Source organism: Mytilus californianus, unplaced genomic scaffold (assembly GCF_021869535.1).
Source record: "Mytilus californianus isolate M0D057914Y unplaced genomic scaffold, xbMytCali1.0.p SCAF_7, whole genome shotgun sequence".
Classification (NCBI taxonomy): domain Eukaryota; kingdom Metazoa; phylum Mollusca; class Bivalvia; order Mytilida; family Mytilidae; genus Mytilus; species Mytilus californianus.
The window spans coordinates 28,872,436-28,944,524 of NW_026262723.1; the positions used below are offsets into that span (position 1 = coordinate 28,872,436).

The following is a 72,089-nucleotide window of genomic DNA, read 5'->3' on the forward strand; positions in this document are numbered from 1 at the left end:
CGCTAAAGATGTCACCTGCAGAGGATAACTTGCTTACCATTCCGGTGCATATGGAATTCCAACAGGTGTTGCTCAATATTCAATTGTCTATGTTGTGTTAATATGACTGTTATGTTTGTATGACTTTTGTATTTGTATGACTGTTGTGTTTGTATGACTGTTGTGTTTGTATAACTTTTGTGTTTGTATGACTTTTGTGTTTGTATGACTTTTGTGTTTGTGTGACTTTTGTATTTGTATGACTGTTGTGTTTGTATGACTGTTGTGTTTGTATAACTGTTGTGTCTGTTCTGTCCATTCTTGTTGCGTTTTTTTAACTTATGTTTTGTTTTGTTATCCCAACTCTTGGTATCTTCTCTCAGTTATATAGCAAAAACGCTCTTTGAAATGATAAATTACACGAAGTTTATCAATCGTCAATTTGTCATAGTGCCTATAACTATTCCGTTCCCCCGAGGTTCAGTCACTTATATCGTAATCATCGAAACGATATTCACTTTCCTAATATGAACGTAGGTTGCAGATTATACTCTCTTATATAAATTACTCTGATCATCAGTGCATAACTGTTAAATCGATTTCATCATAGAGTAACAAATGGTAATTGCATTTCTACTAACTTCCATTGCATCCTGCTTATATTAGTAGTAGAGCCTTCTGGTAAACCTTAATTTCCTATCGGTATGGTATAAAGAATATAATTAGGCAATATTAGTATGCAAAGCAATTAAATAAGGAAGAAGATCAGTCGTCTTGTTAAACCCTCTTTCGAATATACTAAATCGATGCAAAGAAACGTTTTGAACGATGAATTATTAAACATTGTTGGATTTAGTAAAAATCGTCAAGACGAGAAAGGTTCTACAAAGAGTTTACATAAAAGTTAACGTTCATATGATAAACAAGAAAATCTATTCCATTTATGGTTCTTTTTTTTTTAATTCGAAGGATTTATAAAAATCGCGGTGATTTTACTTCTCTTCATGTCAATTACCAATTTTTCGGGTACCAACATACCATTTCCCGAGACTGAAATATAGGCTACCTGTATTCAATTATCACAAATACGATTAGAAGATACAAATCAAGATGAAAAATAAGCTGAGGGAATAGTATGAACTCTGAAAAGAGCGAGGCGAGGTGTGTCGATAGAGTAGGCGTCTCCTGCTTTGAACTCATCACACATTTTTTAAATTCACAAATCGGTCAGGCATCTTAGTTAAGAGTTTGCGCCTAAACTATTCACGTTAAATAATATACAAAAGGCTGTGCAGTAATGATACAGGACAAGTCGTTATCATATTTTCTGTACTTTTATTAACATATTGTCATATCCTCCTACATAAACGAAATGATTATAAACAACAAACTAATTTGTATATATTTAAGACCAAAACATTCAATATATTATAGTTGGCACTGTTTTTAGTTCCTTATTCACATATCCCGATTGGCCATTTCGTCATGTTGGTCCAATTACACTTTAACATCTAATGATGTAATGTTGATATAACGACGTTGCAAAATTAGGATGAACGAAATAATAACATAAGCTCTTGAGATAAACAAACCAATTTAGGAATCAATGGATGCAGAGTTTCTCAAATAATATTATCAGTATCATCGAATTATATATAGCAAAATTGATTTTTAAGGGAAAAATGCACATATGACTCTGATTCAGCGAGTGTTTCTCTAATTTCTTTACTTTCTATGAGGAGTGCATAAAGATTTAAAGCTCTGTTTTAATACAATTCTACTCCTGTGTTATCCGGAACTTAATTTATAAATGCTGAAAACCTCTTGTTTCACCCGTAGTGATAGATTGTTGATTTCTCGTTTTCTCATTTTGTTTGATAAATTTGTTATTTCAATATTGCATTATGTTGATGTTGTTGCACACATTGAGTGCCTGAGTGTAATAGTAATAATTAACGTAAAGTATTAATCTTAATTGGTAACGTTTGAGACAAAAAATTTTCAAATGCCAAATATAATGTTTAAAAACGTCAGACGTACATTTTGAGATACAAACTAATAAAAAACAAAAACTGAAGTCATCGTATGAACTCTAAAAGGAGCAAAGCAAGATGTGTCGACAGAGTAGGCTTCTCCAACTACAAATGCATCACCCGCTATTCAAATCAACAAAGCGGTCAGACATCTCAGTTTTTCGTTTTTTGTGTAAAACAATTAACGTCAACTACAAGAATCAATAAAAGACCGTGCAGTTATGATAAAGGACAAATCTAGATCATATTTTCTGCATTTTGATTCATGTCATTTTACATACACGAAATAATTGTGGACGACACACTTATTTGTATAATTATGTTTAAGATTAGAGCATTCTATTGTTTGCACCGATTTTAGTTTCTTATTTACATCTCACGATTAGCCTTTTCGCAATGTTTCCATCTGACTTTAACATCCAATGATGTAATGTTGATATAACGACACTACAAAATTAAGAGTAACTAAATGATGTCTAAATCTCTTAGGAGAAACAATGAATGCAGAGTTTCAAAAATATTGTCAGTAACGTCGACTTAATGCTGAATGATTATTTGTGGGAAATATATATAGATGATACTAATTCAGCGAGTGTTTCTGTAATAACCTATATTGGGGATTTTTTCAGACAAAAACAAGTTATCAAAAACAAAATCTGAAGTCAATTTTGACAAAAATCGTCTGGAGACAATTTTGACCTATCTTTAAACTTCACTTCCCGCTATATAGATGATGTCCTATCACAATTGAATTTAAAGTTTGGTGACTACATGTATGTTGACAGCATCTATTCCATCGAACTTGAAATAATAAAGGATACAACAAATACAGTTAGGTCTGGCCCATATCTTGACTTACATCTAGACATTGACAATGAGGGCCCGGTGAAATAAAAACGTTACGACAAAAGAGATGATTTCAGCTTTCTAATCGTGAACTTTCCATTTCTATGTAGCAACATTCCAACAACGCCTGCATATAGGGTATATATATCCCAGCTGATACAATATTTCAGGGCTTGTATTTCCTATCATGATTAGCTTGATAGAGGGTTGCTGCTCACAAAGAAGCTATTAAACCAAGAGTTCCAAGTGTTGAAGTTGAAATCATCCGTTTGTAAATTTTACGGACGCCATCAAAAGTTTGTTGAACGTTATGGAATTTCTGTTTCACAGATGACGACGGATATGTTCCAATTGTCGTAACCACAATCCCGTCCTCTTTTCCCGGATTGTGACATACCAAATTAGACTTATCACCAGGTTTGTACTTACATGAGATCACTCCCGTCTTTTGGTGGTGTTCGTGTTGCTCAGTTGTCAGTTTATAGTCGACCTATGATTTTGAATGTCCCTATGATATCTTTTGCCTCTCTATGACTGAGTGAGTTGTGACATAGGTTTTAACACTTGCATAATTATTTAATTGACAGTTTACAATGCCAACACAGTATTTATATATACTTGACTTGGGGTACACCCGAAAACTGGCAGTCCGTCGGCATCGTTACAGCAGTCCGACAGCAGCGATACTCACAGTTCAACATCAGCCTTTCTGACAAAGTGGTAGTGATATAAACATTTGATACCAAATGTATTTCGCGCCACGTGCATCCATTATATATTTAATCGATAGAATCCAATTGCTGAAAAGTCAACTACATAAAGCATATACCCAAAATTATATAAGGTCAACTTTCCGAGTTGCCACCTTTTAAATCTTAAACATTGATAATGAATCATTAGACTGGATATGTTGTGTAAGATAGATTTCTTAAAAAAAATAAATGTTTATCTTGTTTAACTGGTTTGTTCTACCTTTTCTTCCAAATAAACGGAATTGTAGACATTTGACATTCATTAGTGCATGTCATATTTGAAAAATTAACGTAAAACACTAATCCTTTAATTGATACATCAATTTTGGACTGGATCAATATATTCTTTTGTCATTTCGATATGATACTAGTGACAAATAGGAGGATTTATAGTCCTCTTCAGTTCGAAATCACTAACAAGATACCAGAGAAGATGATTGTGGTTACGAGAAGTGCAACATATCCGTAGTCAAAATTTAGTGACACAACTAATATTCGTATATAAACGTAATTAACTTGTTGCAATTTACTGAAACAATTATTTTATCATTGTTCATATCCTTTTCCCTTCTTCTTCAATGAACAGTTCTCTTAATGAAAACATGCAAAATTTCTTCAAAATCTTTTCATTTTTACATTGATACAGCTTGTTTTAATATACGTCTTGACGCTTCATTTTAATGCAAGAAACGTGTTTAAAAAAGCAACAATTGGTATTCTTAGTCATTCCTTTAAAATAGTTTTCGAAAGTAAAAGATATTCATCAACACCAAACATAGCTAATACTAGTATGCTTTTATCTTATCAGATGCAGTTTATAATAAATCCAATTGATCTAATATCCCTTGAGAAGACCCGTAGCTTACAGATAAAAAATAAAATAACTTGTCAATAAACTAAAACAATGGAATGAAATCTTATCGACAAAATGTCGTATTGATACATGCAATGATATATATCAATGCTAGTATCATCATACATAATTTTGCAAGGATTTTCTAAGATATATCTTTGAATTTACCTTTGAGTTCGGTATTTTTGTTATCACATTTCCCACCAGCTTATATATAGTACATGTGCATTTCTGTACTTCTGTACTGGAAATATGCATACATTTTTAAATTTTCAAATTTAAACGTAAACATTTGTCACTTTCAATGAATACTTTACTCTTATAAGACCCCTTCATAATTTCTTTTTTAGTCTGCTTAATGATGTCTTTTCTGAACTGCTTTGAGTGCTATCGGTACGAGTAAGCTCAGACAGACAATTTAAGAAGATGAAATTTGATACGGATTTTTCAAGACATTCAGATAAAATTTTCTATTTTCAGCACTATTTTAGAAATTGGGTTGTAAACATGCAGATGTGTTGTAGCAGACTATTATGAAAATAACAATGACTTGTCATCGATGCCAATATGTTATTCTATCATATTTCGTTTATAAATATGATAACATTTTTTGATTAAGTTGATATATTGTATAGATACCTGTCTATTTTGTAGACGGTATGATGACCTATAGACGTCTTTTGGTTATCAATGATGGATTAGTTTGGTATTGATGCACTCTTTAAATCTTTTAACTATTATACATATTTTTGTTGAAGCTTGCCCTGATTTACGTCATGACGCTTGGTTTACGTAGAAGAAACCTGGTTTGAAATTAAAAAAACATAATTCTTTCATGCCATGCTCTATGGTCATGTTAACATGGGTACACTTTATATTTGTCAACATCTCTATGCCAAGCGTAAGCCATCCAGTCTAATCTTCGGTGTTGTTCAAATTACAGCTGACGTTATAATTCTGATTGTGACGTAAATCACATGCCCCTTGTGTTCTATTCGAATTAGAACATGGCTTTTTATTACAAAGCGAAAGAGGAACGTCATATTAAAATTGTTTTTTACACATGTGCGTTTGACAGCTTTGAGAGTAACAAATATACTTATACCCGAATTATTAATAGCAATAGGTGGCACGTGGGCTGTAACTTATTGAGCAGGATCTGCTTAACCTTCAAAGAGCACCTGAGATCTCATCCAGTTTTTGATCGACTTCGTGTTGCTCAGTCTTGATTTGTCTGTGTAACTTTTAGTCGACTGAATTTGTCTTGTCATTGTGTTTTCTTATAGTCGTTGTGTGTTTCTTTTCCTTTTGTTGATGATTTTTTGGTATCCTATGCATTTCTGTTTTTGAAACAAAAACAGATCATCATTGCTAATATTAGTTTGTGTTCATCTTATAAGATGAACTTTATAATACACCCAATTAATTAGGTATCCGTTGAGGAGACTATACTATCCGTGACTTTCAGATATAGGTTAAAATAGTTTTGCAACAAACTAAAATAATGAGATAGAGTTTTAATCAACAAAAAATGATGACAAAACTATATGCAAAGAATTTCTATACACCAACTAATTTTCGCGATTTTTGCGAGTAGAAAAATAATGCGAATATGAATCGTCGCAAATATTTTAGACTTGGATCTTTCCGTATTTAACTAGATCAAGTAAATTTGGAAATCGCGAAACCAAATCGTCGCAAAATGAGCTTGAAAGGGGTAAACGCAAAATAAAGTATCCGACAAATCACCGAAAATAAGGTGGTCTACAGTATTATCATCATACAAAATTTATGATACGATTATTTACCCTTACAAACGGTATATGTTTTAACTTTATCTTTTTTTTTAAATTTTTAAAAGAGAGGCGAAAGATACCAAATGAAAAAATACACAAAAAGCATTTATTATTTGAAATATCTATGTGGTAGAAATATACTAGGACAAGAGTTTTATTTGTTATGTTTGACCTTTAACCCCAAGCATCTGCCTGATATTCATGAATATATACCTTGTGTCTGCCAACATCCCAATTTACAACAAAAACACACTTAAAAACCTAATAATATAACTACCGTAGCACACACCATACACACAATGAGCAGAAAGGATGCAAAAACTAACTATTTTTTTTATAGCGTATGACCATTGTACGTGAAAATATTATTTCGCACAGGAAAATACGGGAAAATGTACTAGTTAGCACAAAACATTAAAAAACGAAATTTACAAATGTTTTGAAGTTTTATTTTCCATGTACTTACTATTTGACCATATGATTTACACAAATATCAGTTTCTTGTTTTAGAAGTGTAGCAAGTGTTTAATAAGGCTACCATTGTTGGATGCACAAGTCGTTTTGTCTAAGTAATAGTCTTCTCGCATTTCTTTGTTTAATGACTTGTGACGTGTGAACCAAAAAGATAATTGATACCTGCATACAAAATTCCAATGATCAAACTTTTTTCTCCATAATTTTGCAGTGTGTGATAGTCCGCGCGAAATGCACTCGTTATCATGGTTATTATTCAATTCTACTTTTACGATTATTTGTTATTTGTTTAAAAATGTAAAGTAATCAGGTCAAACCGGTTCTGTTTATGTTGCAGCGTAAACGCACTAGATTAAATAAGATCGATCTCGATCGATCTTGCTTGTGCAAATGTAATCGCGAACCGGTCTTTATAAGATCGATTTAAATAAAGATCTGTTCCGTTCAATTTCGTACAAGTGTAATATCTTAAAGAAGACGTGTTTCATGTAGTATGTGTTCCGTGACACAAATTCAATGTTGAATCAAATGCTTACTATAAATATTATACTTGTTTCCTTCAAATTTAATCAATACTGAATGGTAATAACTGTGGACAATCAATAACAAGCTTTTATAGCCGACCATATGATATGTTTATTTCTCATTGTTGAAGGCCGTACGGTTGCCTATAATTGCTTACATCCACTTCATTTAAACTTTGATGGATAGTTGTCTCTCTGGCAATCATACCACATCTCCTTATTTTCATTTTGTTTGCATCCGTATTATTTAAAGATAAAACATGATGTTGTTAATTCTTTTTTGCCTCTTTTGCTTATTTTCATTTTAATTTTTCGATAAATCACTTTGACTTTTCTTTTGCGTCTTGTTTTATGTTTGTTTTGTTTTGTTTTTGTTTTGTTTTTGTTTTTGTTTTTTAGAAAGGGAGGGGATAGTTTATCTTTTTCAACATCTGGACCATTCTAACTTTTAAAATAGAAAAATTTTATGTCGCTTGTATTGCATATTTTGTTTGAATTCAATTATAGTAATATATTTTTTTCTTTAAAGGAAAGTATTAATTGGTTGAGTAAATAGATTATTTATACTTAACTCTTACTATTGCATTACAATTTTTATTAAGTTATGTGAATTCAAGTGTACAGAATATCCTGCACAGTACCTCAAACTATTTTTAATAAACAAAGGGAATTAACCATTATCAGGTATCTATACGATGCAGTCCGGTAAATCCGCCCACATAGGGCTTTGATCGTATGTATTTCTGCTTAATTATATACAGATTGAATAAAATTTAATATAAATAAATTCACCGACAAGTTAGTTTTGAGTAGTTTATCTCAATTACCCAAAATTATCTGAAATAAATTTTAAAATCATCAAAACAAGTGGGTCATCCGCGTTTTTATCGGAAATATCTTTGTCCGGTGCCCAATTAATATGTATGGAGGGCCAGTTTATCACATATTTATGAAAGGAAAAGGTGATCTATTTGTAGACCACTTATAAAGAGATTCCAAATATTCCCCATAAAAATTAATTTCAAGTCAAAAATGAGTTTTGTACGCAAAAATATGATTACTGTAATGACAATATATCATGAAGTTAGTTTCGAACGAATCTTTGTCGTATTTGTGCAAGTAAATACGTATTCGAATTTATAATCTGATTAATTGACAATAATGGATCGTGAATAACGCAACCATTACGTTCGTCAGTGTAAATTTTTTAGCAAGATGTCGCTTAGATATTTTAGATATAATATAGAACAATTATTGCGCTTTTAAAACTCATCTTGTTAAGGCGAGGACTTGTTATTGTAAGAGTTATCTCCCCAAACACTGTTTTTCTTGTTAGTGTATCTCCTCCGTAACAAAAAAAGATAACAACAAAATTCTTTTTCATATTTATTCGTTACATCATCAGGAATATTTGGCTGATTTGGATCGAAGCGATCCGTTGAAATCTTATAGGAGTTATCTACCTTTACCAAATAAATTTGTCGTTATGTTTTTGTTACTCTTAAACCGTAAGCCGTTTAAACCTAGAGTTTTTTTATTTAAGGTCCTTGGATCCTAACTTAGAAAATGAGGTCAAGGTTAAATGTCAAGGTCATGTCTTAATTTTGTCTTTTGCCTTTTTTTTGCATTATTCTGATATTTTTAACGTTATATATAAAAAAACTAGTGCAAAATATTTGCTTTATTGTGATGAAGATATGATACATTGGGTCTGAAACTATCCTGTGACATCTTATAGGAGTTATTGTCCTTCAAATGTTTTATTTTAAGGTAAATTGGTTATTACTTCAGATTGGTACATGATAAAGTCATAAGGATTTTTACAAAATGTTAAGTGACATGCGAACTTGAAAAATATCAATTGGAAGTGACCTTGAGTGAACTGGAAGTAGTCATGTTTGCACTTATTTTATTTATATTTTTGGAATCAGTGTGACTAAAGCTATCATTTGAGACCGAAAGTGCCATTTTCTAAACCAGAAATAGTCAATTATCTCCATTTTCAGACAAAAGTATATAGAAACCATATATTTAATGGATCATTATGAAAAAACCTATGATTGGACGCCAAAAGTAACTTTAAGTAAACCAGAAGTAGAAAATTGAAGTGAAAATTGAAGTTGGTTTTTAATTTTATTGATGATTTTTGTTACAACCTGTCCTGATATACGTCATGACGCTTAATTTAATTCAAGGACACACATTTTATCAAACAACAATTGGTATGTACTCATTCCTTTATAATTATGTATTTCTGCTTAATTATATACAGATTGAATAAAATTTAATATAAATAGATTCACCGACAAGTTAGTTTTGAGTAGTTTATCTCAATTACCCAAAATTATCTGAAATAAATTTTAAAATCATCAAAACAAGTGGGTCATCCGCGTTTTTATCGGAAATATCTTTGTCCAGTGCCCAATTAATATGTATGGAGGGCCAGTTTATCACATATTTATGAAAGGAAAAGGTGATCTATTTGTAGACCACTTATAAAGAGATTCCAAATATTCCCCATAAAAATTAATTTCAAGTCAAAAATGAGTTTTGTACGCAAAAATATGATTACTGTAATGACAATATATCATGAAGTTAGTTTCGAACGAATCTTTGTCGTATTTGTGCAAGTAAATACGTATTCGAATTTATAATCTGATTAATTGACAATAATGGATCGTGAATAACGCAACCATTACGTTCGTCAGTGTAAATTTTTTAGCAAGATGTCGCTTAGATATTTTAGATATAATATAGAACAATTATTGCGCTTTTAAAACTCATCTTGTTAAGGCGAGGACTTGTTATTGTAAGAGTTATCTCCCCAAACACTGTTTTTCTTGTTAGTGTATCTCCTCCGTAACAAAATAAGATAACAACAAAATTCTTTTTCATATTTATTCGTTACATCATCAGGAATATTTGGCTGATTTGGATTGAAGCGATCCGTTGAAATCTTATAGGAGTTATCTACCTTTACCAAATAAATTTGTCGTTATGTTTTTGTTACTCTTAAACCGTAAGCCGTTTAAACCTAGAGTCTTTTTATTTAAGGTCCTTGGATCCTAACTTAGAAAATGAGGTCAAGGTTAAATGTCAAGGTCATGTCTTAATTTTGCTTTTTGCCTTTTTTTTGCATTATTCTGATATTTTTAACGTTATATATAAAAAAACTAGTGCAAAATATTTGCTTTATTGTGATGAAGATATGATACATTGGGTCTGAAACTATCCTGTGACATCTTATAGGAATTATTGTCCTTCAAATGTTTTATTTTAAGGTAAATTGGTTATTACTTCAGATTGGTACATGATAAAGTCATAAGGATTTTTACAAAATGTTAAGTGACATGCGAACTTGAAAAATATCAATTGGAAGTGACCTTGAGTGAACTGGAAGTAGTCATGTTTGCACTTATTTTATTTATATTTTTGGAATCAGTGTGACTAAAGCTATCATTTGAGACCGAAAGTGCCATTTTCTAAACCAGAAATAGTCAATTATCTCCATTTTCAGACAAAAGTATATAGAAACCATATATTTAATGGATCATTATGAAAAAACCTATGATTGGACGCCAAAAGTAACTTTAAGTAAACCAGAAGTAGAAAATTGAAGTGAAAATTGAAGTTGGTTTTTAATTTTATTGATGATTTTTGTTACAACCTGTCCTGATATACGTCATGACGCTTAATTTAATTCAAGGACACACATTTTATCAAACAACAATTGGTATGTACTCATTCCTTTATAATTATGTATTTCTGCTTAATTATATACAGATTGAATAAAATTTAATATAAATAGATTCACCGACAAGTTAGTTTTGAGTAGTTTATCTCAATTACCCAAAATTATCTGAAATAAATTTTAAAATCATCAAAACAAGTGGGTCATCCGCGTTTTTATCGGAAATATCTTTGTCCAGTGCCCAATTAATATGTATGGAGGGCCAGTTTATCACATATTTATGAAAGGAAAAGGTGATCTATTTGTAGACCACTTATAAAGAGATTCCAAATATTCCCCATAAAAATTAATTTCAAGTCAAAAATGAGTTTTGTACGCAAAAATATGATTACTGTAATGACAATATATCATGAAGTTAGTTTCGAACGAATCTTTGTCGTATTTGTGCAAGTAAATACGTATTCGAATTTATAATCTGATTAATTGACAATAATGGATCGTGAATAACGCAACCATTACGTTCGTCAGTGTAAATTTTTTAGCAAGATGTCGCTTAGATATTTTAGATATAATATAGAACAATTATTGCGCTTTTAAAACTCATCTTGTTAAGGCGAGGACTTGTTATTGTAAGAGTTATCTCCCCAAACACTGTTTTTCTTGTTAGTGTATCTCCTCCGTAACAAAATAAGATAACAACAAAATTCTTTTTCATATTTATTCGTTACATCATCAGGAATATTTGGCTGATTTGGATTGAAGCGATCCGTTGAAATCTTATAGGAGTTATCTACCTTTACCAAATAAATTTGTCGTTATGTTTTTGTTACTCTTAAACCGTAAGCCGTTTAAACCTAGAGTCTTTTTATTTAAGGTCCTTGGATCCTAACTTAGAAAATGAGGTCAAGGTTAAATGTCAAGGTCATGTCTTAATTTTGTTTTTTGCCTTTTTTTTGCATTATTCTGATATTTTTAACGTTATATATAAAAAAACTAGTGCAAAATATTTGCTTTATTGTGATGAAGATATGATACATTGGGTCTGAAACTATCCTGTGACATCTTATAGGAGTTATTGTCCTTCAAATGTTTTATTTTAAGGTAAATTGGTTATTACTTCAGATTGGTACATGATAAAGTCATAAGGATTTTTACAAAATGTTAAGTGACATGCGAACTTGAAAAATATCAATTGGAAGTGACCTTGAGTGAACTGGAAGTAGTCATGTTTGCACTTATTTTATTTATATTTTTGGAATCAGTGTGACTAAAGCTATCATTTGAGACCGAAAGTGCCATTTTCTAAACCAGATATAGTCAATTATCTCCATTTTCAGACAAAAGTATATAGAAACCATATATTTAATGGATCATTATGAAAAAACCTATGATTGGACGCCAAAAGTAACTTTAAGTAAACCAGAAGTAGAAAATTGAAGTGAAAATTGAAGTTGGTTTTTAATTTTATTGATGATTTTTGTTACAACCTGTCCTGATATACGTCATGACGCTTAATTTAATTCAAGGACACACATTTTATCAAACAACAATTGGTATGTACTCATTCCTTTATAATTGCGTTAAAGGTAAATTCAAGTTATCAGCACAAAAAATAACTGATATAAGTATCTTTTTATTGTATCGGAGGAAATCATACATCCAATTAATTTGATATCCTTGCGGAGACTTGAAGCATTCTCAGAACTGTATTTTAACCTTGGCTTTCAGATGTAAAATAAAGTAGTTTCTCTATAAACTTAAAACCTGAAATTGAATTTCACAACAAAACTTTACGTCAATTTTCATAAACGGATGCTTTAAAAACGTATTGACGAGTAACTGGCTAACACGTACTGCTGACTGCGTCTCCTTAAATGTTGACTGGTGGTGTATGCTAAACAGGAACTGCTGTTCCTGTCGGCGCACAAAATCGATTTCATTTTTGACATTTCATGTGATTCTGTTTATTGTCATTCCAATACCTGTCTTTGTCATTAACTCCTAACGTTACTATGTATCCATACACCCCTGGCTTTCAAATATTTAGGATTGAGCAATATGTATAAAAGTAAATCCATGAAAGTACTTTAGACACAAAAAAAACCAGAACCACCGAAATCGTCACAACATATGTGTTACGGTAACCATCATGAATTGGTTGACCAATGCAATGGTTAGTGTCTCAACTCACAATCAACATGTTTTCGCTGTCTTAAATATTTAGATACCAGAATATTCGTCTAATCTGTAATTCTACTGATTATGTCCTACTTTCGAATGTGATATATTTACTGAGTGTGTATTCACATGGCGGATGATGCATGCATGGTTGACGACGCTTACTTTTAAAAGTTTATGCTACTCTCTCGGTTTTTGTTTGTTACCTTGATTTATCTTCTAAAACGATTAATGAGATTACACGTTTCTATAACCCGATTAAAAAAACTGGAGCAAATTTAAACATTTATTTTCCATTCCAAATAATGCAATATAACAATTGAGAGTTGACAGTCAAAACGATGGCTTTTCTCTTAATGGAAATATTTCAAACGTCATCATATTTGTTAGTTCACCGTTGACCTCGCCAAAAAACACGTGTAAGAGCTTCACATCTCGATTAGATTAAGAACAAAACAATAACTTGTCAATATTTTACAATGCACAATTTCCGTTTTATCAAAAGGTGCATACTTTAGAAGGGCAAAACAAGTAATCACCATAAAACATGGCTTTGAAAAAGTCTGTTTAAACCTTATCGGTAAAGATTAATTTTTATCAATCCAATTAATTTCATATCTCCGGAGACGGTATATTAGATGGAGTTTAAAGAAGAGAAGATACAATTTCATAATAAAATAAAACAATGTAATTGAGTTTCGATCGACAAAATGTCTAGTTTATATATCCAAAACTGTATATCAAATTAAGGCTCTTTTTTTCTTCAGTGACAATTATGTTTGACTTAAAACTCCCCAAAGCTATATGTAATTCTATCTCGCAATACAATTCCGTTGAAATTACTCGTGCTTTTTAAATATCTATTTAAGTAATAGAATGTAAGCACTCCGGATACATTAGACACTTGGCATTTAATGGTTTTGTTAAATGCATTTATATAATTTGCAATAGTATAATTGGTCTTAAATGCTTGTGAATCTAAATATGTGGAGACATACAATATTGTCTAAAGATCTATCTACTGTTGAAGACCGTTAATCGATGTCTTCTGTAGATGGTTTTTGGTTCTATAGTGGTTGGGCTGCTCGCTCATTGTTATATTTCAAGAGCTTATGTTCATTTAAATTGCGTGAATAATTCAGAAAAAATCAAGTTCTCTCTTGATTTGATTCCCTCTCATATCAATCTGGATTTATCCGTTATGTTTTTATACTCATACATAGTCATTTAACTTTCGAAAAACAATCTTCTTTCTGATGTAATAATGACTATGTAAACCAATTGCATTTCTTCTCCAAAATTTTAAAAGTACATACAAAAATCCTGAAAAGGTTTTCTAAACAGGAAACAAGAGCGGAGCGTTGTCAGATCCGTGTAAATGATGCATGGACTCATTATCTGAATTTCAACATTTCAATTTTAAAATTCATACTGTTACAATCAATAAAAAAATACGATATCGAAATTTAAGATATCCCTGATGAAAACAGTTTGATGTTTGAACATAAATCATATGAATAAGTCAATATATTTGCTAGTAATATCAGAGTGGCTTATTAATGATATATAAAAGGAACAAATGTGCATGCAATTTTGAGATTAAGGTTTTAAATGACTTCATCATCAACGCAATAGTAATAGTGTTTGTATTAACATATGTGGCTCGAAGTCAAATAAAAAGTAACAGTAGTATATCGAATTTCAGTAAACAAATAAAGCGGGAAAAAAACAGAAAGAATCAAATGAAGTACAGATGGAACGAAATCGCTTGAGAAAAGGTAGACATCTGCTTCTATGCATGCTTCATCTGCGATTGGTATCCAGACTCTGTAAAAATGTTTGAAATAGTGAATACGACACAGCCGGTAAATCAAACGATCTGTTATCATAAGATCTACAACATTCGAAAACATGTTTACTGTTATAGTGATCGAGAACATCCACAGGTTGATCATCAAGGCACAATAGATCATTATCGATTGACGTTATTTGAGCAAAAGTTGTTCACCTGCTTTTTTGCCGTTTTATGTGTTAGACCACCAATTTACCCACTCGAAGTTGAAATGTTTGGCATTGAGCGTTCCTGATGAAGGTAAATCCAGAAAAGCGCTTCGGACGCATGAAATTATTAAACGTGTTGTTTTCAACTTTTTTACATCACTGGGTCGATACCTCTGCTGGTGGACTATCAGTCCCCGAGGGTATCATCAGCTCAGTAGTCAGTCCTTCGGTACTGACATGATTTATAACAAACTTTTCTAAAATTGTCCGTTTATAAATTTTGAAATTATAAAGAAACTATGGGTTCAACTCCCTCAAGCAAAGTTGACCTTAGATGAATTTGGCTATTTGTTTTAGGTATTTTTGTCATATAGCTCTTCAACAGTTTCGGTACTTATACATCCCTCGGATTTCAAATGCTTGGCATTGAGCGTTCCTGATGAAGGTAAATCCAGAAAAGCGCTTTGGACGCATGAAATTATTAAACGTGTTGTTTTCAATTTTTTGAACATACGTAATAGAAGCCCTTTTATGACAAAAATAATAGTGCTTTTGATGTCTTTGTTTACTTAAACTAACCAACAAATTTGCAGAAATGAAACGTTTGGTGATCATTTTGTGCTAGAATTTAGTACTCCATGATTTTGCATTAAAATAACTGTTTAAGATTTCCAGAAACTAGGGGTTATTTTTTAGTAGCAGTTGACTTTCGAATGGTCGTGTTGCACTTAAAGATTTCAAACATTCGTTAAAAGTTGGCATATAGAAAGGAATTATATGTACAATTCAGGATATACCTGGTTTCTATGAAGTTAAACTTAAGGTAAAATGTTTAGAAAGCTGTGAACATTGAACAATTTGGTTGATTATATAGGTGTTTTGAATTGGCGACACTTGTAGCAAGTCAACGAACAAATGCCACAAATTCCTTCATAAATGAGCTAAATCAACTTGTCATCGGTATACTGCCCGTTGAACTATAGAACATGCTGTTTTCTGAATAATTTTTATTTCTTAATTTTTAATTTTTAAAATCTCGCACTACGATTTAATAAGGATCTTTTTTATTTGACTATCATGTCCCAGACGTTTCAGTTTGGGTAGTCAAATACGAAAATCAGCCAGTTACACTTCCAGCATAGCGGCAAAGGAAAAAAACTCAAAATCAAATAACGACAAAAATATGTTTAACGGTAATATAGTCTCGACAATCTCTTACTAATATGCCTATTTTGCAGCATGTTCTTATTATTTTTGAAGAGTATTTTAGAATGAGAATATAATATTTTAAAGATTGATTAATTGTTTCAAGAAAAAAAAATTTATTGGTTAAGAAAAAAAAATAGGAAGCGAAATTAGATGATGAAAAGCAAACGAGATGATATATTCACATTCTTAATAAAGGTACATGTAATCTAATATCGGAATCTAACCATTATGTCTAGTTTATTTAAGTTAAACATCAATTATTCAAATGATATTTTCTTTTAAAGTAAGGAATGCAATGATCAATAAACTTTCGACGCAACGTTTTTTAAATTATAGAATTATGTACTTTACACTTCAAGAATTTCAAAACAAAAATTCTAACGCATCCGATTCATCACCTCAAATTTATTAATCTTAAATTTGCTATATATATGAGCCAGTTTTATGGAATAGAAGCAGAAAGGGCATTCAACTAAACAAAATAAAGGAAAAATCTTCAAAAAAATTAGATCTAATTGTTCTCCGAACTCGCAAAACTTAAAATTCATCACTCATACAACGGAATTTAATTTCACCCCTTTCAAACTAGTGTCTTGTTGCAAATTCAGTTCCACGATATATTTAAGCTATGTTGTTGAGATACGATATTCATTTAAAGAAAGGCAAAAAATACCAGAGAGACAGTCAAACTCATTAATCGAAAACTGACCATGCCATGATAAAAAACCGAAAAAAACGATCAAAAGACAAATAATAGAATACAAAACGCATCAGCTGGTAAGCATTCATTTTAATATCAACGCCTAGAGGTCAAAAATAACAATAGAATAATATTGATTGAAAGTAAGATTTCCGTTTATTCTTATAGAACTTGAAAACATACGGATATGGGAGAAACCTTTTTTTTTACTTTACTAGAATAAGACGGAAAATTGCCCGCCTTTCAATGCGAGAGTTTTCCTGTCTTAAAATATGTAAAAAAAAAACAAACAAAAGGGCATATAGACAAAGCACATCAGCAAAAATGACAGACAAGAAAACAAAAAAATGACCATAGCGCAATTACACAATGGCTGGATGTACAAATACCAAGCACGTCAAAAGGATATTCCCAAACATGTACTAAACAATAAAGGTTAATAATTAACAAAGACAAATAAAAAAACACTATAACATTAAAATTAAGATGAAAAACAACGCCAGTACCCAAAACCTATATTTAAAGACCATCATGTATAATTGGTACAGTTGATCCGGAATATTTATCAATAAGGTCTTGGTATCTTGTTCCGATGAACTTTTTTAGAAAAAAAGACGAGACGTTCTTTGATATAACCCTGGTTCATCAACTTTCCGCTCAGACTCTGGAGACGTTTTATTAAGTCTGAGTAGCAGCTGCAAGCTCTTGAATACCGAATGAGTTGGCAAATGTATATCCCATAAACAGGTAAAGTTGGTATATTGCTATTAAGGTGGGGAAAATTTATAATTTCAAAATCAAAATCGTCTCGTTTGTCATTGATTTTTTAATACATTTGAAAATAATTAGGAGTATATTTTGTTCCACTCTTTGTCTGAACTTTTTTTAAACAATGTTTCAAGCGTTTAAACTTTGATTCATGTAACTGTTAAAAGCATTTTACTTGTAAAATGATTTGTGACTTGTATCATAAAAATCTTTTCATTCTGCGTATACGTGTTGTCTGCACTGATACCGGAATCTGGAATCTCTGATGAGCCAGTACTGTTGGGTAATACCATTTACCAAGTGGCTAGTGCTGCGGATCTAGAATTAAGATAGTGCCTCATGTGAAACACGATCTGCTTATCCATCTGAAGCACCTGAGATCGCCCTCGGTTTAGTGGGGTACGTGTTGGTCTGTCTTTCTAGTTTCTCTATGTTTTGTTTTGTAAACTGTTATTTGTCTTATAATCGTTTTTCTTTTCTTACCATGACATTGTCGGTTTGATTTGTTCCTTTGGTATCGTTCGCCTCTCCTCTAATGATACATTGTGGATCCTCCGTTTAAAAACTATGTAACGGTTCTATAAATAGTTTAGTATACATAAATTAGTTTGGTCTACATGAGTGTCGTGCTCAATATGTTGCCTGGACACTTTTGGTGATAAGAGTACCAGAAAATGTTTTTCCAAAAACAGGTATATAGCAAACTGCATTAGGTGTCATATGTTTATTTCAGTACAAATATTCAAATATGGTCATGTAGAAGTGATAAAACTCATTAACCTATTATGTAGTGTAATCGTTTGTTAATTGTTGGTGCCAAAACGTTTTCAATATAGAAATAAGAAGATGTGGTATGATTGTCATTGGGACAACTTTCCACCAGAGACTAAATGACATAAAAGTTAGAAAGTCTAGGTCAACGAATGGCCTTTAACAGTGAGCAAAGATCTACTGCATAGCAATCTGAAAAAAGGACCCGACATGAAAAATGTAAGACAATGCAAACAGGAAAAACTAACGGCCTGATATATTTGACAACCAATAAACGAAAAACAAATATGATATACATAAAAAAACGACAACTTCTGAATTATAGGCTTCTGACTGACATGTATGACATGCACATACAGTTCAGTTTGTGTATACTGAGTCTTAATTTGAATGTCGATAATGCGTGCATAGAAAGAGACGTTTACCCGGTCGCCACCGTGATTCGATCCTTTTGAAGTTTATATAATTTCCTCAATTGTTTTTAAATTTAAAATGGATTTACTGAAGTAAAAAAATCGGTAAAGTAATATTGCCTACATTGAATTTACGTGCCATGTAATGTTTGCACTTGTTTTATTTATTATCTCATTGATATTTTCAAAAAATAATAAGTCTTGTTTGTTATTTGTTCAATTTGTTGTCGTGTCCAATAATTGTACTTATTTCAAATGCAATGTATTATTAATCACTCATTGTGTGTAAATGATAAGTTTTTTTTCTCGCAAAACAAGTATTTCATATACTAGTAAGATTAATTGCCACTTTTAAGAATGAAGAAACCAAGTAAGTATTCAACATTATTTTATTTTTCTTAACATATAACAAATAAATGTATTAATAATCAAGACTACCCACATCTCTTGAACATGTTCAAGTCTTCCAATGCTAATTTTACCCATAAAATTGAAATTGGACTAGGTTCTTAGATGCCACAAGATTAGTTTAGCTACCTAACATTTTCATACTAGTTGAACCGTTGTCACAGAAAACTGAAAATGCACTTGAATGATGTACTAATATTTGTAAAAATTACTGCCTTGAATAACATGGGCCATGTATTTCTTTTAACAAAAAATATCTTATGCAACATTGTTTGTAAACAAGCAATAATTTTAACATCTATAATATTTATCGAAACTGTGTTATATTTTATCACTCTTGTTTAATTTGGCTACACGGCCTTTGTGTCGTTGCTCCTTTTACCTTTGCTGCAGTCATATTTGCTACGAAAAACAATTATATAAGCGGAGTGAAGATTGTTTCATTGTCAGTCATAATCGAGTCGCACCTGGAAGGTAATATACAAAACTTTCAAATTCAAAAATTTGTTATGTCTTACCTAGATTAAGAACAGATTTACCTGAAACCACTTACAATTACAATTTTTGATATTATTTCCTAGTTACCAATAAATAAAAATTTAAAATATAATTCTTACGAAAAAGAAGAACATGGTGTTTTAATTCATGAAAAAATTGCTACATGCACTTAACAAACAAAAACAAAAATAAAGAAGCAGTGCCTTAATTGAAGTTTTTCATGCTAAAAATTCAGTCCCACATTTGTTTTCATAATGTGGAGTATTTATTTAGTATTTGTCAAATCTTATATCTTTCTGCGCATAAGTTTTGTCAAAAAGCTTGCATAGTTAAGAAGCAAAGACTAATACTGACGAATATGTGGCGTTACAAAGATGACTGCAATTAAAGAAATTGTCTGGTTAAGAAAATATGTCATATTGATTTGTATCTGTTTGTCAGAACTGTATACGAATTACATTCTGCAGATCTAGGAACACAAGGTAAACTTATGCTGATCAATGAAATTCACGTGCCTATTTCAAATTACAGAAAACTTTCTTCTTCTTCTTCGACCTCCGACTCCGTGCTATGGTCACTAGAACTAACCCAATCATCCGTGTCCTGTTCATCTTGTTTGTCGTCTTCTGAAACTAAATGTAGTAATAGTTTCTTATATTAGCAATAAATTTGATTTTTACTAAATCAAAATGTCGGATTTGTAATTTCTCCCTGCTTATTTGTTTCTACCTTCATTTCCTATAAATATAAAGTCGTGTGTTATATCGTTTTTTACGTTATAGTAGCAAAAGTTGATTTGAAGAGGTTTATTGATGTATAAATTTTATTGACACGCTCACAAACTACAAGGTTGTACGGAGACATAAAATTGATTAAATCAATGGCATATTTACCCTATTGAAAAGTTTGTAATCATGCTAAATTTTCTTATTTCATATTTGTATTGTATGTTAAGATTGTTAGCGAATTACCAACTTAACACACCAATGAATTCTGTATAAAACCCTTTATTACTTATCACTTAAAAATGCGCTAAAAATCAGGTCCAGATTTTAAATGTTATCATCACTTAAAAATGAATTGGCCTGTGATGAAAATTATAATCTTGACTTCATAAACTTGTATAAACGTTTGGGATACAAAAACGTTCATTACCAATGATATTAGACTTAACATACATACAACATTGGAATTATTTCCTTACAGGTCGAGTTTTGGGTACTCTATTCATTATCAATGATACATGACTTAACGTACAACATTGGAATTATTTCCTTACAGGTCGAGTCTTCTGTATTGGGTACACTTATCATTATCAATGATATCAGACTTAACATACAAATTGGAATTATTTCCTTACAAGTCGAGTCTCCAGTATGGGTACACTATTCATTATCAATGATACAAGACTTAACATACAAATTGGAATTATTTCCTTACAAGTCGAGTCTCCAGTATGGGTACACTATTCATTATCAATGATACAAGACTTAACATACAAATTGGAATTATTTCCTTACAAGTCGAGTCTCCAGTATGGGTACACTATTCATTATCAATGATACAAGACGTAAATAACATACAACATTAGAATTAATTCCTTACAGGTCGAGTCTTTAGTATTGGGTACACTATTCATTATCAATGATATCAGACTTAACATACAACATTGGAATTATTTCCTTACAGGTCGAGTCTCCTGTATTAGGTACACTATTCATTATCAATGATACAAGACTTAACATACAAAATTGGAATTAATTCCTTACAGGTCGAGTCTCTAGTACTGGGTACACTATTCATTATCAATGATATCAGACTTAACATACAACATTAGAATTATTTCCTTACAGGTCGAGTCCCCTGTATTGGTAACACTTTTCATTATCATATTATTCTTGTACTTGACATGGTTGCAAAATTATTATTAAATTATAGTATCATCTTTTCTTTTAAAATTCAATCATGAATGGAAAACAAAATATATATTAGTATCTACATTTTAGAAATTAGTGTCAGACTTAATCAGGGGTAGTATACAGATGTAGCTATGGTAAAAGTTTGTAATGAAATGAATAATCTCAAATCATGAATACCAAATGAACATTAGAATGTATTTTCAACTCTTCCTTAGCATTATGTAACCCACCAGGCTTAATTTGCTTATGCAATGCAAAAACACAATTTGACCAGCTTATTCAAATTTTGTATATTGAAGAAAAATAAAAATTTCAGATAAACTTATGGCAAACATTGTCCCCTTCAAATAATTAATATAACTTCTGCTATATATTTTATACATTTTTACATTCCTTTCTTCCCATACATTTCATAACAAGAACCAAGAAATTGTTTTTACAACAATTATAATCATGATAATAGTGCCAATGTGTTATTCATAAAATAGTGATATATTTAGCTTTTCGATTTATGTTTTTTTAGAGGATTTCAATGCTCATCAACCTCGCTATTGATTTGGTTACTATTATTTTGACACGATCCCCACTGATGAATCTGATGTAGTCGACACGCACGTCTGGTGTACTACATTATATAAGCCGTTCCAACAATTTTGACCTTACCTCATAGTCCCATGTAAACAAATCACACGTTCGGCATACTTAATTATAAACTTTGTAATTTTGTTACGGAAAAAACCTAATTATGTAAGCAAAGGGGCGCTGTTAAGACTTTTACAAGAGACACAGAATTGGTTTGGAATTCCTAAAATTTTGTGACATAAAAGAAGCTGTAAAGGGACGTTCAAAAGTTGACGGAATACTGATAAAGCCATTGATTAAGAACGAAAAACGACGAAACGACAATCAAGTCCTCAAAAAGAGAACTGTAACATAGAAAATTAAATATTGAGCACAATTAATCCCACAAAAAATAACCTTAAAAGGGTTACAGAATACCCTCGTGAACTAGGACATGTATGTCTTGAACCAGACATATTATGTATAAATAACTCATAAAATTAAATGCGTGAGATGTCTAACAAATGAAACATGCTTCTGAAATTACTTGTTTGGTAACAAGAACCAGTCAGAATTTTCGAATGCTTACACGCGGTAAAACCTACATAATTTGTACAGTCTTTATTGACTTGTAACAGTTTTGGTTAGCTGGTTTTGCACTTTTTCATGGATTTGTACACTCCCTTACTTTTTTTTTCGAATAGATCTGATGATTATATTGCAGATGGATTTTCCTGAAACATGTGTCGGTAATTTTTATACTAAATGTTTGATTGTTCACGAGTAAGACAGCATTATACATGTATGTATCGATTGATATTGTATGAAGAATATATTTATAACAATAATTATCTAAATGTATTGATTCTTTGGTCTCTTTTTTCATTTTCCCATTAAGATGTTTTACAACCTTTTAATCTTCTTACTTGTTTTTATACCAAAAGGATAATAGAGGATTAGATTAGTTCTGTATTTTACGAAGGAATATCGTGTAACAATAGTCAATATAAAATGCAGTTGTAAAGAACACATGTCAATCCGCGATTTTCATTTACAGAGAAGACGTGTATTCAATTAAAGGCAAAAAAATAAAACAATAATGTTCAAATTGTTGAAATTGCTTTCCTAATGTGTTGAATACATCCTGTGGTTAATGTCAAATGCCAAGGATAATTGCCTCATTTAGGTGCATTGACTTGATTTATTTTCTAAAAACAAATAAAGTTTTACAAAACAATAAAAAAAAATTGAGGCAAAAAAATGTTAAATAAATGAATTTTAACATTTTAAAGTCATAATTTAGAAAATGACATGATTTTTATATTTAGTTTTTAGGGAGTATAGAAACAAAAAAATGTCAAGTTGAACAACCAATCAAGACTTGTTATGTGATTATTCAAACGGCTTTTGGCTTTAAAATGAAAATAGCAAAATGAAATTAATAGAAAATGATTGACACAAAATAAATACAAAAACGAAGATCCCCCCCCCCTCCCAGGCTTTCCTCGAAAACCCCGAACAAATAGGTAAAAATAGATCTAAGTCATTAAGAGACATCCAAGCAATCATAGACAGGTTACATTCAAATAATAATGATTTTTAACATTAAAATATGCTTTAAAAAAAATCAATCTGCATAAAGGAATATATAATAGGACAGACATACACCAAGGAAACATTCAAAACTCATAAGTCAAAGAAAACCCGACAGCGACAAGACAAAAAAAAACCCACGAAAGTCTCCGATACACTACACCCCACCGAGAACTCGGTGTAATCTCATGTGCTTCGGAAGTGTAAGTCAATACAAAGTCGGTGATACATTGGTGTAAGTCTCATTCGGTGATGTCATTATCGAGGAAAAGGTAAAGATATCATAGAAAACTCGACAATGTATTTAATCGCGATGTATTCACTCATATCATGATCTATTGTGATGATTTCTGTCTAACCGATGTGTTTCTACTATCTTAAAATCAGTTTGTATTTCAATAATTTCAGGAAACAAATTATCTAGTCATGTGTAACACTTAATTAATTTGCACAACTCAAACCCGTCTAACAGGAATCGGTTGAACAATTGATGATAACATGTAACTGTATGTAGTAAATATATAGCAATGAGTTTCATAATTAACACAGTATCAAGAAATTTATAATGCTTAATTTCGCAAGTCCTACCAACCACATAAAAAAGTTACTTATTTCCTTTCGGAGTGCTAAGCATTTCATTTTTCTAGTTAAGAGTGATATGTTGCCGTTTACTATGACAGGTAATAAACTTACTGCCATAGGTCATAAACCTTATTACATTGATAGCATAGAGTTTTCGTGATTTTGCTATTAAATTAATCTATATTTCACTTTTGAAATAAATCCGGTGTTTTTATTTCTTTGACGTCATACGACAATGTGTATTGTTAAGACTTTTACAACAAAGATTAATCTAAACAAATAGAGAACACTTTATACAAACCTCCGTCGTCTGATGAATCTAAAGTACAGGAGGATAAACTATCGTCTGTTTGTTCTCCTTTGTCGTTGTCATCAGGGTCTTTTGATATACTAGCCACTGTAAGCTGTCGATAGCCTGTTTTTGATCTTTTGGTTGTATCTACAATTTAAATATCTAACAATTCATAAATCAAAAATCATTATGTAGCTCTTGAAAATTCTTAAACTACTTCCATTGTGCATAAATGTCCACTTCCGGTTTTTAAGATGTTTGTCTTAAGAAGTTTATAAGTAACTTCAAAACGATTTTATTTTGACAGAACCTTAAACGAATAGTCAAATTGAACTTTGCAATTGATATGAGCGTCACTGATGACTAGCATCTAGCATACTAAATGACAAGCCTGGTATCTTTTATGAGTTATTGCTGTATATGTCTCATGACAGAAGAAATATCGTTAGATGATCATACTTCAAATATGTCATTCCACTGTTTGTAAATATTGTTCCCGAAATCAACATTTGATTGGTTGATCATGTTGATTGTCGATGCCCTCATGAAATATGAATTTTCTTGGGTGAGCAAATCTTCATATATTCTTCAGGCACGGAAAATGAATTTATTAAATCTAATGCTGAATTAATTCTAGAATTGCTAGCACAGATTCATTGTTTACAAAAGATCATACTACAGATAATATATTATTAGGACTTAGTCCTCTTTCATGGATTCACCTGCCTAGTATTAGAAATTACAAGTTCGAAAACTGAAATAAAAAAAAGTTTTATAAAATCGATTACCGATTTAAATGCACATTCCACATACCTGTGTACACACAACACGGAAAGCTCTAAATAGGTCAGTGCATTCAAAATCTTTGAGCATTAATGTAATATAACATAGACTTTCAAAGATTTGGCTTAAATAGATATAAGAAGATGTGGTATGAGTGCCAATGAGACAACTCTCCATCCAAGTCACAATTATAAAAGTAAACTATTATAGGTCAAAGTACGGCCTTCAACACGGAGCCTCGGCTTACACCGAACAACAAGCTATAAAGGGCACCAAAAATGACTAATGTAAAACCATTCAAAAACCGAACTTTTAAAAAATCATTATACACATCTTTTATTTGAATAATAAATAATGTTTTGATATACGCATATTTTTTTCTCTTTTTACTGGTCACATACACATTATAAATACCTAATACAATATTATTATGTATAGATTATACATGTATGTTATACACTTTTATAACGTATAATTATATACGTTTGTTCAGAAGAAGAAACAAACTACTTGCCCGTCTTAATATGAAATAAAACTCACAAATTATCCTACGGAACCACTGAAATGTTCTTTCAATTAATGTTTACGTGCACAGATCGTCTTAGCAGAGAACATTGCATGTAAAGTCCTCAATCAATACGAACCAGGCTACTCATTTATACCCTCGAAGAGATACAGAGACGTCCCCTCGGCACAGATACAGTAACGTCCCCTCAGCACAGATACAGAGACGTCCCCTCAGCACAGATACAGAGACGTCTCCATGGCATCCTCGAACAGATACAGAGACGTCCCCTCAGCACAGAATGACTGTAGTTTGCGAAACCACCACTGACGTATTTAATACAAAGTCAGGACGATAATGATAGAAATAACGCATTGTATAAAAAGATGAGCGGTGTGCATTTATTTAGACTGCCCTTGACGCCAAAAAATGTATATTGAATGGGGCCAAACATTTCAAAAGTAATCATTGCAATGCTTCTTTTAAGTGCCAACAGCATGGCATTCTCAACTAGGGTATAAATTAAGGCGACAGTATCGATGTTCCGATGTAATAAATCGACCAAGAAGAGACAAATCCTGACAACAAATCTAAAGTACTTAATAAGTAATCTGCCAATAATGAAATCATACCTTCTAAGATCTTCCATACAAATTTTGCTTATTGAAATATTCTATTACCACCTGCTACATGAACTATTTATCACTATTTATGATATTAATATGATATTGGAGTTCATGAGTTATAAGCACGAATCATTTATCTCTTGTAAGAGCTTGTTTTTCAAAAAATGTTTCTCTTAACAAGAAATAAAAGTAAACAACATTGATTTAAAGAAATTAAATCATGTTCCATTTTGTTATTGAAAACTTTTATTTTGGATTAAATTTGAAAAAAAAACACTTTTCTAAAAAATCCCCTGTCTCTAACAAAAGATGTGTTATCGGTTCAATAAAGAATGTACTGTTGCCTTAAATTTGTATCGTGAATGCAGAAAATTTTGTTAAAATATCATTATGTTTTTTATCATTGTATATATAAGTCTCATCTGTTTCAATCAATCATATGTACTTATACAAGAGTTCAGAGATAATTCATAATTTCTATTTCAATGTGGAAGTTAAAAACAGTCACATAACATGACAGTTTTTTGTATCAATTAACTTACAAAATAACATATTTCAAGAGGTGCCTACTTAATTTTACACCCACAGATCAATAAAAAAATCAAACATTGCTAATGAAACACCTACCAACAACTGTACCTTGTTCATTACTTCTTTTAAAAATGACAATTGATGAAAAAGAACATGTCAAGGGAGCTCATTCAAAGTAGCTTTCAAAGAAGCATTGTATTGTTAAGGATAATCAATTTATTCGCCTTTAAACGCGACGTGTTCTCTTATACTCTGCAACAAATACAAATGAAACCATTAAAGTAATTACCCTTTTGTACATGAAATGCATCAAATGCAGGTTTTAATGATTGGTGGTCGTGACTTTTCATTATCAAACATTCTGTTATTGGAAATACCGATAGCATTTTAAGAACAAAACTTAGTGCACAAAGAGTTTTGATAATGAGTTACGTGCGTGACATCTGTGGTAATGAGCGTATTAAAACAGCTGCTAATAACAGTACCAATCTACTCTTTGTAAGGGTTTCGTATACACTAACTCCTCGTACAGATGTGTGTGCACTGTTAGCACATGTAGCATATGTGTAAAACCATAGGAATAACTTGTCTTTTTACTTTCATAACGGGTAACATGACGGGTGTCACCTGTGGAACATGATCTGCTAATGCTTAAATTATTTATGTTGTGTTTTTAACTGTTGTTTGTCTTTTCGGTTTTTGCAATGACGTTTTCAGTTTGTCTTTGACTTATCAGTTTGAACATTCCTTTGGTATCGTTTGCCTCTATTTTACATCAGATACACCACCGCATTATCCATGCAGTGAACTATGAGATAATTCTGAATTTGGTTAATTGTCATACTCTATACGTTTCGTTTTATTCGTATTTCATACATTTTTTTTTATTAAAATCTTTTTACTGTCCAAATGACATTAACTAGAAACTATAAAGAGCACCTTGGTCTATGTGCACATTCAACAATGGACACTGTAGATGAAAATAGAATTCGTGACAGAAATCTCTGTTTTGTTGATCTTTTATTGCTGATCATTAAGTCTGTATTATTTCTCTCTATCTTCTTTGGTTTTTGTTCAAAACACAAAAGAGAGTCGAAAAATCCTCATTTAAGGGCAATCACTACTAAAAAGAGTGACAGTGTAATACCTTTATCGGCAAAATTGTCTTATGACCTGTTAGTATATCTTGCCTTGATGGTCATTTTTGTGATTTAAAGTGTCTATTTATCTATTATAATTTTTCGTCATGTAAGGCAAAACGCCAAAAAATGGTAAAATGTCATTAAAGGGCAATAATTCCAATAAGGAGTCATCTGATGATTTCCTCTATTTGTCTTAATTGTAGATCTTGTTTTGCTGTCCATGTTTGCTTATTTAAGTTTCTATCTATCTATTATTATTTTTAAGATAAAAGGCAAAAACGCAAAATAAAATGTAAAAATCATCATCAAAGGGCAATCACTCTAATTAGGAGTCGGCTGACGATTTCGACCAGTAGACTTATTTGTAGAACTTGTCGTCTTGCTGATCATTTTTGTAATTTAAAATTTCTCTCTCTATTATAGTTTTCAAGATAAAAAGCAAAAATGAAAAAAGGTAAACTTTGTCATTTAAGGGCAATAACTCCTATAAGAAGTCGTCTGACAGTTTTCATGTATATAGACAATTGGTAAAGCTCAACATTCTAATCATTTTTGATGTTGTCAGATTTACTCTATTTATAACGGTTTTCAAAATAATAGACAAAACTTGCATTTTACCCCTATGTTCTTTTTTGGCCTTGTCGGCCATCTTGGTTGGCAGGCGGGGTCATCGGACACATTTTTCAATAAGATACCTTAATGATGATTGTGGCCAAGTTTGGTTAGTTTCAGAGGAGAAGATATTTGTAAAACTTAGCAGACGACGACCACGACGGACGACGACGACGACGATGGATGACGACGACGGACGACGGTCGATGGACGACGGACGCAAAGTGATGAGAAAGGCTCACTTGGCCCTTTGGGCCAGGTGAGCTAAAAAAAGGAGACGTGGTGTAAACATCACTGAGATAGGAAGCCAATGACGTCAAAATTCTAGAAGAATTCGACTTCAGGTCATTTTCACTAAAAACATTACGTCATAGATATATTTTCGTCAAATTCAATGCGCATGACAAATTTTCCTTCGTTTTATGACCGCTAAATGTTCAAAAGATCGCAAGACATAGAATGGCATGGCATAACGCATAAAGCTACTAAAAGAGCTATGAAAACGAACGACTGAAGTCAGCATTACATCGTGTTGCGGTCACCATCACAAATTAGTAAGACCATACGAAGTGTTGGTGTCTCATCTCACTATCGACATTTTTTGCGGACTTTGATCTTTAAATACCAGTAATATTGGCTAATCTGTAATTTTACTGATTGTGTCCCTCGGTTTTTGTTTGTTTCCATGACTTGTCTCTTCCTAGTCGATTTACGAAAACTAAACAACGGTTATCTACAGTTGCCTTAATGAACTGAAACATCTGAGCATGTAAACATGACCTATATTTTTTTTCTAAAGGGGAATGGGAGGAGGTGAAAAATTAATTAAAAGTAGATAATTTGAAATAGATATTGAAGACCACACTTTGACCTATAATGGTTTACTTTTATAAATTTTGATTTGGTTGGAGAGTTGTCTCATTGGCAGTCATACCACTTCTTCTTATATCTATAAAAATTAATATGGTACGTGTTTATGTGAAGGCAACAACAGTTTGCCGATGTTTAAATCCGGTTTGCCTATAAGTGCGAGAAACAATGACCCCAGATAATCACCTTTTGTTTACTTATGTATAACACACTGATCAGATGTCTTTTGTTCACCATGTACATGAATTATATTTCAACATTAATTTAGGTCGTGTACCTTTTCTAAATTGGATTGGATTACCTGTAGTATAACATAATAATTACATTACATTTATTTTTTTCATTATAATCCGTAATTTTGATTGACTGTGAACAATTGTAAGGCATTTCAATACCAAATGTTATTTCCGTATGAAATACAACAGCTTTGACTGGAGTCTGCACGTGTTATCCGTGATACTAGTGGCACAATGCATAGACAAACAAACTATAAGCTTGATATAACTATTAGGTAATTGTTGTAGAATAAAAAATGTAATCAGAAGAATTGAATGCCTTTATTTATAATTTCACATGGTTGTAAAAGCGTTGATCGTGTGTACATTTATAGAATGAAACGCTTCATAATAAATGTGCTTCAGTCAATGCTTGTACGCTCCAATAACACTAAAAAAGAAGCATTCAATTATCAAATGACCCTTTGTATATCATGGTAGAAAAAAATATCCCCAGTAGTCCCTTTTGTATAGAACAAATTCAACCAAAAAACCTTATGTCAACCCTGCTTGTAGTATAGATTAATTGATAGAATGACCTGAGGTAATCTCCTTAGTAGTACATAAATGAAGAGGTCAATGATCCGAGGTCATCCTCTTTGTCTATAGGATAATTAAACAATGAACAAGGGTCAATTGCCTTCGTCTATGATAAGTACACATGAACAAACTCCTTTTTTATATTAATAAATAATACACTGACTCATTCTTAGCTTCCTTTTTTATTATCATTATTTACTTGATTGTGAAACTCATCGCATATGACCTCAGGTCATTTGGTTTTGTACATTTACTTATTCTAGACAAAGTGGATGACCTCCATCCCTTGTGTTCTACATTAAGATACACAGGCCTAGGAGAGAAGTGATAGTGGTTTTTGTGATCAGCATTATTATATAGACGGATTGGTTTTTGTTTCGTGTGTTTTATTCACGAATCATATTGATGAAATTCTAATTTTCTACTGTAATTAAACTTCATTTTCATTCCCCCGATTTAAATGACAAACTTCTGTCGTTTATTGTGCATATTCCTGATTCAAGAGTACCAGTTATCTTCGTCATTAAACATTTCTGCCACACGTATCACGACCTCTTGATTTTTTGGCGGTTAAATAAAGTAGCATTGTCATCGCATTTAGTTTGAGGAATATAAATGTATATCTATAATGAGTATCTTTCGTTAATGACCTGAGGTCTATACCTTCGGCTCGTTTTGAGACCGAACTGTCTTTACATTATGTCAAGCTTTAAATTGCGAGTATTTGGCATTGAAGACAATTGAAACGAAAGTACCAGTCAAGTACTGAGTAAACAGTATAAAAACTAGGGATGTCAACTCGGTGAACAAATACTAATCGAGTACTCGTTAGTTCTATCGAGCGATACTCGAGTACTCGCTCGGGAATATAATCTACAACACGAAAACACAAAAATATGTATTTTAGATTTTGTGGTTTTTTGTTCAACGGACGAAAAACCATCTACATAAGTATCTGGGACAAGGAATTACACACCATAATTAATAGCTCATTACCTACAAGTACCTATTCAGTAAAAAAAACCAATAATCTAATCATTATAACTAAATAAACACCTATTCAAAATTATAACAAGGAAAAACCATATCAAACAATAGTATTTGGTAATCTTTAAGAAAACACATTTAATGTTTACAAAGTCGTAAGGATTAGCAGTTTCACTATTCACTGAGGGTCACCAGAGGATGCAACGAATTTATTTTATTTGGAAACATTTTATTGTCCAACTATAATTGGGTATAGTCGTCTTTGCAACTTTGTAAATTACAGTCTTGCAGACGAAAATATTTTCTCCGACTGTACCGATGTGACGGAATGGCTAAGACATGTTTAGTTTAAAGTGTTAGCCTAGGTATAGCCCACGTATTTTCTGAGGCATTTTAAACATCAATTAAGCACAAGCATTCGAAACAAAACATATTTTATTTACCAGTATGATTAATCAGTGATGCATATTTAATTTGTTCCGAAAGAGGTTTTTAAGATCATTTTATATAAAGAAGACATCAATATTCTTACAGGAAACCGATTAGTCGAGTATCGTTTTAATATTCGATACTCGGTACTATCGAGCGATACTCGAATACTCGAGTACTCGTTGACAGCCCTAATAAAAACAAAATTGAAAATGTATCAGCTGACTTCATATTGAGTAAAAAACATATCATAAATCCACTTTTCAACACGATGTCTGTAGTTGATAGATGAATGTTCTTTCGTCAATACTTTTTCGAATTTGCATAAAAAACCCATCAAAATCGGTTAATCAATTTTGAGAACAGCATCGGGTATGTTTCTAGTATGTGAAAAGACGTAACATATATGCATACGCAAGAATATATCTTTAAAGTCATATGAATCGACTTTCTTAAAATTATAATGTTAAAGAAATGTTTGAACCAATACATGTTTATATACTAATTAAGACCTCTATGTGCGATTGTTTTACATTTAGTACGAACATTTAATTGACGAAAAAAAGTTCATTCAGTGAAAACATTTTCTGCTATTTAACTTCCGTGTTTTAGTGCCGAACTTTACCGATCGTGACCTTTATAGACAATCAACACAGAAACATGGAGCACGTAAAAAATAAGAGAGGTAATAGACATGCATCAGAGCGATGTTTTTGTTTACATTTTCCATTTCGTTTTTATTTTCTAATTAAACTTTGTCATGACAGTTGTTAAATGCTGTGATGTATTGATCTTTTTCTTTCAGCTTCAATAAACACTATCTACTTCTACATGTGTTTTCCTTTTCTTTTCACCAAAACGCTGTGATTGGTTCAAAACGTCCTAAATAATGGAAATTCAACCAATGGCGTAACGTTATTTTCGTTTTGGTGTACGAACAATGGAATTACCAATAGTCCTTTAGATTCTGAAAAGGCGAATTGTGCTGTGCAGTTGCCGAGGTTTTAACAGAGGTCTCGTGGTTAAGGTCACTACATACAAAAAAGCTATCGGGAAATGAGAGTACGAGAAGACAGTAATTCAACACAGTACATTTCTTAAGATCTTCATAAAATAAAAGAAAGTCCATGTACACGAGTTTCAAATTAAAACTTTCCAATTCTATATCGTTAATGAAGTATTAGTTAAATCAAGCAAATCCCATCAGGGGGCCAGAATTATTGATGGCCATCATACCATTTCATCGTTATTGCATTTTTTTAAATAACAAATATGTCAATTTCGTGATGTATGTTAAGCTAAGAAACCCTTTTATTGACAATAATAGAACCACAATTATATGCTGACCGGAAATATTTGTCTATAAGACAATTATTACAAGTTTAAGTATTATCGACAGCAGACACGCGATATATTGACATAACATATACCGTCAGTTTTGTAGATATAATTGCAGTTCTAATTAGTTTACTTTCAATATTGTATCTCTATTCGTGTCTATGTTTGTATTTGAATTAAAACAAGATGTTAGGTGTATTATTTATTATTTGTGTTATTTGTGTTTTTCGGGGGTTGCTGTCTCACCCACCCACGCATACCCTACATCTCATTATATCCATACAAGTCTTCAACAGTCAGTAGATTTTTAAGAAATATGTTAGATTCCTTGGACAGACACAAGGACATTTTCATGCGGGATAAGACAAGTTTTCTTTACATCTAAATCCTCTCCGTTGTAATCTCGATCAAGGTGCATAAATGAAGAGTAAAGATAGAAAAAATAAAATAATCGTAAAATAACAAGTGTAAACTTGTGATCTAATGTAAATCTCCCTAAATCATTCGATTTTATTGGAATTTGTAATCTTGGTCTTTATCAATCTATCGTGTTTAAAGAAATAAATACTGAATTAAAGAAATGGTCGATCAACATAATATTGACTGATAATATTCCTGGATTAGAAAGAAAATACAACTTTTCTCATTTCAGCAATCACAAACTAGGCTTTTGATTCGATTAAAAAAACTCTACTTGTAGTTAAAAAAGTATAAAATACTGATTATGTACAGACTATAGGTATGCTGTGGTATCATTTGCATTTAGAATAATGTATAAGAATTTGGTAATCCAAAAAAAAAAAACGTATTAACAAAGAAACAAGCTCCAAGGTAAATTAAAAAGTGGGAAGTTTATAAAAACTGACAAAATCAATAGTTAGACTATATCAACTAACGGAACGAATTGAAAACAACTGTCATATGACGTCGTTCAAACATTTTCCGAAAAAAGTAGTGGGATAGATTTTTAATAGATTATTCATTGGACCTATCCTTTCATATCATTGTATGTTAACATGCAACAATATGCTGTCAAACGAATTTTATAAAATCTGAAACAAATTATTATAAACAAAAAGTATGAAGATATCAAAAATGTATTCTTTAACTTTATTTGATGATATACTTTTAAGCCAATTGACATAATCGTATTCGTGTTACATAAAAAAGTATAACAAAAATACAGAACTCCAAGGCAAATTCAAAAAGGGGAAGGCCACTGAAACTAACAAAATCAAACGCTATCAATCAACGGAACAAGTGAAAAACAACTGCCATATACCTGACTTGGAACAGACATTTGGTGGGTTAAACCTGGTGTTGTGGCTAGCTAAACCTCCCACTTGTATGATGGTTTTTTATAGTTCAGTTATATTGACAAAAAATGGTAAGCAACCAAAACAGACATAATAGGTTAATGTGACAATAATTGGGATAAAGCAGTAAAAACTGTGCAATAGATATAGGAAGATGTGGTATGAGTGCCAATGAGACAACTCTCCATCCAAGTTACAATTTATAAAAGTAAACCATTATAGGTCAAGGTACGGCCTTCAACACGGAGCATTGGCTCACACCGAACAGCAAGCTATAAAAGGCCCGAAAAAATTACTAGTGTAAAACCATTCAAACGGAAAAACCAACGGTCTAATCTATATAAAAACGAGAAACGAGAAACACGTATGAACTACATAAACAGACGACAACTACTGTAATCAGATTCCTGACTTAGTTTAAACAGTATTTATTAATGAAAAATTACATGAATAAAATATTACAATACAATGTTAGATAAAGTTCAAATATGGGATTCGGAAACAAGTTTGGAAAAACTTATATAAAAACGGAAGATTCCTGACTTAGGACAGGTGCAAACATTTGCAGCGGGATTAAATGTTTTAATGGTACCAAACCTTCTCCCTTTTCTGAAACAATAGTATAACATCACAACATAGAAAAACACACTATAAAATATCAATTGGAAGGCTTAACTCAATCAAAAAACGTAAATTAACACACAATGAACGAATAAATTTGACCTGTGACACCTGAATGCAAATACACAGTTAATAAAAAATTACAAGGGATAAATAATTAAAGTCAAAAGTAAATAAACAGGTTTAAACAAAGTTAGAGTATGTTATCACTGTGAAATTTCAAACAATTTATAGAAAATCATCACTTTTGAAGAAACCTGCGTCATATTATACACAGGTAAATGAAAATAATTTTGTTGTTATGTATACTTCTTCTTCTGTGTGTATAAAATCTTCCGTTTAGGAATACCAAGAAATTTCTTTAATATCAATAAAACTAATCTAACACTTGGTACAAATGGGGTGAATATCAACAATAAAAATATACAATTAGTGCTAGATAAAACTTCCTGTACAGGTCCAAGAATAGCATCTAAGGAAAAATGAAATAATTTTGATGTTCATAGTACGAAAAAGTGAAAATTTGTAGTAATTAAATACCAAATAATCAAAGCTGGTATATAGACAAGATACATGTTAACATTAAATAACAAAAAAGCATTACAAATAGTATCAACAGGTCAAATTAAAAAGAAAATACGATTTGAGAGTACTCGCAGTTACCGACAGCTAGTTCAAAGCCAAAACAATTAATAATAAAAATTCATGCATCAGAGACTAAAATCAACTAAAATACATCCCAGGGATTTAGTATTTTAACGTCATGAACAGTCAAAGAAGACATGACTTGTGCAATGCCAAAAATAAATGTATCGACAGGTAGTAGGATAGTTAGAAGTGACTTCTTTATAGATAAAAATGAACGTGTGTGTGTCTTTATACATCCCGTTTGAAAAGAAAATGCAAATTTAGTTATGTTTTAATTTGCTAATGACAAATTCGATATTAGTGCCAATGTAAACTATATTCAGAGATCTAATTACAACATTGGTACGATAACCCTTACTAATAAGTTTGTTTAAAGGTTCGATGAGTTTACACGGATCACATAATGATTTCCGCGCTTTAAGTACAATATTACCATAAAATTTAGGATGTGAAATACCATTTTTAATAAGTTTTCTACAGGTACAGCCAAATTTACTAATCAAATCTTTGTATCTATGAAAGAATTTAGTAAAAGTTTTAGGTAATTTATGGTAACGAAATCCCTGACTTAATAATTTACCAGTGATGCATTGATTACGTTCGTTAAAATCTATGACATCACTACACACACGGGCATACCGAACGAGTTGGGATATATAAACACCGTATGATGGAGCCAAAGGCACATCGCCGTCTGAAAAAGGAAAATTAACAATAGGGAATGAAAAATCGTCTCTTTTGTCGTAAATTTTAGTATGGAGTTTCCCTTTAGAAATTGAAATGTCTAAATCTGGAAAAGGACAACTGCTGCTGTTTATGTTAGATTTAGTTAAAGTAAGTTCTTTTGGGTAAATTCCGGTAGTATATTTAGAGAACTCTGGATTATTTAACGAAAAAATATCATCCAGATAACGGTAGGTATTGTTGAATGTATCAACCAAATGTAACAATGATGTGTCTCTACTGAGTTTGGTCATAAACTGAGATTCATAGCAATACAGGAATAAATCTGCTATTAAAGGGGCACAGTTAGTGCCCATAGGAATACCAACTATCTGACGATACACTTTATCGCCGAAACGTACATATATGTTATCTAGGATAAAGCAGTAAAAACTGTGCAAACATATATCACAGACATACAACACAACTGACTAAAAAATTCAAACAAACATACAACATGTACAAATTAATCTAACAATGACGCCAACAAAAAAGGTTTAGTAAATAATAACATTTTGTATGGTAGACACGCGTTTCGTCTACAAAAGACTTACAAGTGACGTAAATTAGACAATGACGTCACCAACAAAAAAAAACATTTAAGACCTTTATGACTAAAAAATAAATTAAAACACATTAATATTCACAATATGGCACCAAATCGGAACAGACATATTTTATATTTTTTCTTCTGCCTTGTCACATAATATAAAAAAGAAGATGTGGTATGATTGCCAATGAGACAACTCTCCACAAGAGACCAAATGACAGAAATCAACAACTATAGGTCACCGTACGGCACTCAACAATGAGCAAAGCCCATACCGCACAATTAGCTATAAAAGGCCTCGAAATGACATTTAAAACAATTCAAACAATTCAAACAAGAAAACTAACGGCCTAATTTATGTACAAAAAATGAACGAAAAACAAATATGTAACACATAAAAAAACGTCAACCACTAAATTACAGGCTCCTGACTTGGGACAGGCACATACATACAGAATGTGGCGGGGTTAAACATGTTAGCGGGATCCCAACCCTCCCCTAACCTGGGACAGCGGTGTAACAGTACAACATAAGAACGAACTATAAAAATCAGTTGAAAGAGGCTTAACTCATCAGATGGATAAAAATACAAATACTCGAAATACAAGTGGACGTGGCCGGGTACTTGTACATCCAAACAACAAAAAGACACTAAGTACAGATCGGAGAGTACTCGCAGTTACTGACAGCTAGTTTAACGCCACTAACAACTAATAAAAAAAATCATGCATCTAAGGTGACTTCGTTATTTTTGTCACCAAAATTCAATAACTTCAAGAACCTTGACAAAAAAAATCATTTTGCGACTGCACTCTGAGTAGACAAATCCAAGGATTCCCCCCTGTCATAGTTTCTAGCGTTATATTCTCTGTGTTGGTTATCGAAGATAATGAAATGGAATTCATTATTACCATGATACGTCACAATGATTATTTGTAATGCTTTTTGTATGGAGCTCTGCAGAAAGATGCCTTTTTTCCCTTCCTCCAATATAAGAAAAAAAAACGAGACGAACTTGTATCAATTCAGAATTGTTTTCCTTGACTTCTATGGAGTATCTGTGTCGCAGATAACTATGCATGTTCGATTTGTCGTAGCCACAATCTTTTCCCTCGAATATGATTTCACCTATTGCGACTCATTACTATATTTTCTTTCTATATGGAACGCGAGAGATGCCACTTGTATAGCAGAAATTGCCCTTTTGAAACATCTAAAATTCGAACGGGTTTCGTGTTGCTCAATATTCAATTTTCTATTTTGTGTATGTAGGACTGTTATGTCTGTTCAGTCCTTTTTTTGTCGTTTCTCCGACTAATGTTTTATTTTGCTACTCCCACTCTTGGTATCCACTCTCAGTAACATAGCAAACAAATTCTTTGAAATGATTAATAACACGAATTATATCTATTGTTTAATTGGTCATAATGTCTATAACTTTTCCTTTTCCCCCCGAGTTTTAGTCACTTATTTGGTAACCATCAAGACGATATTCACTTTTCCAATATTGACGTAGGTTGCAGATCATACTCTCTTATATGAATTACAATGTATAATTGTTAAATCGATGTCATAACAGAGTCAAAGTTGATAATTGCATTTCTACTAGCTTCTATTGTATCCTGCTTAAATTAATACTGGAGCTTTCTGGTAAACCTTAATTTCCTATGGGTATAATGTAAGGATATAATTAGGCAATATTAGTAAGCAAAGTAACTAGATAAGGAAGAAAATCAGTCGTCTTGTAAGACCCTCTTGGAATATACTGGTAATATGTAAATCGATACAAACAAACGTTTTGAACGATGAATTATTAAATATTGTTGGAGTTAGAAAAAAAAATCAAGAAGAGAAAGGTAATACAAAGAGTTTACAAAGAAAACATCGTCCTGAGGATAATAAAGAAAATCTACTCAGTTTATGTTTTTTTTCTAGTATTTGATGTCGATAAATAAGGATTTATAAAAAAAAACGTGATTTTTTTTCTTTTCTTGTTGTCAACTTCCAATTTTTGAATAGCAACTCACCATTTCATGAGACTAAATTATAGGCAACAGTAGTTGCCGTTACTCAAATCTCATAAATTCATTTAGAAGATACAAATCAAGATACAAAAAAAAAAAAAAAAAAAAGAGAGGGAATCGTATGACCCTAAAAAAAGCAAGGCAATGTGTGTCGACAGGTATGCACGAATCACCGGTTATTCGAATCCACAAAGCGGTCAGGCATCTTATTTAACAGTTTTCGTGATAAACCATTCACGCCAAATAGAAGAATCAATAAAAGATCGTGCAATAATGATACAGTAAAAGTCTATATCATATTTTCTTTATTTTTATTGACAGAAAAAAAATCAAAAAAATCATGGACAACAAACTAATTCAAAAATTAAGACCAACACAGTCAATAGTTATTTATATATCCTGACTGGCTATTTCGTCATGTCGGTTCCGTTAGACTTTAACATCTAACGATTTAATGCTGATATAACGACATTGCAAAATTAGGAGGAACAAAACGATACCTTCATCTCTTTAGATAAACACTACAATTAGAGAATCAATGAATGCAGAGTTTCTTAAATATTATCAGTATCTTAGATTTATAGCAAAATGGATATTGAAGAGAAATATGCCCAGATGATACTGATTCAACAAGTGTTTCTGCATTTTCTCTATTTTCAATGCGAAGTGCATAAAGATTTTAAGCTATCTGGGAAAATATAATTCTACTCAAGTGCTATCCGGAACTTATTTTACAAACGTTGAAAACGTCTCGTTTCAACCGTAGTGAAAGAGGGTTGATTTCTCTTTTTCTCATTTTGTTTGATAAATTTGTTATTTCAATATTGTATAATGTTGCTCTTGTTGCACACATTGTATGCCTGAGTGTAATAGTAATAATATACGTAAAATATTAACATTAATTGGGAACGTTTAAGACAAAAAAGATTCAAAAGCCAAATATAATATTAAAAAAACGTCGGACATACATTTTGAGATACAAACAACGATAAAAAAACAAAAACTGAAGGAATCGTTTGAAGTCTAAAAGGATCGAGGCATTGTGTCGACAGAGTAGGCGTCTCCAGCAATGCACACTTCACCCTCCATTCGAATCCACGAAGCGGTCAGGCATCTAAATTAACAGTTGTCGTGTAAATCCATGTACATCAAATACAAGAATTAATAAAAGGTCTTGCAATAATGATACAGGACAAGTCTATATCATATTTTCTGCATTTTTATTGACAGCTTGTAATATCCTTTTACATACACGAAATGATTATGGACAACAAACTAATTTGTATATGTTTAATATTAACTCAGTCAATAGTTGGCACTGTTTATAGTTCCTTAATTACATATCACGATTGTCCGTTTTGCAATGCTTCCATTTGACTTAAACATCTAATGATGCAATGTTGATATAACGACATTACAAAATAAGCAGTCCCTAAATAATATCTTACTCTCTAGAGACAAACAATGAATGCAGGGTTACCCATATATTATCAGTAACGCCGAATTCATGCAAAATGGTTTTTTGTTGGAAATATGCACAGATGATACTTATTCAGCGAGTATTTCTGTAATAACCCAAATTGGGGAAGTTTGAGACAAAAAAAGATTCAAAGCACAAATAGAATGTCAAAACCTTCTGAAGAAAATTTGAGATACAAAACCGAAATGATTACGGACGACGAACTAATTTGTATATGTTGAACACAGTTAATAGTTGGCATTTTAGTTCCTTATTGGCCATTTTCATAATGTTGTTTCCCTTTGACTCAAATATCTACGGGAGTAATGTTGATATAACGACAATACAAAATTGGGACTAAATAAACTAACTAAAAATTGTCTCAACCTCTTGGGAGAAATATTGAATTCAGAGTTTATAAAATATTGTTTGTCAGGCCGAATTAATGTAACGATGGTTATTTGTGGGGGAACTATGCATATATAGTATTCATGTAGGGAGTGTTTCTGTAATAACTCAATTAAGAACGTTTGAGACAAAAAAGATTCAAAAGCCAATTAGTGTGTCCAATAGTCTGAAGTCAAGGTTGGTTTGTGACATAGGTTAAAACACTTAGTACAAATGTACATACTAGTAATTATTCAAATTAAAAGTTTATAATGCTATTACCGTATCACTATTTACTTGGCTAGAGGTACACTTGATAACTAACAACCCGAGAGTACTGTTACTACATTCCGACAGCAGCGTTTCTGACAGTCCAACATCAGCGTTTCTGACAAAGTGGTAGATATATAAACATGTGATACCAGATATAGTGCGCGTGTCAATCCAATAATAGAAAAGTCAATTGCATGTACATGATGCATAATATGCAAGTACCAACCCGAAAACTGTATAAGGTCAACTTTGCTTGAGGGAGTTGTCACCATTTAAAACTTATAAATTTATAATGAATGACTATAGTGGATACATTATGTAAGAACGGATTCTTAAAAAAATAGATGTTTGTCTTGTTAAACTTAATTGTTTTAAAGTAAACCCGCCTCGTTGGTCTCCTTATAATCTTAGTGTAGAAGTGTTGAGATCAAACCCCAACAAGGTAAAAGCAATTATGTTATAATTGGTATATGCCGCATTTCTGCCAAATAAACGGAGTTGAAGACACATGAATTTTTCATTAATGATGTCATATTAGCAACCTGACGTAAAGCACTAATCCATTTATTTATTATGGATGAATATATAGTATGATCATTTAAATACGATACCAGTGATACAAGGAGGATCTATAATCATATTCAGTTAAACATCACGAACGAAATACATCAGTGGGGAAAAAAAAGTATTAACAAAAATATCTAACTCGAAAGTAGATTCAAAAAGGGTAAAGTCCCCGAAAACCCGACAAAATCAAAGGTTAATATCAACCATCCGAACGAATTGAAAGTAACTTTCATATTCTTGACTTGGTACAGGTTGTGGTACCGACAAGTACAACATATCCGTAGTCATAAGTGACACAATTAATCTTTTGTTTATAAATGTAATAAAATTTGTAATTTTCTGAAACTTTACTTGTTGGCCATTGTCTATAACCTTGTCCCTTCTTCTTTAATGAACAGTTCTCTCAGTTGCAATCATGCAGCAACTCTTTTTTCATATTGGTATAGCTTGTTTCTATAAACGTCGTGAAGCTTCATTCAAATGCAAGAAACGTGTTTTATTAAGCAACCATTGGTATTTTTAGTCTTTCCTTCAAAATTGCTTCGAAAGTAAAAAATATTCATCAACACAAAACATAGCTTATATTAGTATGCTTTTGTCTTATCAGATGCAATTTATAATAAATCCAATTAATTTAATATCCCTTGAGGAGACTTTATTAGCCATGGCTTTCAGATAGAAAATAAAATAATTTCTCAATAAACTAAAACAATGGAATAGAATCTTATCGACAAAATGTCGTGTTGATATACGCAATGCTATATATCAAGGCTAGGAAACCCATACATATTTCTGCAAGGATTTCTTTTATGATATATCTTTGAATCTAATTTGAAGTTCGGTATTTTTGTTATAACATTGTTTTTTCCCAGAATAAATATAGAACAGGCATATTTATGTACTGGAAATAGGAATACATAGACATTTAATACTTTCATTGAAGACTTTGCCTTAAAAGTCACCTCTTTAAAATGTATTGTTGTTATTCAATTTAATGATGTTATTTTTGAACTGCTTTGGGTTCAATCGAAAAAATCGAGCTCAGACAGGCAATTAAAGAAGATCAAATTTTTTATCTGGATTTCTCAAAACAATCAGATGAAATATTCCATATAATTCCACCTTATGTAATAATGCTGTATTTTGATTGGATGAGAGACATGGTTTTTTTTTACCAATTTCAATGTATTGAGATATTCTTTTCTCTGCCGGGGTATTTGTCATTAAGGAATTCCATGTGCCGGAGTATTTGCTAGCAAATTCCATGGCAGATGGGGAATACCATGTCTAATAATAACCCAATGAATTATTTCTATTCTAATAGGACAAATGTATGGTCATTCTAAATATACGGTTCCAAATGAAATATTTAGGATAAAAACATCATTTTTGAATTTGGAGCGAATGACGTAACTATTCCATGAACCTGTACGTCATAAATAAAACTCAACGGAAACGCATTGTCAACCGGTCATAAACATAAACTGGAATCCGCTTGTATTACACTTCACTCAAGCTGATGAACAAAGTGTAGTAGTCTAAAACCAGCTTATCATAAACAGGTAGATATATATACGGTCAGTGACTGTACATCAAAAATGATCAGAAATCATTATACGAGCAATGCAATTTGACTGCGTTAATAGCACAGCTGCAGTATATACAAAAATTATACATTCAAGAAGAAACTCCATATGATACCTGATTACAATAAACTTTCTGAGGTCAAGATGGATACAAATAACATTCGGTGGAATTAAACAATTATATCATGTTTATAAGGGGTATTTGCCAAAAATACCGGTTTCGAGAAAATCAAATTTCCCTCGCCTAACGGCTCTGGAAATGAGTACCTCTCAACCGGTATTTTTGGCAAATACCCCTTGTAAGCATGATATATTTGTATATTATTTATTAGCAATATTCTAGAAATTAGGTAGTAAACATTTAGATGTGCTGTAGCAGATGATTATGGAAATAACAACGACTTATCATCGATGCCAATATTTTATTCTATCATATTTCGTTTATAAATATAATAGCATTTTGTTTATTGTATAGATACCTGTCTATTGTTGAAGACTGCTTGATGACCTCTAGACATCTCTTGGTTATTAATGATGGATTGTTTTGGAATTGATGCACATCTCACATCTTTTAATTTTTATGCATATTGTTGTTATAGCCTGTCCTTACATATACGTCATGACGCTTGGTTGTGAAAACATCGTTTTAAATTAAGAAATATTTCTTTAATGTCATTCTTTAAGCTAAGTTTAACATGGATAAGTATTATATTTGTCAATGTCTTTATACTGAGCGTTAGCATCTTATCAAATGAAATTTGTTATACATCTAATTAATTTAATATCCTTTGAGGAAACAATTAGCCTTGGCTTTCAAATAGAAGTTTAAATAGTTTTGCAATTAATTAAAACAATGAGATAGAGTTTTAATTAACAAGAATTGATGATATTTATTCAAACCTATGTTCAAAGGCTTCTATCAACACTCATACTAAAATACTTTACTCTGATCTATTTTTGTCATGCATATTCTACATGTTGTTATGTAAAAAAAAAGGGTTTTTTTTCAAATTTTGACATAAATATATGACTCTTACAATCACTTTTGTGTCTGTCAACCCGTTTCATAATCGCTTTCTACTAATGTGCGTTCTGCTTTAATACAAGTGCTGCTGATGAAAGTGACGTCAGGCAGGTGCTTCGTGCACATCAAATTTCAAAACAAAATTGCCAAAAACGACTTAGGTATTCTTTGCCTCTGGTAGAACATCCCGAGTTTGTTCAAAATAAATTAACAAAATTATCGTATCAAATGATATTTCATATCAAAACAAATGTTCTGACAACTGGGCTGGTGACACACTTGCGGAAGTAACGTCCGCCATCAGTAGCATCGACCAAGTGATTTTAAAAACTCATCAAAGATACGAGGCTTATAATTTATTTCCCCAAACGCGAGTTTCGTCTACGTAAGGCCAATTAGTGGCGCTAGAATCAAAACAGTTGTAAGGCCAAATTAAGGATGTACTTAGGTCAGGTTTAGGATTTTTTGTCAGATGTTCGGACTCCTTTTTTTTCCCCTACGATACAGGGTAAAATATTTTGCCCCATAACACCCATTTTTCTTTTCATATAAGACTTCAATAGCTCATAAAAGGTCATTTAACAAAATCTGAGCAGATTCTGGATTTCTTTTCTTTCGATTTGAGACCCAAATAATACCAATGCAAACATAAGGCAAAAATCCGAGTCAGCCTTTTCCCGCCATTTTAAAAATATTAAATATCTCGAAAAGGAGCTCTTCTGACTTATCATGCTTATAGTATCAATTTCAAATTCTAGATTTTTTTTAATTTCACATAAGTACATCCTTAAATACGAAGTTCTTGTAGAGCACTGAAAAAAACGAAGTCCAAAGTTTCTATTGGATTCTTTTCAGATAATCAGAAAATTAAATTTCCCATCTTTGTTGTTAGCAATTGTTTAAATAGTTAGTTGTAAATTTGAATCTGTGTTGTAGCAAATGCTGATAAGAAATAAATCAGTTTGGCATTGATGGCAATATTTTATTTTATTTATAATGTGTGTTACTGCCTATCCTGATATACGTCAGGACGCTTAATTTAAATGAAAGACACGCATTTTATCAAACAACAATTGTTTTTTAATCCTTCCTTTATAATTGCTTTAAAAATAAAAACTAGTTATCAACACAAAACATAACTGATATCTTATCGGATGAAATGTATCATAAATCCAAATAATGTAATATCCTTGTGGAGACTTGAAACTGGAATGGCATTTTACAACAAATCTTATGTCAATTTCAATATTAACATAAACGTATCCAAAAAAAAAAACGGATTGACGAGTAACTGGCTTACACTTAGTGCTGACTGTAGCTTCTTAAATTTTGACTGGTGGTGTCCTTGTCGGAGCACAAAGTCTCTTTCCCTTTTGGCGTTTCATATAATTATGTTTTTGTCATTCCAATATCTGTCTTTGTCGTAAACTACTAACATAACTGTTAATGGGTACATCCCTGACTTTCAAATAATTAGGATTGAGCAATCCGTATAAAAGTAAATCTATGTAAGTACTTCGGACACAAAAAATATAATTCCATGACAGAGTTATGAGGGAGAACGACTAAAATCGACATAACATAAGTGTTACAGTCACCATCATGTATTGGCTGACCAATGCGATGTGTTAGTGTCTCAACTCGCAATCGACATGTTCTCGCAGTCTCGAAGGTTTAGATACCAGAATAATCATCTAATCTATCATTTTGATGACTGTGTCCTATACCCGAATGTGACATTTTGACTTGGTGTGTATTTACATGGCGGATGATGCATGCGTGGCAGACACAACGCATACCCTGTCGACGCACCCTGTCTCATTTTTTTTTTTTTTTTTTTTTTTTTTAGTTCATGCGATTCCTTTAGGTTTTGTTTATAACCTTGATTTGTGTAGAGAATTTATTAGACTTAAACATTTGTAAACTACTTTTGAAAAAATGTAATTTTACATATTGTGATGAACATTATATAGATGTAGATTTGGACAGTTATAAAGGTCTCGCTCATTTTAAAGTTCATGCGATTCCCTCGGTTTTTCTTTGTAACTTAAGGAATGACTGTAATATTTTTTCTGTCTATGAAGAAATAACATCAAAAATGTGGTGCACACTGAATAACCCGCGTAGCGGGTTATTTTAAAGTGTGCACCACATTTTTTATGTTATTTCGAATAGACAGAAAAAATATTACAGTCATTTCTTATAATTCAATTCTAAATTCCATTTTAAACCTGAGTAAACCATGAAAAAACGTTGATGACGTCACGGTCACATGACAAAATTATGTCTATGAGCTGATAAAAAAAACAACGTCAGCCAATCAGAAGACGCGTTACATCCAAAATTAAATTATCTTGATTTATCTTCTTAATTGATTTTTTCGATTTGAACATCGGTAAACTACTATTGCCTTGTTTTGAATACATTGTACACCCTTTCAGAATCGATGTTGTTATTGTCAAATGAGTGCATGCAGATCTCATATGAGCTTCTCACCAGTTTATAACTATTGACTTGTTATGGCCCTTGGACTTATTGAATGTCATAAAATAATGGGTTTTCTCTTCTTTTTTAATTACTTGCAGCAAATTATAGCAATAATATTGTGTAATGAGGTAGTCATGTGTACCATATGCAATATAATTGAAGTATTATATAGATTTTCCCGATTTTGTTATTATATCATATAAGGTTCGTACTGAACCAAGGCAAAACAGATGTGACGTGTTAATGGCAACAACTGATCTTTTTTCTATTTATCTAATGTTGTGGGGTGAAGGGGGTATGCCGGGTGCGTCCCAAATGAGAGAGTCTCTGGCAAGAGATAAGCAAACAGTACTACAGATACAATTATTTTCCTAAAAGAGAGGCGAAGGATACCAAAGGGACATTCAAACTCATTAGTAGAAAATAAACTGACAACGCCATGCCCAAAAGAAGAAAAGACTAACAGACAGATAACAGTACACAAAACAATATAGTAAAACCACAGACTGAGTAACACGAACACCAACAAAAAATTAGGGGAGATATCAGGTGATCCGGAAGGGTAAGCAGATCCTGCCCCACATGAGGTACACGCCGTGTTGCTCATGTGAATACAAACCCGGTGATATATCTATTTCGGTAGGACACATTCGGGGGAAGGAGACCAGATTGTAGTTGGAACATATCCGTCGTCATCTGTGAAACAGATATTCCATAACGGTCAAGCAACTTGTTATGGCTACCGTAAAATTTACGAAGGGATGATTTCAACTTCACCACTTAGAATTCTTGGTTTAATAGCTTCTTTGTGAGCAGCAACCCTCTATCATGTCTGTCAAGGAAATCATGATAGGAAACACAAGCCCTGGAATATCGTAAAAACCGGGAGATATATACTCCGTATGCAGGCGTTGCTGGACCTGTTGCTACATAGAAATGGTGAGTTCACACTTGGGAAGCTGAAATCATCTCTTTTGTCGTAAAGTTTTGTTTTCCACCGACCCTTATTGTCAATATCTAGATGTAAATCAAGATATGAGGCAGACTTAATTCTTTATCTCAAGTTCGATGGGAATGATGCGTTTAACATAGTCACCAAATGTTGATTTTTTTAGTGAGAGAACATCGTCTATATAGCGGAAAGTGAAATTAAAGGTTGCTGCTAACTTCTTGTCTTTCTTCCTAAGAAGTTCCTGTATGAAGTCAGCCTCATATGAATAAAGGAACAAGTCGGCATGAAGAGGAGCACAGTTGGTTCCCATGTGTGGCCAATTGTTTCTTGAAAAACGCGTCTTCCAAACGTAGCAAATATGTTGTCAATCAAGAAATCAAGTATCTTGATAATGTCAGTTTCAGAGAATTTTTTGTTTGAATCCGAGTGATTTTTTTTCCAAAGTAAGATTTATCTCTCCCTAAGACAAGAAAATTGTATCTACATAAGCCATTCTTTTTTATGAAACAAAGCATTACCAACTAACGGTTGAGTGTACAAAGAGAATATTATCTTTTTTTAATTACTTTATCATAGCCATTATTTAGCATTTGCATCCTCATTAATAATTACTAAGTACTCGTACTTAATGTCATGCACATACAACAATTTGTAGATGTTATAACGTAATTGAAAAAGTATTCCTGTGTCAAAAAAATGTCACCATTTTGTATAGCTATTAATACCATTGAATGGCTTAATAAGGAAACAATCAAAGCAAAACAATTGTTTCCCTTTTTCCCTATTCCGTGTTATTAAAGTTCACACGTTTCAATAACAAATCCGATTAATAACCTAGAGCAGTTAACAATCAACATAAAATATAATTAAACAATTGAGAGTTTACAATCAAAACATTTTTTTTTTCTTAATGGAAATATTTCTAACTTCACTATATTTGTTAGTTCAACTTTGACCTCACTCATAGTCCAAGAGCTTCAAATCTCGTTTGGTTTAAGAACAAAACGATCATTTGTCAACAACTTATAATGCACAGTTTCCGTTTATCAAAAGGTGCATATTTAAGAAGGACAAAACAATTTATCACCACAAAACATGGCTTGTAAAATTCGATTTAAACCTTATCAGTAGAGATTCATTTTTATAAATCTAATTAATTTCATATCTCTAGAGACAGTATATTAGATGTTGCGTTTAGTGGGGAGAAGATATAATTTCACAATAAACTAAAACAATGTAATTGAATTTCTATCGACAAAATGTCTAGTTTATATATCAAAAACTGTATATCGAGGTTCTTTGTTTCTTCAGTGACACTTATGTTTGACTTGAAACTCCCCAAAGCTACATTTGATTCTATTTCGCAAAACAATTCCGTTGAAATTTGCTCGTGGTTTCTATATAGCTAATTATCTATTTAAGAAAAAAATTGTTTAAACACTCCGGATACATTAGACACTTGGTGTTTAATGGTTTTGTTTAAGGCATGTATATAATTTGCAATTGTACATTTGGTCTTAAATATTTTTATAGTCGTTGGGCTGCTGGCTCATTTGTATATAACCAGAGTTTATATTCATATATATACACGGTTTCTTATGTTATTGTGTTTTCATATTTATTCATTTACGTGAATAATTCAGAAGTAATTCTGTTTTATCTTGATTGGATTTCCTCTCTGGTCAATCTGGATTTATCCGTAATGTTTTTTTTTTTTTTCTATAATCATAAATAGTCATTGAAATTTTAAAATGGCCAATGCGAAGAGGAAATAAATCCCTGAAGCACACAGCTACAGTAAATTTACCTTTTTTTATTTGCATTTTGTTTTTATTAAAACCACTCTTCTTTTTGTTGTAATAATAGCTACGTAAACCAATTGAATTTCTTCCCCAAAATTGTGAAAGTACACCAACACCCGAAAATCCAGAAAAAGTTTTCAAAACAAAAAAAGAGCGGAACGTTGTCAGATCCGTGTAAACGTTGCGTAGACTCATGATCTGTGTTTCAATCCGGTTGTATTTAAACAAAACATATTTTTCTTTCATCGTAATTTTGCTTAATTATGAAATAGTCTCTTCATTATGAAATAATCTCTTTATTATGACATAGTCTCTTCGTTATGACAAAAGTCTCTTCATTTTGACATAGTCTTTTCATTGTGACATAATCTCTTAACTATGACATAGTTTCTGCATTATAGAATAGTATCTTCAAAGATACGATAATGGTAAAGAAGAGATTAAATACTGTTTTAATCAATAACACAATATGCCATCGTACTTTCAAATTATATGTAAACAGTTTAATGTTTAAACATAAATCATTCAAATAAGTCAATATAACAACTAGTGATATCAGAGTGACTTATTTATCCTAAATAAAAGGAACAAATGTGCATGCTATTTTGATATTAAGGTTTCAAATGACTTTATCAATAGCGTAGTAGTAATAGTAATTATATTGACGTATGTGGCATGAGAGTAGTATATCGAATTTGAGTAAAAAAAAAGCAGTGACAACAACGGAAGAAATCGCACGAAGTCAAGATGATGCGAAACCGGTTGAGAAAAGGTAAATATCCCATTTGATCAATGCATCATCCGCCATTGGTATCCAAAATTTTGCGATTGAAAAAAAACGATACAATTGGTGAATTAACCGATTGGTTATCATAAGATTTAAGACATTGGAAAACATTTCTACTGTTACAACGATCGAGTATATTCACTCAATGTTGATCATTCAGGCACAATATATAGTTTCAATTGACGCAATTTAATCAAGAATTAGTTACCCGACTGTCGTTGGCATGTTGGAGGACAAAGTGCACAAAGTCCTTCATAAATCAGCTTAATTCAACTTGTCATCGGAATACTGCCCGCTAGATTTTAGAAATTGCTGTTTTCTGAACAAATTTAATGTATTTAAGCCTTGCATAATTTATCACTACGATCTAAAAAGATTCTTTTGTCAGACTTGCTTGTGTCACACGTTTCAATTTGGTTAGTCAAATACGAAAAACAACCAGTTGCACTTCCGGCATTGCGGCAAAGGGAAATAACTTCAAATCAGATTACGTCATATCAAAAACTATCATTAACGTTAATAGTGTCGACCATCACTTACTAATGTTCCCATTTGTCTCTTCAATTACAAGTTTGCAGGAATATTATATTTCGAAGATTGATCAAAAGTTTCACGGAATCTCCAGAAAAAAAGAGTAAATTGGTTTTAAAAAAACAAAGAGGCGGAAGACTGAAAATAGATGATGACAAGCAAACGAGATGATTTATTCTCATCTTTGATAATATAGGTAATCGGATATCGGAATCTAACCATTATGTCTAGTTTCGTTTTAAACATCAATTCAAATTGCGTAATAAAATCAAAAATAAACTTTCGACGCAACGTTTTTCATGTTTTTAACTTTTAATTACATCATCATATACTTTACACTTGTAAAAGAAATTCAATTCTAACGCATCCAAATCTTTACTAATTTATCGTCTTAGATTTTGAGATAAGCCAGTCCATGGAATAAAAGAGGAAACCACTGAAATAAACTAAATAACAATAAGATTTTAAAAACATATATTTTTATTTTATCCCCGACCTCGTCCCAACTTCTCAATCGCCCAAACTTAAAGTTCATCACTTATACACAAGAGTTTAGTCTCGCCACTTTAAGACTAGTTTAATTTCTAGTGATAAATTCAGTTCCAGGATGTATTAAAGTTATATTGTTGAGATACGTTTTAAAAAGAGGCGAAAGATACCAAATGGACATTCAAACTCATATGTCGAAAAAAAAAATGACAATGCCATAGCAAAAAACGAAAAATTGTAAAAAGACAAACAGCAGTACTGTAAATCCAGAATTTATTGCGAGGTTTTTATCAATGCAAACAAGACGACTGTCAGAGTAAGTACCGCAATAATAGGAGATTCTGATATCGGATATATATATCTGTATGAAGCTTTTCCTGAAATCGAAATAATAGGAGATTCTGATATCGGATATATATCTGTATGAAGTTTTTCCTGGCATCGCATTTTAGTTCAGTCTTAAACAATTGCAATAATAAATGCACGTTATAATTTCTGAATTTACAGTATACAAAACACATCATAAAAACACAAAGACTAAGTAAGCAACACTAACCCAACCAAAACCCGTGGTGATCTCGTGTGCTTTGGAAGGGGTAGATCCTGCTCCACATGTGGTACTAGCGTCAACTTCTAATTTATTAGAATCCCTGTTTTATTCTTGTTTTTTTTATTTGGTTTGCGAGTTTTTTAAGAAGGCTTCGGTGCTTAACAAAGAATGCGCCTACTCTGTTTTCTATTGAACATTAGTGTATATAAAAACAAATTCACTGTCTCATAAATGAGGGAGAATATAACACGAGGGAAACCAAAACCCTCCAACCGAAAAACAAAACAAAAATAAGAATAGAAAACGACAAAATGTTTCCAAAATAACCCCACACAAACAGGAGTAATCTTGGGTGCTCCAGAAGGTTCAGCAGTTTTTGTACCAATAGCAACATACATATCTTGAATTGTGTGTAAACCGAATAGCAAAACACCAGCACAATTGGAAAGGAAAACATGATTTTACACATTATTTTTCTCAAAAATTAAAAATATTTGTCACCAGAATGAAGTAATGATATCCATATAAGGGGGTCATGATGGGGGTTCCTCCCCTTTTGTATTCTCTGATCTTTATTTGTATATATAGATATAAGAAGATGAGGTATGAGTGCCAATGAGACAACTCTCCATCCAAGTCACAATTTATAAAAGTAAACCATTATAGGTCAAAGTACGGCTTTCAACACGGAGCCTTGGCTCACACCGCACAGCAAGCTATAAAGGGTCTCAAAAATTACTAGAGTTAAACCATTCAAATAGGAAAACCAACGGTCTATCTATATTAAAAACGAGAAACAAGAAACACTTATGAACCACATCAACAAACGACAACTACTGAACATCAGATTTCTGATTTAGGACAGGTGCAAATAATTGCAGCGGGTTTAAACGTTTTAATGGTAACAAACCTTCACCCTTATCTGATCAATAGTGTAACATCACAACATAGAAAGACACACTATAAAATATCAATTGAAATGGCTTAACTCAATCAAAAGACATATTACACAAGTGAACATAACTGAACGAATACATTTGATCTAAGATATATTCTGTAAATCCCATCCAGATCCTTATAACTTGAATATTTTTCTTTGTAAGCGAAATGTATTGTTTTTGTTTCAAATAAAATTTAGAAAGGAAACGGGGAATGTGTCAAAGAGACAACAACTCGATTAAAGAGTAGAACACAGCCCATTGGGCACCAATGGGTCTTCAACACAGAGAGAAAATATCCCACCCGAAGGAGGACTTCAGCTGGCCCCTAAACAAAAATGTATACTAGTTCAACAAAAATGGACGTCACAATAAACTCCGAAACATATAAATGAACCAAAATTAAAAAAAACAGTCAAGACTAAAAAAGGCCAGAGGTTCCTGGCTTGGGACAAGCGCAAAAATGCGGCGGGGTTAAACATGTTTTGTGATATCTCAATCCTCCTACTTGCCTTGTTTACTTTTTGTGAAAGAGGAATATGTATTGATTCCTGAAGTATTCTAAGGAAAGAGACCAGTACCTGCTTTCATCTACGTCGTTTGAACGTTTGTTTCATTGGCAATCATACCACATCTCCTTATTCTTATATTCGAAAATTGTTATTAATTTTCACATTTTGCTAAAGGATCACATGCTTTGACACTGTACAATGTCGAAAAATCAAGGCTCATTTATTTTTTTTCTTTACTCTACAATTTTTCTTTACTATCTGAAATTTGAAAAGGTTGCCCCTAAGCACCTATAAAATGGACCTCATTGTCCTTAATTCTATCGACTGCTTTCATCTCGAAGGTTTTTTTTTCAAAACTTAAATTAAGTTTAAATTTGTTGTATAAAATCAGCATCACAACATACCAATTGTTACATTTGTTTTGTGTTTTTCCCAAGTGTTTTCTGTTCGTTTCAAGACTTAGTGTTTTCTGTTTTGTAACAAGTGCTTTGTGTTTTGTTACAAGAGTTTTGCTGTGCAAGTGTGTTTGTTCACTTATCAATATACAGATTTAATTTCTTATTTTGACGCTTTGATTAATTTGATGGTTTTCTAATTCAAAGCGGTACAAAAAGAATATATCTTAGGGTCTAATGGGTTTACATAATTCATTTTTAGATGTTAATGGCAAAACAAATATGGACCAGAGAGAAATAGTAAAACAATTAGAAATTGAGTATAATCTGGGTCTTAAAAGTAAATAGACAATATTGGACAAAAATATATAGAAAAGAAAAAATACCTAAGAATCAAAGAATACGGAAATGAGGAATCCCCCCAATCTTTGAAATGAGCATGAAACGGAAATAATTTACAGAGGGATGGCCAATACGGAACACAGAAAAGGGGGTGACTGCCACAATGAACATATATTAAGGTGGATAGCTTCAAATAATTAACCTACTCTTTACAAATGGTGCTGGAAAAGCACCTTTCATGCATGAAGCGTGGCACTATCCAGATACAGGTTATAGTTGCTGGAAAAGCACCTTTGATGCATGGAGCGTGGCACTATCCAGATACAGGTTATAGTTGCTGGAAAAGTACCTTTGATGCATGGAGCGTGGCACTATCCAGATACAGGTTATAGGTGCCGGAAAAGCACCTTTGATGCATGGAGCGTGGCAATATCCAGATACAGGTTATATATAGGTGCTGGAAAAGCACATTTGATGCATGGAGCGTGGCACTATCCAGATACAGGTTATAGGTGCTGGAAAAGCATCTTTGATGCATGGAGTGTGGCACTATCCAGGTACAGGTTATAACGTGCAGTTAGGTTGTGTATTTTCTCTCTAGACAACCAAGAGAGACCCTAATGGATAGAGACGAATAACCCTGTGCCGCAGTGTCTTGGTCCGGTTTTTACAAAAGTAGGTTCCCTTTTGGTATTGTTTTTATTTGTAATGTACGTTGTGAACGGATACACTGAAATTAAAATTGTAACCCCGAACAAATTGTCTGGTTTTGGCAATCTTATCTTCAAGAATATAATTTTTTGAATTCATCTGATTTGAAAACATGTACTTACCCCTGGTAAAAGGACAATCTGTTTCTGGAACCTCCATTGTATCGAGAATACCTTTCGGAATTCGTTTGACTGGTACTTTTTCTACTTTGATCCTATGACAAAACCCATCATTTTGTAATTTTCGACACACTCGGAGTTCTGCATTGTTAAGCGTAAAATAACGTCCACATTTATAAAATACTTGTAATTTTGGAATCTGTCCTTTATCCTTGTAACTTTTAACTTTTCTTTCTAAATCTGTCTCTGTAAGTAAATCTTCGGATTGATTTTCGACGTTGGTGTAGCAAATATTTAAAGGAGAAAGGTACATTGTAGTTTTTTTTTAAATGTATTGTCCTGGTAACCAATAATACTGAATCGTTGGTATAAAAAAAAATGTATAAATTTTATCATTTAACGGGGTTACTTAAACATTTGGTCATTACAGACGTCCAAGGTCCACACAAACATTTCACATTTCCGAATTAGTTCTAATTTTGATCTCTTTACTGTATTCTAATTCTCTATTTATCATCCAGAAAAAAAATAACTATTTTACTTATAGCATAAAAAAGTAAATCAACTAGTATTTAATATGATTCCGCGCCTCGGGTGAAAAATCGGATAATTCGGAAAATATAATCCATTGTTGAGACAAAGCTGCTTTCTCTTTGAAGATGATTTGTGCGTTTAGCTTGGAATACCAAGAAGTAAATCAATAGCTTTGAGCGACTCAATATTCCTGGAAAAACAAAATATAATATTGTTCATATCTATATTATGATATTGCAATAAGCTTTAGGTGAGAGAATGATATATAAGTTATTAGCAGTACTGATGAACATTTACATGCAATGCCTATAGACGTAACTAATCAAATGAATATACATGTAATACTATACATAATTGTTTTTGTTTACACTTATATCTGCGAAAATTGATATTCGCCAATAAAAAAACTTACAATTTCCAAATGATCGCGTCTAAGATTCTGTTGGGACCTAAAGCACGAACAAATATATTTATAGGAACATAGATTACTTTTATCTATATGTTTAAAAGATAAACAATATTTATTAACGTTTGATTCATTGTCAGTAGACTGCAGCTAAAGTGTTCAATACAAATGCTCAGTAGTAAGAGGAAAATAAATAACACTTAAATGTATTTTGTGATTTGTACAACAGATGGTTTCCTTTTTTTACTTTGAAGTTTAGGTCGGGCATTTGATAAAGAGCGAGTCTAATTATCCGACTAATCAGTTCAGAAGTAATTCAAGCAGATTTTTTGTTTAATTATAGATATGACTGCATAATGTATGATGCTACTATTTTTTTATTGACTAATTAAAAAGTATACGGGTTGTTTTTTCAGCAAAACATAAGCAAAGGTCAATGCGACAACAGCCCATCAACAAAAAGACAAAAAAGACTGATGCCAAACATCGGTTACTGTGCAGACTATGCAATGAAGGACTAGCAGTCCACACACAATAGTATATAGACATCATGCTTAGAAACTAGAAACATAGATTACTAGTGGATTATATGCTGCTTAATGTCCAGCGGCAAATATTTCATTATCTACTATTCAAGACGAAAACATGTTAATTAGAAACGAGCATGCTGGGTTGGATATTCAACGTGATAGCTCACGGGATAACTACTGAAACAAAAACAACTTCAAGCTAGTTCTAGATATATATATATATATATATATATATATATATATATAGTGTACCATAGTCTTGAACTCTCATGACTTGTTATAAAATCATAATTGCTACAAAAAAAAATCTATTCAATCTCACTTTCTGATCAATGTGAAACTTATGAAATATCAGAACCGTCTCAACTTACATTCATTTTTTTAACAGGAAGGCATATCGCCCTACTCAGGCACATTATTTTCTCTGTTACTCTAACAGTCTTTGGTCTTATTCCTAATTGCCGCGTGCGTGTCGGAAGAACTATATGTACAAATATTTAGTCTTTTTTGTAACATTTAAAATGTATTTTATGTGTGTACAGACTTACCCTGAATAGAATTATAGGTATGCTATTAAAAACCTTAGTAACAATTACATATAATTGCTACATTCCTTACTGAAACAAAAACTACTTCAAGCTAGTTCTAGATATATACATTGTACCATAGTCTTGAACTCTCATGACTTGCTATAAAGTCCTAATTGCTACAAAAAAATCTATTCAATCTCAGTTTCTGATCAATATGAAACTTATTAAATATCAGAACCGTCTCAACTTACATTCATTTTCTAAATACTGTATAAAGCCTTAATCCATTCAATCTATGATACATGAGAATCATATATACTCAACTACTAAAGAAACGCACATGTTTGGTTAATTTCCTTGAGTAGAAATTTCCATTGCATAACCATTTGAGAAGAGATTGAAATGAGTCAAAATTTTCATACAATACTTGTGTAGTTAGTAATAAGCAACGAGTTTTGTGAAAATGATTCTTTCAATGTGCAGTGTAGACTTCTACAAAAAAAAACATATTCCACCTTATACGAAAAATTTTGTCAACATAGGCGGATCCAGGGGTTGGGGGGCCCCCCTTTCGTGGAAAAAATGACTGTAGCGGGCCCCCTCTTATGGCAGTCAGTGGGACCCTTATAAAAAGTTCTGGATCCGCCACTGGTCAAGTTAAAACTGCATGCAGTCGCGTGTATCATTGCACCTCGAAACAAGGAAATTGACTTTGATATTTTTTTTATTTTTTCATCGATCTTTTGTATCATTAAAACTAATTAATCTCAGACTTTTTATTTTGACTTCTTTGGGTGAAATCTCCTTTGTCACGAAAATTTATCTGTAATCCAGTGGATTAATTGCAATGTTAAGCATGAAATTTACTAGAGTTTAACCAATGTTTCGCAAAAACAAGAAATCATATAACTACTTTATATTGGAAAAAGACTTAGTGGTCAGTTATTTAAGTTGTTGAGTATATAAGTTGCTGACCGTGAAAAGTTCGATATCTTGTAACTGTAATTCAATTAACCAACAAATTGGTTATTGATATGGATAATTACTCGATATTGATAAATCTATACTTTCTTCTTTTGAGGAATATAAAGTAGTTAGAACTGTTAATTAATTTTATTAAATTGAATCTACAACATTGTACAAGGTAGCAATTTTTTTTTTTTATTATACACAGGTGATAAATGAAATTGTAACTTGCATTGATTGAATAACTAGTGTTAATCGACAAGTGGAAGGCGTTCCATTTTACGTGTATAGTTTAATACAGGACAGACTAAAGTGTTCCTATGTAAGGCATCGACAACTATCTTGTGTGGGGAGAGGGCAAGTTTTTTTGTTTAGAAATTGATTTTATTATTATTATTTTTTTGCTAATTTGTCTCAGAACGGAGGTTAAAAAGTTTGTTTCTATAAGCCCAAAAAATAGATAATAATGAATAAGATTAAAACAACAGTGATTAGGTGATTATAAAAGTCGTGATTTCTGTGCGTCTTTTTTAAATTTGTTGTTAAAGATGAGCAAAATGTCTGTCCCGTGACCCCCCCCCCCCCCCCCCCCCCCCCTATTTTTCCATACACACAAGATGAATGATAGGTCACTAAACTAAGTTGATTTAGAAATAACAGTTTACATCCTTTAAATGCCGTAAAAATTCTTTTTCAAAGCAACATAGTATTCTAAAGATGAGGGTATCGTTCTGTTTAGCTTCATTTCTGTATCTTTTTATTGAAAAAACAGCTACTCGCCTCATCTGAACCAAGATGTTCAAATCTTACATAAAGGAAACTTACATTATGAGAAAACCTTCTTGGAAGGTTACCCTCTCTTTTTGTCCCACTGTATAATAGCAATAATTATGCAGTATATATATTTGAACCTAAACTCAAAGGTCACCCCTCTTACAAGGCCAGGACAAGAGAGTGACTGTATATACATACACACAGGAACCAAACAATTTCGACACGCTGTGCAATAAGTCTTAATCGACCACAAAAACATCATTGATATTTCATAATACAAGTTATCACTTTATCGTGAGAGATTAGCCTAGGAAACAACAAACCATCTACTAGTAGTTATATTTCAATTATCCTTTTAATTGTTCTTCTGTCAACTGATATTTAATCCTGATAATTTTTAACCAAAACGTTCGTTATGTTTTCTTTGAATTTCAACATTCCTGAAAACACGTGTATCGCGCATGAATATCATAGTGAAATCGGCTCAGTGTTTACTTAGGCTGCGGAAGCAGTTTCGGAAACATTATAAAAATAGGGAGATGTGGAATGATTGACAATGAGACGACAACTATCAACCAAAGTTGAAATGGATGTAAACAATTATAGGAAACCGTACGGTTTTTAACAATGAGATAAAACCCAAACTTATAGTCGGCTACAAAAGGCCCCGACATGAAAAATATGAAACAATTCAAATATCTATCGAAGTGTAAATCAAGGAAAAATATTCTAACGGACCAATCACATTCAAGTACAGTCAAACCTGCTATAATGGTCACTTCTTTTCAGTGAATAACTGTCTTGTCAAGTAGCCCTCTTCTCCCTATGTAATAATGCATTTTGAATCTCAATTAAAAGGTCACCTCTCTTAAAAGGTCAGTTTTTTTTTCTAGTCCTGAGTTTGACCTTGATATACATGTTCGACTGTATTTGTAGATATGCAAATAATCTAAGAACTATTTACACATAAAATAATGCATTCATGGTGTACGCCTCAACAAGAAAGCAAACTATACGTGTGACATTTTCAATACCTAGTATAACCGATATTTATCTGTTCATTAATGTTAATAATGAAGTAAAGTACAACTACCAATATAAAACATAGTGATACATCACGACATTACTCACGTTTAAATGAAACATTGATCAAACCTATATAATAAGTATTTATATGAAACATTATTTATTAAAGTACAGGAAACGTCTTTTGTTTTATTGCCCATCAAATCACGTTTTAAAGCATTGTAAAATGTCAAGAAACAACAAAAATAAAGGTTCGTGTTGAAAAATAATAAATTGTGACATTTCTCAAATAATAGTCTATGCTGTATCAACTTAACCTTTACAAGGCAGAATTAAAGGTAACATGTACTTTGGGTGACGTTCTTGTGTTTTTTTGCTGTATATCATATATGTTTTTGTTTGTTGTTTTGTACATAAATCAGGCTATTGGTGTTCGCGTTTTAACTGTTTTACATCTTGTAATGTCAGGGTCTATTATGTACAAAAATAAGAAAATGGGGTATGATTGCCAATGTGACAATTCTCCGCCAACTATATGTCACCGTACGGCCTTCAACAATGAGCAAAACCCATACCGCATAGTCAGCTATATAGTTTGTTTTTGGGGTTGGGTTTTAAAGGCCGTACGTTGACTTAAGTTTGCCAACAGCTACGTCATTTTGGTCACTAGTGGATAGTTGTCTTATTCATTTAACATCCCTTTATCTTATAAAGGTAGAATCAGTAATTAAGAATATAATAATGCAGAGAGTGCAAGACGGGTAATCGTATGCACACGAGGATAAGATTTCAGGACAGTCGTTAATGATGCTTGTTCAAAGTCTCACCTATTGAGGTTTGAATGGATTATAAACGTTCTGAAGTCTTGGGAGGAATTATGTGTACGCTGTCTGACCTATGATGTTGTATGGGACATAAAACTGCTTGTCCATATCAACAACACAACTAGGACAACGAAGTCAAATTACAAATTACGAAACAGTTGTGAAATTTGAAGAAAAAAAAATTTATAAATGGGTTTATTTGTAAATATTGGAAGCCACTATTTTACATTCCATATATGGGCCTTTTTCAAAAAATGTCCATTTTTGACCACTGGAAAAGTAAAACAAAATGATGAGAAATAAGTGCTTTAATTATACATTTTCAATACATTAACGTCAGTATAAACTAAATACAAAATATGCAACCTTAAACTGAATGGTAAGTTTGACAACAATCCTGTAAAAGTGAACATGGTGTACCAAGGAGTCCCCTTCGCAACGATGTTTTAAGGCTCTACCATGCTAAAAATATATGGAACTTAAAGATATTTTTTCTTCAAGAATCTGACAAAATAAATGATTTATACGGTTTAACTATTTGATTTTCAATTTAAACTACTAGAAAATATTTCAAGCCGTTTTTCAAATATTCACAAATGTCCACTGCGTAACGATATATGTCCCCAATGAAACGAGCTGGGTCCACTACGCAACAAGTTGTGTCCACTTCGCAACAAAATGTTGCGTAGTGAGTGGACCGTTGCGCAGTGGACGTATTTACATGTTAGCAGCAATTGTTGTTACACGTGGTTTCTTAGATACATGTTTTAATGATTTTTGTCTAAGATAATACATTTTATTTCATAAACTCCACGTTTTTTATGATTTGAGGTCAACATTTAAAAAAAAAAAAGATGTTGCAAAGTTGACAAGTAAAAAAGTACGCTATCAATAGGACTTGCCAATTGATTCAATGCAGACGAACTATATCATCAGCCTCCATAGATGACCACCATTTTACTAAATGAAGTTGTATTAGTGGCAAGTAAAAGGAAGGACTACAATTTAAATAAAAGAATGATGATAATTTTGCCAATTATTTGTTGTCGTTGCGAAGTGGACATTTTTTTCATGGACACCACTTAATGACCTTATCTAAATATTTGAATACTTTTTGTAATGTTCAGATGTAGCAGCGCTATGATAAAACATTGAAAAAGACATATAAAAGATTGATAAATGTGTGTGAAATTTTGAAAATTTGAATAAACTTTCAAATTTGGACAGAGTGTTTTTGCTGTTTTTGAGCCCTTTGCTCTGATATTTTCAGAGAGTCCTGACGACAAAGCCGACAAAAAGTGTTGTCGTTGTCTTTGATAAGTACAATGTATAGACTGTGACAAAAAAAATGTATATGATTTTATCACAATTTAAGCCCTGGACAGAGAAAGTGGATTTTTTTTGAAAAAACGCCCATATACGTATTTTTTGGAATATGATTTTTCAATAATAATCAAAAGTTATATCATTGATTTTTTTGAATTCTTTTTGTTAAACATATAAAGAAAGAAAATCTTAAGACCAAGTATTCCTGAGATCAAGTAGACGCTGATTTAATTTATCATAGAGCAAACACCAGTCATTAATTCAATCCTATGGATATACGCACATGTCGTAAAATTTCGTTTTTGACTGTATCAAACCTCTTATCTTCAATAGTAGTCAGTTTTACCGATTAAAATATAAGCGTCTTGAAAAAACTAATACGGAATACATTAATGCCTTTTGGAGCAAATGTTACTATACGTTTATTATGTATACAGCTTTGAAATCAGGCGGTTGTAGTTTATCGATGTCCAAATCGATTAGGAAGGGACACATCAAGGTGACAAACAGAAATTGACTGAATTGCATGAACTCCAAAAGGAGCAAGACCGGTGCGTTATTAGGGTAAGCGTACGCCTCTCCTGCTTTGCAATGCATCACCCGCCATGGGACTGTGCCAATCATGCGTTAGACCCGGGTCGTTATTATGGTTCCAGATTTTCTTGATTATAAAAAGTTCAGTACTGACAACAAAGCTTATTTTCAAATTGGTGTAAAAGTATGGTTTAAGTCTTTTTTATCAGACAAGATATTTAGTTACATGTTACAGACACTACATAAAAGAATAATGGGAATTTTCGCAAAATATTGAACTGTACAACAGACGACACCATCCACCAACACGTGACTCCTCTGAAAAAGAAGACATACTAACAAAAGCAAACAATAACGAACAGCGGGTGGTTTAGGTAGCAAGACTTAGAATGAGGGTCTGCATTGATGGGGTTTTACAGAGTAGAGAAAAATGAAGAAAAAGAAATAAAGGATAGAGAAAAAAGAGCGGAAAAAAATAAAGAATAGAAAATAATGGTGTTCAAAAATATAAAGAAAAGTTGTGGAAAATTAAAGCATACGATATTTTAATACCGATAACAGAAATGAATGATGTACAGAATAAAGAAATCATCTTGTTACAGAAAAAAACAATACTAAAATCATTTACATTAGAATTTTACAGAATAACGGGTTTTTAAGATTAAGAAAAATGCCTTAAAAAATAAAGAAAACAGAAATTAAGGACCTGTATCTAGACCCTCACGTATAGGAACCAGTTATGGTGGGTTTAAACAAGCTACTAAAACATTAACACTTTCTTTGGGAAAGGAAATAAAAGACGGCTCATTAGGAGTAAGTTTACGAATGGTCAATCTGGGCTCTAAAAGCTTCTGAATTTCAAATTTAGTAATAGTAAACATTGAATGAAAAGAAATTAAAAATATTTGACAAATACAAAATCAACAAGCTCAGATGTATTACAAATTATTTGTCATGATATTTTTAGTATTCTGTCTAGCAGTGTCGAATTTCTTTCTAGCAGTGTCATGAGTGTCACGTGAATGTTTTTCATTACCGCTTATCGTGCATTACTTCGATACATTAGGAAAAAGAAATTATATCCGCATATTAAGCTTTTTCAGATTTATATATATACCTGCGTTATTGCTACCCACTAATTATCCATATTCAAGTATTAGAAGGTTAGTACTAATAACAAAGCTTCTTATTCAAATTGTTGTAGAAGTATGGTTTAAGTCTTTTTTTATCAGACAAGAGATTAAAATGAATGTTACAGACACTACATGATAAAAAGAATAATAAAAATGATTAAACATATTGAACAGTACAACAGACGACACCAATCATCAACACGTGACTCCTCTGGAAAAAATAGACATACAAATAAAGACAATTAATAACGAACAGCGGATGGTTCGACTAGCCAGACTTAGTATTAGGGTCTGGAAGGGGTTTTATAAAAAAGAGAAAAATGAAAAAATAAATAAATAAAGGATAAAGAAAATAGAGCGAAAAAAAAAGGAATATCGAATAATTGGGTTCAAAAATATAAAGAATAGTTGTGGAAAGTTAAAGAATACGATAAAATAATACTTATTACAGAGATAAATGCTGTACAGAATAAAGAAATCATATTATTACAGAAAAATTCAATAGTAAAATCATTTATATGAGAATTTTACTGAATAACGTTATTTCTAAAGATAATTTAAAGAAAAATGCCTTCAAAATTAAAAAAAATACAGAAAATTAGACCCTATCTAGACCCTCAAGTATAGTAGGAACCAGTTATGGTGGGTTTAAACCAGTTATCAAAAACATGATCACTTTCTTTGGAAAAGGACATAAAAAAAGGCGCATTAGGCATAAGTTTAATTACGAATGGTCAATTTGGTCTCTAAAAACCTCTGAATTTCAAATTTAGTAATAGTACACAGTGTATGAAAATAAAGTAAAGATATTTGACAAATACAAAGTCAACAAGCTCAGATGTATTACAAATTATTTGTCATGATGTATTTAAATGTTCTGTCTAGCAGTGTCGAGTTTCTTTCAAGCAGTGTCACGTAAATGTTATATTACCACTTATCGTGCATAACTTCGATATATTTGGAAAAAGAAATTTATATCTGCATATTAAGCTTTAAATTTTCAGATTTATATTGCTACCCACTAATCCTCCATAATCGCCATGAATCCAATTCATCGATTTATTTTTTATAATGCAATGTACCAAAAAGTACTCAGTGCATTATAGAATTTCAAGCATACTATCTCTTGATATTGATAAAGAAATTTTCATAAAAGTAAGCTTATTATGACATTTATAGGCTGTGTTGGTCTTTTATAATTATCGGTTAATATTCCCTTTTAACTTATTTGTTCTGTACTTGAAATTTCCTTTTTTGCATTTATTGTTTGGATCCTACAGCTACGTGAACTTTGAATGGCAGTTAAATAATTGGTATTGTTGGGAAACGCTTTGAGTAGTATTTGTTCATGTATACTTCTGATTCAGTCTTTATGTATTAATGGAAAAACAGGGATATAGTGTATCAATTCATGACACAAAATCACTACGCATACTTAAAAAATCAAAGGTACAGCGCCTTTTAGCAGTTTTTCATCTCAAAATCACAGTGAGGCTATATTAATCAAGCATGAAGCAAGCATCTCAACTCATTGTAAGCTCGTGACGGTCCGTAGCACCGACGAAAAATACTTTTTTCCTAGATATCTATCATGCTAAATCTGACATGCATTAAAACACACAGCTGCCGGTTATTATCAACAAATTATAAAAGATATCTAACAAAGATCGTATGGACTAAATATCAATATATATATATATATATGAACAAACTGGGGTAACGTGAAAAAAAAATGAAATATTACAAGAAAGTATATCTAATAGACGAAGTTATTACCACATTAAAGATTAAAGACAAAAATATAAGAGCATACTTAAGTATGCGGAAACTTTTGATGGTTTTCATAAAGTACGAATGACAAACTCCGTTAAAATACCCCAAAAAGAAAGGATAAATTGTATTAAAGACACAAAACTACTACACATACATGAAAAATCAAAAGCAAAGCAACAGCGCTTTTATTTTGTAATTAGTTGAAATTTCCTATGAGATATATTATAGGATTAAACGCCTTTTTAAAGGAATTTATTGGTGTATAAACTCGACCAATTCACTCACAAACAAATAAAAGTCCGAATGATATGTTTGTGAGTGACTTGGTCCAGTTTATACACCAATAAATTCCTTTAAAAATACGTTTAGTCCTTATAATTCTTTAAATTTGGAGATAAGGAATTTATTTTTCCACACTCGTTACCTCTATCACATGTAAATTGTATATTTGTGTCATTGAATTGGCCTGGCGCATGAATATATTTGTTGGTTAAAGCAAAAATATGTACTCCATGAAATTTGCTATCTGATATAAAATAAACTACAAAAACTCTTATTATCATTCAAATGAATGTTTTGTGTTTATCATTTAGTAAAACGATTAACGCGAAGTGAAAATAATTCTTTTTAACGTCGAGCCGGGTTGTGTTATTATCGCCGCCATCTTGTTTACATTGGTTACAAAAAGAAGTTCGGTCAACGTCGTCTATCGAAAAATAAACAACGTCAAGAACAACTACCGGAAGTCTTCTCAACCAATCATATCAACGTATTCCCTAATATGCAAATCATATTAGAATTATATATATATATGAGTTACTCCGAGTACACTTAGACCGGTACCTTAGATAATATCGTTTGGTTAGTAGTTTTAATTTCTTTTAGTCGGGTCTTCTCTAAGTACCAATATGCAGATGAGTCGAGCAAGATCTTTCCAATTGTCAATGATTGGTTTTACTGTTTGTTGTAATAGATCGGTGAGCGTCCAAAAAATATTTAACCCGCAATATTCTGTATGTAAACATAGGGAGATGTTGTATCATTGCAAATCAAAGAAAGGTCCACCAAAGGTCTAATGAAAAATAAGTTTCGTTTAATATCATAAGCTTAAATCAGGCCGTTAATGTTCTATGTTATATTGAAATTATCACCGTGGTTTCATGTTATCGTGATGGAGACCCGTCTTGAATGCGAAAGCTCGTGGGAATCCCTGAATAGACCAAAGATTTGACAATTTGTATTTACTACCTGTCCCATAAGCATGTGACATTACGAAATAATGTGCTTAGGTAGGATGTCGGGTTCACTGCGCACTGGTACCTAGTGAACTAGCACTTTAAAATCGACTCAGTGGGTAGGTATAATAGTTTAAACATATTTTATTTGCATAAACACAAATTGGATAAGACACAAGTCAAACAGAGTTATGAAGTTTTCTTTGTCGGTCTAATACTAAGCTGGGTTCATTTTAGCTGCGGAACCGTAGCTCATTGGTCCTTATGATTTTTTTTTTGACAATTTGCGGACCATAGACCAAAGGTTGACTCGAGTATAGAAATATGGGTGTGTGGGATGTTAAAATAGTCAGCTATTTCCGGTGAAATCAAATACCCCGTGTAGGGTTAGTGCGACACTCGCTGCATGTTAAAAACCCTTGCAACACTTCTCTGATGAGTAGCCTGCTGCATGGCAAAATACATGTTTACATGAAAAGTTCATGAAGGCACCATCGCGGGTTAAAACATAATCTATTTAAAATTGATTTAAATCGGATTTTATACTTTTACCAGGGTTGCGTTTAATATAGAAGCACCTGATATAGCCGTATGTCTTAGATATCTATATAATGATAGCATGCTACGTAGCTAGGCTATCCAATCCAATAACCTATCCGAGATAGCATGAATTTTTTAGGCTATCTAGATCTATTTCGCGGCAAGGATAGCTATGTGTTCAGTAGTCGAAATCTATGTAGCTCTACGTAGCAGCTATGATATTGAACGCACACCAGAAGAGGATTTCGCATGACGTCTCAACTACACTTATTATAACATCAGCGTTCGTAAATTGCCTGTTTTTTTTTATATTTTTTTTTTCTTATTTAAAATTACTCTATCGGACCCTGTACTTCCCCCACCCTTCATCCTGGCTGGCATTCCTCAACCCTTTCACTGCCACAGCAATTCTATACTTTGCCAAGGCAGATTTTGGGTATACAAAATGCAACTGTACTGCTTATGACGTCGACAATGAGAGAACGTCACGGATTAGGGCACAGATAAAGGTGTGCACAGAACTAAATGTGATTTAGGGTTTTCAACGTGTTGGTATTGAGCATAGCAGACGAAATGTCAAGTTCTACGTATTTGTGGGGTTCCATAGTAATTTGAAACGCTACATTATGACTTTATTTGTTTTCAAATGGAAATTAACAAATAAAAGTATATATCAGTTAAACTTTAATTTTGAAAGGCGAAATTTTTTTGTGTTTGTCTCATTAACATTTAGGCCTAACTTGGGGGATTTCGATAATGAACTCAAAATCATGTCTACGAATATTTCATTTATCTTTTTTTTTCAATTAAAACACATTCCATGAAGACCTTTGTTGCATCTGGTGCAGTATTTACTTTTCATGCGACGATGGTTAGAACGGGGGCAAACTATGCACTTCTTCTGTTTCTCTCCTGCTAGTTTATTCGATCCTTGGCGGTTGATTGGTTTATTCCAAAAGCAAAGACAATCACACTGTTCAGATCTTAAATAGAATGCAAGTACAAATAAAATGAGTACTTTTCATACACCGTGATCGGGTTTTAACACAATTGTGATTAAAAAAAAGCTGAAAAAATATGGATACACAAAGGTGATCCCTTAAAGGGATTCACAAACGCAATCTCTTGAAAGTCTGGTAGAATTTTTTAATATAAATAGTTCATGTAGTTAGACCTCGGATTGCACTGTGTTGACTTTTTGTAAGTTAGATTGACCCGTCAGAAATTGAATTAATAATTTCACAAACACGATATATTACAAAATAAGTGTTATCCATGAGGGAATATTTCAACTGAACATAGATAATTCATTTTACATGAATCTTCATACTAAAATGGTTTAATTTTACCGAATTTTTATGATTTCTCTCTTTCTGTCAACAAAAAACTCGCAAAATATTTAAGAGCCATTTTGAAATTCTTTGATTGAAAAATACGGAGCTACCAATGTGGTTGGAGGGTGTTAATCTTGAAGATATCAAATTTAATGAATGTCGGATTTCTTCCGCCCTCTTGGGTTGTAAAATAGTATGAAACAATCGGTCTAGATCTTTAATGAAATTTGCATTTGGAGTGATGAATGCAATTCATTTGTAAGACTTTTCATCAAAATGAAAAAAAATTGTGTGTTTTATCGGATTATAATTTAATTTTGGATGTAACGCGTCTTCTGATTGGCTGACGTTGTTTTGTTTATCAGCTCATAGACATAATTTTGTCATGTGACCATGACGTCATCAACGTTTTTTTCATGGTTTACTACGGTTTAAAATGGAATTTAGAACTAAATTATAAGAAATGACTGTAATATTTTTTTCTGTCTATTCGAAATAACATAAAAAATGTGGTGCACACTTAAAAATAACCCGCTACGCTATCATTTTTGATGTTATTTCTTCATAGACAGAAAAAATATTACAGTCATTCCTTAAAAAACGACTGTTTTTATAAATACAGAATTTGTTTTGCTTGATTCATTTTCCCCCAACTTAAAAATATAAGGAGAAATCATAACTCAGATTTTTGTAAAATGACCTATTTTCATTTGTAGCACAAAAACGAGTCTCGTGACCCCAATTTTTATCAATTTTTATTTTCTGAAAGCACATTGTGAGAGTTATCTTCTCGTTTTATTTAAAAGTTCTATCGTTTAGGTTTTTTTTCTATTCTACGCACTGTTTTCCATGTATAATTTTTACAGAATCTAACATTTTTGCACAACCTGCAGCTTGAAAAAAGCTCCGTGACCCATACTTTTTTTTTATTATATTTCTGAAAATAACTTGATAATAAACCACATTTTGCAAAGGATGAAAAAAATAAAAATATATATATATAATTTAATCCCCTTGTCTACCTTAAGTGACTGATTTTTTTCAAATATGTCAGATGTGTTGAAGACTGCATAGTTTCCTGTTTATTTGTTTGATATTTTTCTTGATTAGACTGAGACTAAACTTCAATTAGAAATACACTATGGGCTCGGAATTGCCAATTGACATATTCGTTGTCCCTGCAGTCCTCGATTGGTCTATGTCTTTGTCTGGTTCTAGTGGATGAATGTATGTGAAGCCAAGCTTCAACGGCCATTATGTTACAATACTACAGTTATGACGTCATATTTTACCATTACGTCAAAGTCAAATAACGGTAACAGTGGCAATTCTTGCCCTTGCAATCAACTTTAAAACTATTCCTGCATTGAAACTATTGATACATGTATACCCTGTGTCGAGCCTTTATGTATATCCCCTATTCAACTGTGACGTAAAGTGCATTGTTACAGAACAGACGATATAGGCAACCGTTGCCAAGCCTAAAAAAAGACCGTTGGCATTTGAAAGGAGTACAGAAAGCCTAAATATGGGCTTTGTGGCGTAGTAAGGGTTAAAGAACCTACCTATTCTCGTTCTGACTATGTATGACGTATTTCCCTCTGGATAATCAAAAAGCATTTTTAAATCAATCTAAAATACAATTAGCGGAACTACCATCTACCAACTGCAGAAATGCTTGGCAATATTCAAAACCAGCACCGCTACTTTACAGAGAAAAACAGAAATAATTGCAATTATAAAAAAATCTCAATAGAAAATGATTATAGACTGTGTTTACTTAGCTTTCAAAAAGACAGCAATTCACAATCTGCAATGCATGTCCAATGTAAAAAAAAAACTGAGGATAACTGGTTATGCCATTTTGAGGTGTCCTCAGATGTTGTTGATGTTGTTTTTTGCGTTGAATATAAAAGCATCGTCTGGAAACACCGTTCAAACAAATAACCAGAGTACCGTGAATGTGTGTAACAACATTGAATGGAGCGACGATGAAGAGGAAACTATACCAATGAAGGTAGCAACCTCGCTTCGAAGTAACCATAACAATAAACTAGTACGCAAAATTAGTAATAAGGCAAAATCACCGTCTTTCTGTACAATGTCAGCACTCAGGAGAATTGAAAGTCTTTTACTGTCAACATCTGAGGAAGTTTTAAACTTAAGGTAGATGGGGTGTCTAAATTATAATCCATAGAATTTTTTAATAATTTGCCAAAATGTAGTTTATATCATGCTTTTTTAAAAAAAATAATAAAAAGAATGGGTCACGGGCCTTATTTTCACGCTACAGGTTGTGCAAAATTGACAGATTTTGTATAGATTATGCATGGAAAATCCAATTTTCTGCCATAAAATAAAAACTACACCATAGAATTTTGAGATAAAATATGAGAAGATAGCTCTAATAGTATGCTTTCAGATAAGAAAAAGAAAAAATGGGGTCACCGGACCCGTTTTCTTGCTACATAATAAAATAGGTAAATTCCTAACACATTCTATTGTAAAAGTAACTTTATGTGAATTATCTGCCCTTACATTTGAGTTGCCTCCCCTTATGTGGCAAAGTTGGAAAATATAGAATCAAACAAAAGTATTCTGTTTTTTTGTAAAATACAACCATAAATATGATAAAATATGTCATTTTCTATATTGAAATGAAAATTCTTACACATGAATTACCTACTACTCTCAAAATTTGCACCTTTTATTATAGATCTAGACCGATTGTTTTCTGGTATTTCAAAATCCAAGATGGAGGAAGACACCCTATCTACCTTAAATGATAACCTTAACTGTCATATTGACTCGTCAAACAGTCAGTTTCAAGAGATTAAAGAAAAATTTGCATCATTAGCAAACACGGTTAAAGCTCAAACCAATTCAGCTTTAACCTCCGTTCAAGAAAGAAGTCTTTACAGAAACACAACTCATTAAATCGGAAATCGAGATAAACAATAAGGCATTCGTAAATAATTTTCAAACAGCTTGTGGTACAAATTAAATGCCGTTTCTAATGAGATTAAATCTGTTCATTTAAAATCATCTCACGTCAACGTATTACCAGTAACCGTCACAGAAACACCAAATAGAAAAAGAGAGGAAAGAAATTCTGCTGCAAATAAAACTACACCTGGAACATACAGCAACGCTGTTAAAAGTGGATTACCAAGAAGCTCTAATAAGTAAGTTACTTTAAATAGGACAAACCTCGGGAACCACCATGATACCACAATACTACCTATATGGAAAGACAAAGGTCACAAATAGATACAAAATACACGGACCGTGGAGTTAACTCTACTTATCCGCATTTTCTTTGTTCTAGTGAGAAGAAAAACTTATTTCTTGT

At 32.1% G+C, this 72,089-nt stretch overlaps 1 protein-coding gene across 1 annotated transcript; it reads right to left on the bottom strand.

Moving 5' to 3' along the window:
- Positions 1-19,359: 19,359 nt before the first annotated feature.
- LOC127709674 (uncharacterized) lies at positions 19,360-55,720 on the bottom strand. Its single transcript, XM_052215310.1, has 3 exons — positions 55,276-55,720; positions 24,851-24,988; positions 19,360-20,526 (listed from the first exon to the last, which is right to left on the bottom strand). Exons 1-3 carry the CDS (start codon positions 55,583-55,585, stop codon positions 20,420-20,422), a joined length of 555 nt encoding a protein of 184 aa, XP_052071270.1. The 5' UTR covers positions 55,586-55,720; the 3' UTR covers positions 19,360-20,419.
- Positions 55,721-72,089: the final 16,369 nt, after the last annotated feature.

Coding starts and splice junctions, on each gene's coding strand:
- LOC127709674 (XM_052215310.1), bottom strand. CDS start 55,585: ATGTACCTTTCTCCTTTAAATATTTGCTACACCAACGTCGAAAATCAA. Junction 24,989..55,275: donor AGATTGTCCTTTTACCAGGG/GTAAGTACATGT, acceptor TTTAAATTGTAG/ATACAACCAAAAGATCAAAA. Junction 20,527..24,850: donor AGATTCATCAGACGACGGAG/GTTTGTATAAAG, acceptor TACTACATTTAG/TTTCAGAAGACGACAAACAA.